General features: G+C 38.1%; 5 protein-coding genes and 1 pseudogene across 5 annotated transcripts; 3 read left to right on the plus strand and 3 right to left on the minus strand.

Moving 5' to 3' along the window:
* Nucleotides 1-9168: 9168 nt before the first annotated feature.
* LOC143551657 (uncharacterized) lies at nucleotides 9169-12000 on the minus strand. The gene is made up of 9 exons (XM_077042050.1): nucleotides 11915-12000; nucleotides 11330-11838; nucleotides 11011-11221; nucleotides 10800-10900; nucleotides 10643-10704; nucleotides 10453-10513; nucleotides 10287-10377; nucleotides 10156-10218; nucleotides 9169-9836 (listed from the first exon to the last, which is right to left on the minus strand). Exons 1-9 carry the CDS (start codon nucleotides 11972-11974, stop codon nucleotides 9234-9236), a joined length of 1761 nt encoding a protein of 586 aa, XP_076898165.1. The 5' UTR covers nucleotides 11975-12000; the 3' UTR covers nucleotides 9169-9233.
* Nucleotides 12001-23726: 11726 nt separating this feature from the next.
* Nucleotides 23727-26851, plus strand: LOC143551658 (meiotic recombination protein DMC1 homolog). Its single transcript, XM_077042051.1, has 14 exons — nucleotides 23727-23740; nucleotides 23812-23888; nucleotides 24643-24734; nucleotides 24805-24876; nucleotides 24976-25014; nucleotides 25108-25165; nucleotides 25245-25290; nucleotides 25374-25419; nucleotides 25520-25581; nucleotides 25654-25720; nucleotides 25792-25884; nucleotides 25956-26024; nucleotides 26096-26174; nucleotides 26280-26851. The coding sequence occupies exons 1-14, from the start codon at nucleotides 23727-23729 to the stop codon at nucleotides 26456-26458; spliced, it is 993 nt and encodes a 330-aa protein (XP_076898166.1). The 3' UTR covers nucleotides 26459-26851.
* Nucleotides 26852-27099: 248 nt separating this feature from the next.
* Nucleotides 27100-29599, minus strand: LOC143551651 (stem-specific protein TSJT1-like). Its single transcript, XM_077042042.1, has 4 exons — nucleotides 29373-29599; nucleotides 28245-28485; nucleotides 28050-28170; nucleotides 27100-27477 (listed from the first exon to the last, which is right to left on the minus strand). The coding sequence occupies exons 1-4, from the start codon at nucleotides 29573-29575 to the stop codon at nucleotides 27290-27292; spliced, it is 753 nt and encodes a 250-aa protein (XP_076898157.1). The 5' UTR covers nucleotides 29576-29599; the 3' UTR covers nucleotides 27100-27289.
* Nucleotides 29600-42932: 13333 nt separating this feature from the next.
* LOC143551660 (uncharacterized) lies at nucleotides 42933-44777 on the plus strand. Its single transcript, XM_077042052.1, has 2 exons — nucleotides 42933-43010; nucleotides 44300-44777. Exons 1-2 carry the CDS (start codon nucleotides 42933-42935, stop codon nucleotides 44750-44752), a joined length of 531 nt encoding a protein of 176 aa, XP_076898167.1. The 3' UTR covers nucleotides 44753-44777.
* An 840-nt stretch (nucleotides 44778-45617) lies between these two features.
* On the plus strand, nucleotides 45618-48333 carry LOC143551638 (putative GPI-anchored protein At3g06035). Its single transcript, XM_077042029.1, has 2 exons — nucleotides 45618-45708; nucleotides 47819-48333. Exons 1-2 carry the CDS (start codon nucleotides 45618-45620, stop codon nucleotides 48331-48333), a joined length of 606 nt encoding a protein of 201 aa, XP_076898144.1.
* Nucleotides 48334-59134: 10801 nt separating this feature from the next.
* Nucleotides 59135-59935, minus strand: LOC143551639 (protein FANTASTIC FOUR 3-like; annotated as a pseudogene).
* Nucleotides 59936-72089: the final 12154 nt, after the last annotated feature.

Here is a 72089-nt window from a genome sequence, read left to right on the forward strand (position 1 = left end):
AATAACTCCTTACCTGGCCGCCTGGCGCTCAGGATCTCGTGGCCTGGCGGGTAGACCTCCACGAACCGATCCGCCGTCTGTTCAAGGATGGGCAACTCGTTCTCATCTAGAGCACGAGTACCCATCCGAGCGGGACTATCAGCCTCCCGCGGATGCAGGAGCGACTGCAAGTCGTTCCCCTCTGAAATAAAAGAAAAACAGTTAGAAGACAAACCTATATAAACAAAGAAGACAGAGCATACCGTAAGGGACAGAGTTCAAACCGTATTCGAGGACGATGGGAACCTGTGACGCCTCCTTCCACACCCGGCTCATCCCAAGCATCACCATCCCAGACTCCGCAAAGAGGTATACCGGAGTCTGGACCCAGGAGATCTTGGCGAACCACTCCGCCTCCTGGTAGTTGAGGGCGTGAAGGGCGGGGAGTGCTCTCCCATTCTTAAAGGTCATCGCAAGGGGGATGACGCGAGCGGAGATATAAAAAAACTCACGCTTCCACGACCGAAGACTGCGCTCGGTAGCGCAGATCTTCAACCCCTTGATCCGATTGACCAAGGTGTACCACCCCTGGATGCACCTCCAAGAATAGAACGTCATCAACCGGTCAGCATGGGGCTCCACGCCCAGAATGAGGCACACCCACTCAAAGTAGCGGATCTTGGCGATCGCCATCGGGTGTACCTCCGTCAGATGCACGTCGTGCCTCTCCAAGACACGGTATACAAACTTCGTCAATGGGAACCTGAGATTCCCATAAACGAAGAATGTAGCGTACACCCCTATCTTGCCCTGGGGGGCATCGTACACCGTCTGGTGTGGCTCCGGAAACTCAGGCTCGAACGACTCGAGCATGAACTTCCGGACGACGTACCGATAGAGGTCGGCCGGAAGAGCACACTGGCATTCGCCAGCAGTGCTCTTATCGTCTTTATCAGACGTAGACGTCGGGATCTCGACGTGCACGTCAGATTCTTCGGCAGCAGCTTCAAAATCGTAGGTAGAAGACATGGTTTGGAGGTAAAGAAGAGTGATTTCAGGAGAATGCTTGGCAGAAAGTATTCGCCGGAAATCGTTTACAAGAAGAGAAGAGTGAAAGTGTGAATTACAAGAGACCCTCTCCCCCTTTATATACTCATCGCAATTAATGCGATGAATTTAATGCGGAAGAGAGAGAAATCGCAGGTGCAATGAAACTATGACACGTGGCAAAGTGCAAGCTAGCAACAGCTGTTGAAAGGACGCGTGCCATTAATTTCGCGGCCACGCGCCCGAAAAATCGCGCCCACGCGTCTAAAAAAGCGTCTGGAATGACCATGTACTGTCACGTCACCATAACTTCCTGCACGTCCTGACACAGTCAGAAGAAACCGTCGGACGACGTTTCAACAGTTTGGACTGTTCTTATCCTTTCACCAACTCTTCGAATTTCAAAATTTCAAAAAGATTCAAAAGTAAGCGGGAAAATACCACTTACCTTGGCAACCAAGTAACTGTAAGACAGGTGCGAGTACAGTGTTAAGGCAAAACCCTTCACATACTTAGCACCTGCAAGGAATTGAAGCCAAGAATACCTCGGCGACCAAGTAACTATAAGACGGGTGCGGGTACAGTGTTAAGGCAAAACCCTTCACATACTTAGCACCCGCAGGGAATTGACGCCAGGAATACCTTGGAAGTAAAGTAACCGTAAGACGAGTGCGGGTACAGTGTCAAGGCAAAACCCTTCATATACCTAGCGCTCCGCAGGGAATTGAAACCAAGAAGGATCTTCTGGGCAATGCTTGCGGAAACGGGAATAACATCCCCGCATAGCGGGAACGTCGAGAACTACATTGAAGCTTCAAGATGGAATTGGTGGTTTTAACATAATTGATCACTATGTTCAAAACTACCAAAACCTCATGGAGAATCCACACAAGTGTGACTCAACGCTCCTGACTTGCGAGGAGGTTACAGACCTACCCGCATCATACCCAAAGATCAAGCAGGAAAGTCGGGAATTTCTGCAAGTGACATAAGGACTTCCGCGGGAAGAATCCCCATGGAAAACCTTAAAACTAAACCCTTTTCAAAAACCCTTTGCTTAAGTCCAAAAGTTCACCTCACTTATTAAACACTCATGAGAAGAACATTGGATTGGGGGGACTTGAAGAGGTAGGTCCCAGCAGAGCCCAGTTGGACCCACATGACTCACCTTGAAGAGAGACGTCTGCGCAGAAACCAACTGGATCCGCAGGACCCACCATGCTCAGAGACGTGACGTCCTTACGCGCAGTACGCAAGCTGTTCCCGCAGGAAATGCCTCCCAATTGTGAAGTACTCCGCCTGTTCCCGCAGCTGCGGATACAAGCCATCAGGGAAGGCCACCCGCGCAGCAATGCTACACGCACAAGGCACTTAGCTCTCAATAATTCAGTAGTCACCTGAAGGAATGAGCAAAGCCGGGAACAATCCCGCACAAAGGCGGGAGGGGGAATACTCCCGCCCAAATGAGCCAGTCCGTACGATACTGGAAGATCTTTTGTACTGTACCTGACGAGGCATGGACAAAAGATCTGACCAGAGATACGACAGCCCATTGACAACAGTATGGCGAGCAGCATGCTCTTGTACTGTATGTCACTATTAGCCGCTACCTACTCACCAACTCCTGTCATACCACGTGCATAGCCTGCAGTTGGTGGAAAATGAATTGTACACAGCAGGCCTGGTCACTGTCAGCCGCTGCCTACCCACCAACTACCAGCATGGCACGTGCGTAGGCCACAGTTGGTAGAATAGGAATACTATTCAACCGGCTATACCCTCTTGGAAACCTACCTTCGGCTATAAATACCCCAAATGGTATGATCATCTCATCTCATCTTGTATCTTACATCTTATACCTGATATCTGCTCTAGCAATCTCTTAATATACACTTATATTCAAGAGCAATCTAGTCTGATTCTCACGCCGGAGGGTGGTCACAAGGAGGTACCCCCCCCCTTTCTCAGTGACGAGCTCACGGTGTCTGTTTTGCAGGTTATCAGAAGAACCATCTTTGCCGGATCTAACCCCTCGTGGGAAACATCTATTTAACCCCCAGATTATCCGTAATCTGCCCGGGGCCGATTAGTGTTTCTTCAGTAATCCATAGGGACGTAAAAAGTGCAAATATATTGATAGACGAGAACTAGGTTGCTAAGGTTTCTGATCTTGGATTGTCCAAGTTAACTTTAGCAGGTTTAAATAGAAGCTTGGTTGTTTCACGCCCTTGTGGCACACCCGCTTATTGTGAACCAGAATATATAAGAACTAGCATTGTAACAAAAAAAATAGACGTATATTCGTTTGGTATGGTTCTATTTGAAGTTTTGTGCGGGAGGTTGTGCACCATTGAAGACCATGATGGCTTCTTGTTATCATGCATATCGGTCAAAAGATACTATATGGAGAACAAACTGGATGAGATTGTTGACCCTAGTGTAAAGGGAGAAATGAACTTGAACTCCATGAACAAATTTGCAGACATTGCATATAGATGCTTGCATGATGATCGAAACGATAGACCTACAATGGACCTAGTCGTGGCAGAGCTTGAAGAATCATTGACACTTCAAGTAAGTTCTGTACATTATTTTTAATGAAACAATGGAATACTTTAAATATATAAGAAACAATATGTTTGCGACACGTAGGTTAGATTGTGTTGACATTGTTACTGACAGATTTTACCTATTTGAGGACAGTGAACATTAAAGTACTACACTTTATGTTAATATTTATTTTGAACCAAGAGTAATTTTGTATAGACATCACATATATCTCAAAGATTGGGTTCAAGTCATTACCCAGAAATGGAATCTCAAGGCTCAAGTTCAAAATCTAACTTGGAATCTCAAGTCTCAAGTTCAAAATCTAACTTGGAATCTCAAGGCTCAAGTTCAAAATCTAACTCGAGGAGAAGCTCCAGTTCAGAATCTTACTCGCAAATGGAATCAAGGTAACAATGTGTATCTATCTCTACTGATAAATCAGTTTATGTATAACTGCATATATGTTGTGATATGAATATCCTTTTTCTTTTTCTTTTTTTTTTTTCGTTTAGGAGGTTAATTTAGAGAAGCATTTACGGTTTGTAGGTGTTTTTTTAACTTGTTTTGATTATAGTAATTCCGTAAGTTCAACCATGGATGTGAATAGTGTTTATATTGAGAAGGCAATACATGTTTGCCAATTCGTCATAAACTATGAGAAACTCACCACATCTGATAGCTCAACTAGCAGACCCTCATAAACATTATTCATACCTAGCTGGAACTAGTGGATCACCCCGAATAAAAAAAGTTACAAAACCATCTAGAAGCCATGAATAATTCTCCAAAAAAATAATATCATTAGGCTGCAAGTTACTAAAAATATATCTTTATTTGTGGCGTATTAGCCACTCCATCAAAATCTCAACTACCAATATGTACCTCTATTATAGTTGTTTTATATTTTTTATTTTTTAATATTTATTTTTTAGATTTTTTTTTCTCTATTGTAATAAAGTTAATAATATACTTAGGGTTTGATGATGAAAGAGTTTCATAAATAAATGATATGTTATAACCCGTTTAAAAGCTATCTGGATTTGGTGACCCATGACCCGTTTATGTTTTTTACTATAAAATTGTTTATTAATTATAAATAATATCTTTTTCTTTTTAAATTGGATTATAAATTTTAGTATATCCCTATTTTATAGGATTTTTATATCAAATAATTGGTAAGATTAATTTTTAATTTAATGAGATGTTATAACCTGCTTAAGAGCTATCTGGTTTTGGTAAACCCCATACCCATGAATTTGGGTTAAATCAATGAGAGGCCTTAATTTAAAAATTAAACAATCTGGTGGCTTCCATAAAAGGGGAAAGTGACCACATCGCGACACATATGATTTTAGGGGTTTCATTTATATATATATAGAGAGAGAGAGAGAGAGAGAGAGAGTAAGATTAAAATGAAAACCCACATGAGTTGTGAAAACCTGCGAAAACCCTATGTAACATCGTTTTATATATATACATATATAGGCTAAGTATAAAATGAAAACCCACTTCAGTTATGAAAACTCTAGAAACTCATTCTCAACCACATGTTTTTAATTAATGTTTAAATCTTGTGGTCCACAGTTAAAGTGAATAAAATATGTAAATATAAATATAATTTTTTCTCCATCCTGAAAACATATATAAAAATTATTAAAAAATGTTAAAAATTAGCAAAACAATTTTTTTTAGTTTTCGATGTTTTGTATTAAATGTTACAACATATATTACCTGTGTAAAAAAACGATGTTACATAAGATTTTCACAACTCAAGGGGGGTTTCATTATATACTTTCCCTATATATATATATATATATATATATATATATATATATATATATATTGAACAATCACTTAGATTACTAACAGACCACTAACCACCTGTTATTTCCATTCCTCTCACAGAAGGAAACCCACCATATGTGAGGAAACCCCGGCTCCTAGTGTAACCTAGAACTCCTTATTTTCTGTCACAAGTGAAACTTAAATCCAAAGCATACCTCTTTTCTAAATGAAGTTTTTAGGTCACTCACCTTAACCACTTAGACCGAGAATCATTGGTTTTTCATAACCTAAAATGGTAAATTAAGCCATTTTTATTTATTTTAATTAAAAATAGTTATGTAATGACTAGTTACCGTTACTTTAGTATGCTTTCAACCAAAAAACCCAAAATCCTACCCCCCCCCCCCTAAAAAAAACCTAGCCCTGGCAAAAAAAATCTAACCTCGTCAACCCCGGGCTAAAAAACCTCACCCCCGCTACAGAAAAAAAACCAACCACACCCACTCCCCACTAAAAAAGTACCTACCCCCCCCCCCCCCACCCCAGACAGGCGCCCCAGTTAAAAAAACCTAGCCTTCTCAAAAATCTAACCTTAAAAGCTAAATTAAACCCGAAGGCTAAACTGAGACTTTTTTTTGTTGGGGGGATGATAGTTAGCATTTTGTTTTTTTTTTTTTTTTTTAATTTTGTGTTTTTTTTAAAGATTTTTGTTTTTTTTTTTGTAAATTTATTTTTGAGGGTTTTTTGAATGGTCCAAAATTAGAGTCTTTTAAGATATGAAAGGACAATCTTATCAAATATTAATTTTTCTTTAATGAAGGGGAAATATAAAATTGAATTTATAGGTAAGGTAACTATGCATTTAAAAGTTTGGGGAGTGCAAAATATGCAATTGAACCTATATTTAATGAGAATGGTCAAATTACTCACACTAATACTTTACACAGATACGAGGAGGTGCATATTCATCATCAACAATTTGACTTAAACACCCACGATGGCCTTAAAGGAGAAGAACCAATGACCCCTATTGATGCCACAGGCCTTAGTGTTCGATATGGAGGAACAGAAATTCATAGCTCCCTTGATTATCTCCTCAATCTATTTGAAAATGGTGGTGTTGGCATGGACTTGGTTTTTCAGGAATTGAAGTTTATAGATTACGATCCCGTGTTGGAACGAAGAAAAAGGTATATGATAACTATAATGTTGGCAAATATTATTAATTCGAAGTCAAATTTTGAGGATGAAACATCTCAAATTTATTATAAGACCTGAAATATAAGATAGATAATACGATAACTGACCTATGCATTACTTGAGTTAAAATAAAGGAAATATTAAAAGTTATTAATAAAACTAAAAACACAAAACTTGAAAGGTTGTTTTTTATTACTAATAAATTTCAGCATTTCACTGTTTTTAAAATCAACCCGATTTGTATTTTACATTTTAAAATGATACGTGGTTTAGAAATAAAAAAAAGGAAAAACAAAATTATTTATTAAGTGAGAGAAGAGAAAGAAAACGTGGGGCTCACAAAATTCTTGTACCATTTACCTATTTATTATCATATATGAATTTAGGTAAACCAATCCAATAATTGAAATAACTAGATTAGAAGTTTTAGTAAAAAAAAACACATATTTTTAGTTCATTTTGAATTTGAATACTGAACTTTAGTAACGATAATATTGCAGTGTTCAACTAGCTCTAGACAAGTTATTGTATATTCGAAATGAAAAGCATGACCCCTGCTTAATTTACAAAATATATATCAAAATTTACATTCAACAATTGGATTTTTTAAAAACGTCAAATGATAAGGAATGTAAGGTCTTGGGGGCTAATATTATTCAGAGGGGCTTAATAAGTAAGCAATGGAAATGTGCAGAAATACAGTAAGCGTGCTTAAGTGGTTAATGGTGTTTCTAGCGCCGTTGGTTCTTCTGCATTTGCAAGAATCAGGCTATCTCCAATGGAAGAAGGTCTTCGTATATCTCCTCCAATCAGCTCATCGCCGATACATGGAGTACTCTGAATATGTCGAATCAATGTATCGCATACAAGAGGATTACATTTGCCGAGGGGAGACATGTAAAATGTACTTTAGGGCATTTATGAAGCTTCATCATCATCATCATCGTATTCAGTATATCCCACCAATAGCAATGCTATGGTAGGGTCTGAGGAGGGTAAGATGTAGACAGTCTTACCTCTATCCCATAGGGATAGAGAGGCTGCTTCCGGTGAGACCCCCGGCTCGATAGTAGTTTTGCATCAAGCCTTGGACATAAGGCACATAAGACTCAATCATCAGGGACACCGGCTGATTGGTGCATGTGCCCTTGTCTTTCGGCTATCAACGCCACCACATGATGCCTGATTAACCTTCCGCCACTTTTAACGTTATTTTCACGAGATTAGTAAAATAACGTCAAAATTAGTGCACTTTTACTTTTGCCCACCCGAGGGTTCACACATATATACATTATATGCGCGCACCGCAAGCAGAGCGTGTTTATGAAGCTTATATAGACTAATTGTAAAATCAACTCATCGTTCTGTTTTGACGTAAACACTGCGTATTAATTCCAGTTTAAACCTTATATAACTTAATTATGAATAATTTCTTAAAAAAATCTTTAACTTGTTTTTTTAGTGTTTTTATTGTTACGTAAGGTGTTTGTTCATCAAGAGTAGAATATGGTAAGTGACGGATCCATAATTTTTTTCCAGTGTGTTCAGCTTTTAGACGCTCAAACTTCACACGAATGGACATAAAAATTTTTGGGTTGGTTCGACGGTTCAGTTCGGGTAGACGGTTCAGGTGAGGTTAATGGATTAAAATCGATACAATATATATACACACGTATATATTATCATTAGGATTTAAAAAGCACATATCGAGTCGGGTTTATGGATTAAAATCCATTATAAAAAGGTCATGAATGGATCATATGCACATTACTAGTGTACCACTAAATGTGCTTTCCAAACAAAACACGTACTAAAGGAAGATTCCAAATCATTCAATAAACAATTAGCACCTCTAGCTCACAAAAACTGTAAAATGTTAACAAAAAAGATAAAACAAATTAAAAAAAATAATCAGAAGCAATTTCTGAACGCAAACAAATTATAATAATAAAAACAAAATGATAAAAAAAAAGCTCAATAATCAAGATCTTCCAGTGTTCTCATTCTCCGTCTGACCATTAAAAATCATGAGAAAGAGGGATTTGAACCCGAGAGAATTGTAAGATGGGGGAAACTTGACCACTATGCCAATCTTTGTGTATGAGTTCACTCAACAAATTACATGTGAGTTCAGTCGTTCACTACTATATTTTATAGACGCTCTATTAAAATTCCGAAACTCAATGGGTTCCCATGAACCCACACTTTACATGCAGAAAATATTTTGAAAAACTAAGTTTTTTCACCAAGTATAAAAATATGCTTTCACTAACTTACACGATCATTTTTAATGAGAGGTTAATGACAGTCTGCCATGACAAGTGAAATGCTAACTTGGTAAGTGAAGATAAATTCTTGAAATCATTTCAGTAACTGAATATATGATGGGTTAGTTAACTAACATCCATCCCCGTGTTCTGTGCTGGTTTTTATTTTAGGTTTACACTCGAATTTCAAGTATCACAAAGGTTTAACAAGAAACATTTTATATACAATCAAAGATTAGGAAATCAGAGAAATACCAAAACCATCATATATTACAAGCAAAATTCAAACATCAATACATACTAACTAACAATCATAAATCCATACCATTAAGGGTTAAGGCTACCATAAACCAAATGCATTATCCTAACCCAAAGAGCCTTAATACATTATTGCATTTTACAACCTTAATCTATGATTTCTCCTTCTTCCTCCTCAGCCTTTACAACAGAACATGCGTCTTTAGACATCACATCAACATTTGTTTCCTTAACAACAGTACATGTTGTCTCTTTAGTTGGCACATCAACATTTATTTCCTTTACAACAGAGCATGTTGTCTCTTGGGATGCCGCATCAACATTTGTTTCTCTCACGATTACAGGCGGGAATCTCAAAGATTCCTCGGTGAAAAACGAGTTAGCCGTCATGAACCTTAAAACCTGCAAAAGATGAGTTTTGTCTCTCTTAATGTCGGGTGTCAAAAGCTTCTCTAAAAGTGACGGTTCACGCTTCTTTGGCTTGGTTTCATGATTCGGCTTGAAGGAATGTTGGTCTCTTGACCTTGACTTTTTGGCATACCGGTCAACGTCTTGAAAATGTGCTCCTCTTTTGTTATGAAACTTACCCCTTTTGTAGTGTTGTTGTCTTTCATGTTTTCTATCTCTAGGGTTTTGTTTTTTGGGACTAGATTCCAAAAGAAAATTATAAGACCCTGAAATGTCGGCAACTTCACATCCCAACTCGGCTTGTTTTGCTAATATTTCCTTCAATTGCCGCAAAACAAAACAACGCGTTTTATATTATTTTTAGGTCAACCAGAATTCCAAATGATCAAACCAAACATAAAACCAAATTTAGTTCCTTTCATGGGTTTGTTATGTAAAAGTGGTAAGATGAGCAAGTTGGGTAAAAGGTCAAATGGGCTAATGTTGAAATGGGTCAGGTGACTCGGGCCAGGTCAAAGTAAGTCAAATCAAATTTGTTGACTTTTAGAAAGAAAAAAAAAGGTTTCTATAAATAGAGAATATGTCAACTATGATCAGGAAAACTATTATAATAACAAGGTCTTTGTAATAACAGTTAACCAGACAATCATAAAACGCGTACCTGACGGCGTAACACGGCGCCTTGGTTGGTTACATCAGACAAAGTATGTTCTTTCTTAAGCTTCTGCATGATAAAAGGTGAGGGTCAAACAGACAAACAGCATAGATCCAATCAAACACTCAAAATCTAACCTCAGATAAGGTCCCACTTGTCGGGTAGTTCTTCTTACGAGCCTCACGCCACTCCTTTATTTCATGCTCAGTGTAAATCAGAGCAGGTACTCTTCAATACAATAAATCAAAAGTTAACATTTGTAGTAAATATATTATTAAAGAAATTGGCCAGGAAAGAAATTACTTCTTTTCAAAATCGGTGACATTTCGAGAAACCGCGTCGACTTCCAAATTGCTGTCACCGTCTGCTATTCATCAATCATAAAAAATAAATGTCAGTGAAAATATTTTACTTATCATTTAAATCACTTATGATATTAAAGTTGTTATATTTATGTAGATCAACTGTATCATGCATAATATAAACAGTTCACCTTTACTTATATTTCCTTTGTAGTTTCCAAACTTCTGTTTCACATGTTTATTGAACTTAAATCTGCGCACACTTAAACACTATGTCAATTAGCAAACAAACTAATAAACATATCATGAAAAAATAATATTATAAATCTTATTACGTATATAACCTACCCCTTGTGTGACTGATCATATGCTTTATGTCCCGTGAAGTTCTTCTGTTGAGATTCATTCCACCCACCATTAGCATTAGTAGGCCCGTTTTTATTATTGTCCTGTCATAAGTTTTAGAGATATTAAAGCTAATGTATTGCTATACCATAATACCACTTACAATTTCATAAAACTTTTGTATATACCAAAAAACAGTAAACATAAAACATACCTCAACATTTGTGCTATTTGTTTGGCCCATATTGACCATCATTGGTGAACTAAATCCCGGTGGGCCTTGACTATCATTTTGCATAGGCGTGCTCACATTAGTCATACCAAACATCTGATTTGTAAAGAAGTTCTGATTTTGTGGGCCCGCGCCTTGAGGAATCTGGTTCTGGATCATGGGAATATTTTGTGGTTGCTGTGTTTGAACTGACCTGTTAGCACCGGGTAAAAACGGACCCATTTGCATATGTGGGCCCACGCCTTGAGGAATCTGGTTCTGGATCATGGGAATATTCTGTGGTTGCTGTGTTTGAACTGACCCGTTAGCACTGGGTAGAAACGGGCCCCCTTGCATCTGTGGGCCCATATTCTGAGGCCCATGAGCACCATTTTGCATAGGCCCGTTACCACTAGGCATTCCAAACTGCTGATTCATAACAAATCCAGGGTTTTGAGGGTTCATAACATTCATCATCGGGTTCGGGAACATGGGAAAATTACTGGGAAAACATTGGGCATAATTAGAATTTTGTAACTGAAGAAGCTGACTGATGTTTTGGATTGTGTTCTGCACAAGGGCCTGCTGCTGACCTTGTAAACCGACATTTGGGCGGTATGCCATAAAGTTTTGACCCGGTTGTTGTTGAGACGGGTTGAATTGGTTTACAGGAAACGGAATAAAATTCTGTTGCGGATTGAACCCACCGATACCGTTTGGGAATTGATTCGGGAAATTCATGAAACCAGGTGCAGCTACAATGGGCATATTGTTGGGGAATACAGGGCCCACATTACCATTAAACATTTGCTGATTCGTGACAGGATTTACCTGTTCATCATAACACATAAAATTAGCTCGATACAAAGCGTTTAAAAAGCATAAGAGTCAAAAGGGAAACGTGTACCTGTTGAACTGCAGAAGCAGACGGTGGATTTTGATTGGTCTTTTGATGAGGATTCATCATCAACTATATTGTGGTGAAAATTTCTAAAATATCTGTTCTTCAACGAGTCATTCGGGGATGAAAATGGGTGCCACGGGTCTGTTAAGAAAACAGCAAACGAGTCAAAAGTAGGGGATTTGATGCCAAAAACCTTCTGAGAAGTCAAGTTTGGTACTGATTTGATAATAAGATGTTTATCGTTTAGAAGACTCCTCAGAAAAGATTATTGACAACAACTTTAGACTCTATCTAAAACAATTATAATAATAATAACAAAAATAGCATACGAGTTTCGAATCCTAAGGTATAATTTATGTTTTGTAATATGCCTAAAATATAAGTTAACAGACACCACCCAACCCAATTTATCAGCTTAATTTCCGAACTTGAAGCTTCAAAGTCTCATATCTAGTTACAAATATCAACACAATTTACAAACAGTATGACGTGGCATTATGATTAAGGTAAATGCACTAGATTACTCGATGCATAGTTGCATGATCATACTAAAGCAAGTAAAACAGCAAAGTCAGAACAAAAAGAAGTTTATACAAAGTATTACCTACCGCCGGCAGATATTTCAACAATTTTGACTTATCGGTCAAAACCCCTTGAAAATAGGAACGAATAACTGTTTCGCACACAACAAAAAATGCCGGAAAGAAAGAAGTGGTGGTGGCCGTGTTGCTGGTGAAACCAACCGCAAAAGAGAAGCTGAGAAGAGGCAGTGCAGCTGGGGTTTTGGTTCGTGTTGGGCTTTTTGTCAAAAGTAAATAGCATGTTGGGTTGGGCTTTCATGGGGGTTTAGAGAGGGTTTATGTTTATAAACCACACAGATTTGTTTCTAGTAAGGTACATGATGTTACTAACTAACTAATAAGGATTTAACTAAACATGACTTAATGGTCTAGTCGTATGATGTTCATCTTTAGATTTAGATAGTAGGTTCAAATCTTTGCAAATGCGAGATAGAGGAATTTTAGGTGGAGATAAATTTGTAGTTCAGAAAATAAATATATAAATAAAGCAGGATTCGATGGTAGCAAAATCCATAACATTTGATTAGATTACCAATACGGATTCAACATTAGTGGTCCCAAATATATTTCAATAAAGTTTATTTAAATGTTGTGTATCAAAACGTAAAAACGGTTTTCATTACATCAAATGAGTAAGAACAACTTTTAGTCTTAATTGTTAGTAAATGCAAGTTATAATCCACATAAGCAAACCTGTACCTTTTCCGGCACAACGCATATGTTGGAATGCGACGAGGTTTACTTTTGTTGAACATAGGCTTTTCAAAGCACAATCTCCAATGAAAAGTATGACTAACAAACACAGACGTGATCTTCAATATCAAGTAATCGATATGTGAAATTGCAATAGTATCACCAAAGCTCAATTCGATTACAACACCATCATTAACTAGGATGTCAATGCTCTAGTCTTTAGAAGGTATGAAGAAACACTAATCGACCCTGGGCAGATTACGGATAATCTGGGGGTTAAGTAATGTTTCCCACGAGGATGAGGTCCAGCAAAGAAGGTTGTTCTTCAAGTGACCTGCAAAACAGACACCGTAAGCTCGTCACTGAGAAGGGGGGGTTCCTCCTTGTGACCACCCTCCGGCGTGAGAATCAGACTAGATTGCTCTGAATATAAGTGTATATTAAGAGATTGCTAGAGAAGATAAGATAATGAGATATCAGATGATCTTACCATTCCAAGGTGTTGGAGTATTTATAGCCGAAGGTAGGTTTCCTAGAAGGTACAGCCGGCTGAATAGTATTCCTGTTCTACCAACAGTGGGCTACGCACAAGCCATGCTGGTTGGTGGATAGGCTACGGCCGATAGTGACAAGGTCGGCTGTATACTGTTCCTTTACTGCCGGCTATGCACTGTTCCACCAACTGTAGGCTGCGCACGTCCCATAGTAAGGGTTGGTGAGTAGGCAGCGGCTAATAGTGACAAACAGTACTAGAGGGTGCTCCTCCTCGTACTGTTGTCGGTGAGCTGTCACTCTGTGATTGGTTCATGGGCTGTTTTGGTCAGATCGTTGTTTTGCCCATACCTTGGCAGGTATAGTACAAAAGATCTTCCAGAAGCATACGGACTGGCTCATTTGGGCGGGAGTATTCCCGCCTTGCTCATTCCTTCAGGTGACTACTGAAGTAGCAAGTTAGTGCCTTGTGCGTGTAGCCTTGCTATTAGTGCGGGTAGCCTTCCCTGATGGCTTGTATCCGCAACTGCGGGAACAAGCGGGGTACTTCACCATTGGGAGGCTTTCCCTGCGGGTACAGCTGGCGTACTGCGCGTAAGGTCTCTGAGCATGGTGGGTCCTGCGGAAGCAGTTGGTCGTTGCGCAGACGTCCCTCTTCAAGGTGAGTCTTGCGGGTCCAACTGGGCTCTGCTGGGACCTACCTCTTCAAGTCCCCCAGTCAAATGTTCTTCTCATGAATTATTAATAAGTGAGGTGAACTTTTGGACTAGCAAGGGGTTTTGAAAAGGGTTTTTAGTTTTAAGGTTTTCCGTGGGGATTCTTCCCGCGGTTTTCCTAATGTCACGCAGAAATTCCCGACTTTTCTGCTTGATCTTTGGGTATGAAGCGGGTAGATCTGTGACCTCCTCGCAAGTCAGGAGCGTTGAGTCCCACTTGTGTGGATTCTCCATGGGGTTTTGGTAGTTTTCAACATAGTGATCAATTATGTTAAAACCACCAATTCCATCTTGGAGTTTCAAACAATATAGTTATCGACGTTCCCGCCATGCGGGGATGTTATTCCCGTTTCCGCAAGCATGGCCCAGAAGATCCTTCTTGGTTTGAATTCCCTGCGGAGCGCTAAGTATGTGAAGGGTTTTGCCTTGACACTGTACCCGCACTCGTCTTACGGTTACTTTACTTCCAAGGTATTCCTGGCGTCAATTCCCTGCGGGTGCTAAGTATGTGAAGGGTTTTGCCTTAACACTTTACTCGCACCTGTCTTATAGTTACTTGGTTGCCAAGGTAAGGGGTATTTTCCCGCTTTTGAATCTTTTTGAAATTTTGAAATTCGAAGAGTTGGTGAAAGGATAAGAACAATCCAAACTATTGAAACGTCGTCCGACGGTTTCTTCTGACAGTGTCAGGACGTGCAGGAAGTTATGGCGACGTGACAGTATATGGTCATTCCAGGCGCTTTTTCAGGCGCGTGGGCGCGAATTTTCGGGCGTGTGGCCGCGAAATTACTGGCACGCGTCCTTTCAACAGCTGTTGCCAGCTTGTTTTTTGCCACGTGTCATAGTTTCATTGCACCTGCGATTTCTCTCTCTTCCGCATTAAATTCATCGCATTAATTAAGATTAGTATATAAAGGGGGAGAGGGTCCTTTGTAATCCACACTTTCACTCTTCTCTTCATCTTCAAAACGATTTCCGGCGAATACTCACCTTTTCAGTCGAGTATTCTCTTGAAATCGTTCTCTTTTTCATACCTGCAAGATGTCTTCTGCTCACGATCTTGAGGCTACAGCCCAGGAGGCTGGGGTGTACGCCGAACACCCGTCATCCACGTCCGACAAGGATGACAAGAGTACTGCTGGCGAGTGCCAGTGTGCTCTGCCTGTCGATCTATATCAGTACATCGTCAGGAAGTTCATGCTCGAGTCTCTCGAGCCTGAGTTTCCTGAACCTCATCAGACGGTGTATGATGCCCCCAGAGGCAAGATCGGGGTATATGCCGCATTCTTTGTCTATGGGAATCTTAGGTTCCCTTTGACAAAGTTTGTGTACCGTGTCCTGGAGAGGCACGGTGTACACCTGACCGAGGTGCACCCGATGGCGATCACGAAGATTCGCCACTTCGAGTGGGTGTGCCGGATTTTGGGTGTTGAGCCCTTCGTCGACCGCCTGATGACCTTCTACTCTTAGAGGTGCATCCAGGGGTGGTATACTCTGATAACCCGGATCAAGGGTTTGAAGATTTGCGCAACCGAGCGCAGTCTTCGTTCATGGAAGCGGGAGTTCTTTTTTATCTCCGCTCGCGCCATCCCCCTTGCCATGAAGTTCAAGAATGGGCAAGCACTCCCCAGCCTTCACGCCTCCAACTACCAGGAGGCGGAATGGTTCTCAAAGATATCCCGAGTCCAATCTCCGGTTTACCGCTTTGCGGAGTCCGGGATGGTGATGCTCGGGATGAGCCGGGTGTGGAAGGATGCGGAGGCGCAAAAGATCCCGATCGTCCTTGAATACGGTTTGAACTCTGTCCCTTACGGTATGCTCTGTCTTCTTTGTTTATATAGGTTTGTCTTCTAACTGTTTTTCTTTTATTTCAGAGGGGAACGACTTGCAGTCGCTCCTGTATCCGCGGGAGGCTGATAGTCCCGCTCGGATGGGTACTCGTGCTCTAGATGAGAACGAGTTGCCCATCCTTGATCAGACGGCGGATCGGTTCGTGGAGGTCTACCCGCCAGGCCACGAGATCCTGAGCGCCAGGCGGCCAGGTAAGGCGTTATTCAACCCTCGACCCCTCAATGCTGAAACCTCTGCTGGAATTCCTCTAATCTTGTGTTCTGATGAGGAATCCGCAGATGGTCCTCCGTTGGTGCGGAAGAAGAAGGCTGCCGGCGGGAAGGGGAAGGCGAAGGTAGCCTCCACTGCCGATCCGGTGCCTCGGTCTGATTCAGAGACCGAGAGCGAGGAGGTGGCGGGGAACCCTGGTGGTGATAAGACCACTGCTCCGGAGGCTGCGACGACTGTCACCTCCGGAGAGCCCAGGATGACGACGGTGAGCGGCGCAAAGAGGCCGGCTCCATCGGGTTCGTCCCCGCCTGTCCGCACTTTTAGGCTCAAGAAAACCCGTAAGTACAAACTTCCTTTATTTTTAACTTCATAGCTTTCCATCATTAATACTTATCTTCCTTGTGCAGGCATGGATGCTACCGCATTCCAGGGTGGAGCGGGGAGGAGTACCTCCGGATCCATGACGGTAGGCTTGGTCAGCCTACCTGAGGCGACGACTCAGGCGGCTGCGCCTGTTTCAGTTAGTTCAGTTGCTCACCCAGTTGAGCCAACTGTTCCAACTGTGATGACATCACCGCCGGCTGTCAGTGCCATATTTACCGCATCTTTCACTGAGCCGGCGGTTACTTTTTCTGCGGACTCCGCAGCGGCGACCACGGTTGTGAGTTCACCTACGGTGAGTTCACATCCGTTGGTTTCTACTACCGCGGCGGCCTTCACCATGCCTCCTCCGTCATCGGCAACGAAGGCCGATCCTTTAGGTATGCATGGGGCTTCTCGCCAACCTCTGCCTCCTTCCCATCTACCTGACCTCTTGGACGGATTTCCCTTGGGTTCAGGTGATGGATTTGGCGGCTATCGGCCTGTTGTTGACCCTACAGGTGCATAGGGTTCTTTTGGCCTCTTTTTTTTATCATCTTTTCCTAACTGCTTTTTGTTTTTTGCAGTGTCGGATTCCAATGAAGTGTATGTTCCACGATGGAACATCCGCCGAGGAACAACCCTTCGCACACCTGTGGAGTGCGTGGAGTGGGCTCGTCACGCAGCTCCCAGTGGTGCGTTGGGGGAAGCCATGGCTAGCTACCAGGAGGGTAGGCTAACCAATGAGCTTCGGGTTCTCCTGACCCGGATGCAGCCGCGCGTCGAGCTGCTTTGTCGTGAAAACGACAAGTTAAAAGCAGCTCGTATCCAAGAAGTAGCTCAGGCGCGGGCTGTCCGGGAGGAGAATAGGAGGCTCTCTGCCGCTGCTGCGGAGAAGGAGAAGGCGTTCAAGGCCCTTAAAGTTGAAGTTCAGGCCCGTCTCGAGGCCCGTTCCAAGGCTGCCCAAGCTGTTAACGAACAGCTTCGGCTGGCTAAGGAAACTGCTCGGAACGCAACTGAAAGGGCCACCAAGGCTGAAGCTGTTGCTGAGCCTCTACGCCTCGAGAATGAGGAACTTAAAGCCAAACTAGAGGCGCTCCAACAGGCTCATGATGCCTTGGCGATGGAAGACGCGAAGAAGCTCCAAGAGATCATGGACCAGAGGGGGGTGCTTGATCAGACTGAGCGGAAGCTAAAGGGTGTTGAAGAGGCTACGGCTAAAGAAGTGTTGCTTGCCAACCTCAACAAAAGTGAAGCCGAACGCGCCCGTAACCAAGCTCAAGCTGCCCTCCAGGAAGCTCTGGTTACCAAGGAATGGCTTCTTCGAGAAGCGTTGTCTCAGGTAAGCTTAACTTCATAATGTCTTTACGCTTTTCTTATAAATATAAAAGGTTTTGATACTTGTATTTTTTTCTTTTTGTAGGTTGTGCATCGGGTCTTCACGGAAACGTCTTATGACGATGCTATGAGCGCAGCCCTCAACGCTTCTCATGAGGATGGGGAAAAGGCCGGCTTCCTGCTTGGTCTAGGGTTTGTTGAGAAAGGCATCCCGCCTTCCAACTTCCCTTTGTATGATGTGGATACTGAAGCTGTTTATGACCAAGAAGTGAACCAGTATGCCACCTTCCCGCATCCGGTGGTGGAGAAGGTGAACGAAGTCGCTGCTGCTGATGATGGGTTAGCTATCCTTAAAGCTTTCCTTGAACCGCCACGTTCTACTGATGGTGCGGGTCCAAGTGGAAGTGGTCCTGAAGCTTGATCCTGAAGATCCCTTTCCACCATTAGAGTAGATTTTTATTTTTGTACAGCTTCTTTTGTATGCGGGTATGACCCAGCAATCTTTGTAATATTTGAATTTTGATGGAATAAAGATTGTGTTAATTCCTTGCCTTGTTTATTTTACGCATGTTTTGATTTAACTTAGCAATTTCTTTAGTACTTAGATAAGTTAACTTTTTAACGTGGCAAATTATAAGTTTATGTTTCGCTTCCTCTTTCATGATTGTGCGGGTATGACTGTCACTTACACTTAGTAGGATGGCTTAACTTTACTTATATCTGACCTACGTGGAAGTTTTCCTCATCTTTTCTTTTGAAATTTTCTAAGTGTTTAGAATAAGTTAACCTTTAAACGTGGTAGATAATATGTTGAAGTTTTGCCTCCTCGTTCGTGATTGTGCGGGTAAGACCGTCACTTGCACTTAATAGGATGGCTTAACTTTACTTACATCTGACCTGCGTGGAGGTTTTCCTTAAACTTTTGAAATTTTTACCGTTGTGTTTATGCGGGTTTTGTCGCCTTCCACACGTAACGACTTACTTCTTCCAATATTTATACGGTGAATACCGGCACATCAGTATGGGAAGTTCATAAGTATAAAGGTAAGGCTATCAACACATTGTAAAAGGAGAATCATTTCCATTAGAAGTGGCTCTAGGCCTTTTCTTTACAAGTTTGGAATTGATCTACATATAACATTTGCGTAATTGAGCTCCATTCCATGTTCTTGGGATGGGAGTGCCATCGAGCCTTTCGAGCCGGTATGCGCCCTTTCCCAGAACTTCTTTGATAATGTATGGCCCTTCCCAGACCGGGGCCAGTTTTCCTGGGCGTTGTTGGTTGGAAGCCTCGTTGTTACGCAGTATGTAGTCTCCTACATTGAAGTTGCAGAGTTTTACCCGCGTGTTGTAGTACTTTTGCATTTGTCGCTTGTAGTTCTCTTCACGCACTGCGGCTAAGTCTCTGCGTTCCTCGGTTAGCATAAGGTCTAACCGTCTTTCCGCATCATTGTCTTCTGGCTGAATCAAGACCCTTGGTGAGGGTAAACCAATTTCGACCGGGACCATGGCTTCAGTGCCATAAGTGAGGCTGAACGGGGTTTCTCCCGTACTGGCCTTTTTCAGTGTTCTGTTTGCCCAAAGGACGTGCGGAAGCTCGTCCACCCAGCTGGATTTGTGTTCCAAGAGTCTTTTCTTTATGCCTTCAACGATGCTCTTATTTGCTCTTTCTACCTCACCATTACCTTGCGGGTGCGCCACTGAGGTAAAAGTGTGGGTGATTTGAAGTTCTTCCAGCCACTTTTGTAGCTTCTTGTCAGCAAAGTTGGTGCCGTTATCGCTCACCAAATTCTGGGGAATGCCGGTGATCATCGCTACACCCTCAGCTGTTGGCCATCCCATCATGCCGTGGACTGAAGATACCACGGCGTTGAATCTTGCCATCCCGTCTCTTCCGAAGAGAATGTCGTATGTGTGGTGTGGTTTCCTCATCACGACAAAATCCACGTCTTCTGTGCGTGAGTGATTCCCGTCCGTAAGAGTGACGGGGAAAGATAGGATACCCAGGGGGGTGTTTGTGCTGCCGTCGAACCCTTCCATCGAGGCGTAGATCGTTTCCAGGCGTTCCTTGTCTTCGTCATCTAGCTTGTCGAAGAACTGCCTGTACATCACTGTTGACGAGGCGCCGTTGTCAGCAAGAGTGCGAGAAGTGATGTAGTGCCCCAGCTAGCTTTTGATGACGATAGGGCCTTCTTTGCTGGGTCCTCCTGGCACTCGCGGGAAGCGCGCCTCAGCTTCCTTCCACGCGCATGGTTCTGTCGCTCGCCTTTTTCTTCCTCTGATCTTGCCATGAACCATGTTGATGCTGATGTCAACGGGCTTTCGTCCGTTGCCTCTGTACCGGTTATCATTCCTTCCTCCCTTCTTGATTGATGCCACAAGGTGTGCAAGTCTTCCATCCTTGACGAATGTTTCAACAATATCCTTCAAGGATGTACACTCCTCCGTACTATGACCTTTTGTCCCGTGGAAGTCACAGGATTTGCTTTGATCCGCATTAGGTCGCTGCCGGATCATTGGAGCTTTTGGCCATGGTAGTTTTTCGGTGGCAAATATCTCCGTGACGCTTTTGGTGAGTGGCGTCCACCGGTGTTTTCGGCTTGAAGGGTGTATGTTATGTCTTCCGCCAACAAGAGGGTGAGAGCTGGATGAGGTGTCAAAGTTTACCCTTGACTGCCAAATACCTAGCTTCCTCTTTTTGTTCTGCCGGGCGATCCGATCATTGTTTTCTCTAGTCCTTTGCGTGTAGAGGTGTGTACTCTGGGGAAGATCCCTTCCCAGTTGCTTCTCCGTCTCGGCAAAGCGCTTGGCCGCCGTCATGATGGCATCCCATGTCGATGGCATGCCGTCCTTACCCGTCAATGTGCGGATAAGCTCTGGGTATTCGGCGCCCTGGATGAAAGCGGCGCGAACAAGATCTTCACTTATGTTGCCCAGACTCAGCTTTTTGGAGTTGAAGCGAGTAATGAAGTCTAGTAAAGATTCATCCTCCTCTCTAACGCAGTTGAGGATCGTCCACTGTTCTTCAGTATATTTCCTTTGTTGGCTGAAGTGTTGGCTGAACTTGTTCTGAAAGTCCGCCCAGTCATAGATGTGGTGGACCGGTAAACGATCGAACCATGCCCTGGCCGCTCCAACCAGAGTCATCTGGAACATATAACACCACGTGGGTTCTGTTCAGTTACTGACGGTTGCCCCCGCAATGAATCTGTTCAAGTGGTCGTCTGGCTCGGATAGACCATCATAAGTGCCGATGTTGGACATTTGTTTGGCACTTCTCGGGGCGATTGCTTCCGCAATGTCCCTTGCAAACTTGGACTTTCTTGCATTTGCAGCAGTTGGTCTAAAGGTTTTGGAGAAGTCACGTGGGTTTCTCCCCGCGTTCGTTGGTTTAAAGGTTTCTCCAAAATTCCTTGTCGGTTGGAAGTCCGTTTCCTTACGCTTCCCTTTTGCCTTATGGCGAGAGTTTGCGTCGGTATCGGATTCTTCCCGCTCCTCGTCCGAGTACTCGCACTCACTGTTCATGTTGAGATGTTGGCGAGTACTGCCGAATTCGTCAGCCTGTTGAAGTGAACGCAAGCGTTCATCCAACTCAGCTTGGAACTCTTTCTGACGTGCTTCGGCCCACGCCTTAACTTGATCGAGTGTTTGGCGAGGGACCCTCGTCCGTTTCTCCAACTGGGTATCAGTGAACCCCAGTGAGATATTGTTTACTGCACTTGTCCCGGCTTAGGTAACCGGGGTAGTGTTCGTAAAATTTGTATAACCGCCGGTGTTCCCCCCAGTTGCTGGGGTTGTGGTTACCGGGGTTTCTTGGTCACTTACTGGCTTTGGGACCGGAGTAACGTTAACCATTTCTTCAGAAATTTTGAAAAAACTAAGAATTAGTTCTAGCTTTTATGCACGGATGGCGCCAATGAAGAAACACTAATCGACCCTGGGCAGATTACGGATAATCTGGGGGTTAAGTAATGTTTCCCACGAGGATGAGGTCCAGCAAAGAAGGTTGTTCTTCAGGTGACCTGCAAAACAGACACCGTAAGCTCGTCACTGAGAAGGGGGGGTTCCTCCTTGTGACCACCCTCCGGCGTGAGAATCAGACTAGATTGCTCTGAATATAAGTGTATATTAAGAGATTGCTAGAGAAGATAAGATAATGAGATATCAGATGATCTTACCATCCAAGGTGTTGTAGTATTTATAGCCGAAGGTAGGTTTCCTAGAAGGTACAGCCGGCTGAATAGTATTCCTGTTCTACCAACAGTGGGCTACGCACAAGCCATGCTGGTTGGTGGATAGGCTGCGGCCGATAGTGACAAGGTCGGCTGTATACTGTTCCTTTACTGCCGGCTATGCACTGTTCCACCAACTGTAGGCTGCGCATGTCCCATAGTAAGGGTTGGTGAGTAGGCAGCGGCTAATAGTGACAAACAGTACTAGAGGGTGCTCCTCCTCATACTGTTGTCGGTGAGCTGTCACTCTGTGATTGGTTCATGGGCTGTTTTGGTCAGATCGTCTGTTTTGCCCATACCTTGGCAGGTATAGTACAAAAGATCTTCCAGAAGCATACGGACTGGCTCATTTGGGCGGGAGTATTCCCGCCTTGCTCATTCCTTCAGGTGACTACTGAAGTAGCAAGTTAGTGCCTTGTGCGTGTAGCCTTGCTATTAGTGCGGGTAGCCTTCCCTGATGGCTTGTATCTGCAACTGCGGGAACAAGCGGGGTACTTCACCATTGGGAGGCTTTCCCTGCGGGTACAGCTGGCGTACTGCGCGTAAGGTCTCTGAGCATGGTGGGTCCTGCGGAAGCAGTTGGTCGTTGCGCAGACGTCCCTCTTCAAGGTGAGTCTTGCGGGTCCAACTGGGCTCTGCTGGGACCTACTTCTTCAATAGCCAAAATTACTCTACTTGCGGATGCATTGAAGTTACCAACAATAGCCAAAATTACCCCCTTTTTCATGTATCCATGTTGCGTAGATGCATTGGTACACCAAATTAAGAACTTACTCCTTTAAACTTAATGGATACTACAGGGTGTTTGGGATTCCTTATTTTACATTCTTATAACTTTTTCTATAAGTTAATAAGTTACAAATTTGTAATTTACTAACTTATTCCTTCACAATAACACACAATACCAAACACGTTTTAACTTTTCAAAGTTAATAAGTCATAAATTACTTAAAATAAACAATCCCAAACATCCCCTACTAATACTTTGTAAATACAGCCTCGAAATGTTTTAGATACTCGCACAATAGAACATGCCGGCCACTCGGCCCCTCAAAGTCTCATAAAATGGGATATTGACATGGTCCAGCCCAATACTCTACGAGAGTCATAGAACCAGCAGCTGTGACCCGACCCGACCCGACCCGACCCGACCCGACCCATTCACCCACCCATGACCCAACAGACTGAAAAAAATTACGTGGTCCCTGCCACGTCAGCAAAGAGGAATTAGCATGACGAGTGCATGAACGTATAAGGAGTTTGAGTGAGAAGAGTTAGTTATTAATATTGTTGAATTGCTACTATTCTCTCTCAGTCCGCAGTTAGCCTCTCAATTCGAATCATGCAATCTTTCAAGTAAGTCTATACAAATGATTAAATCTGGAAACACGTTAATGCATCGTAACTGTTCATCTTCGTTTTTTCAGATCCGAAGAGCACTTGCAGCTCGTGGAACGTGATGATATCGACGAAGATGAAGACCTGTTCGAAGCTATTGATAAGCGTAACTATACACCTACAGATTATCTCAATTTCTCTTCGTTTTACGAGATTTAACGCTATAATTCTAACCGTAATTCATATGTTCGTTACCTGAAGCAATACGTTAACCTAATTACGACGTAAATTGTGCTATCAGAAGATCGAAATCGTTGTAAATATGTTATAATTTACGGAATCGAGCTTGTAGTACTTCGATTTGCTGGCTCAATGTGACTAGAATCAGTGGCCTATATGATTTGATTCATTAATGATTGATTAGGATCTAGAATTAGGCCGTTGAATGTTCGGTGTGTAGTGTGAATTAGTATACTGCTTATGCATTTTTGCTGTTTGATAGCTGAAGTAACGCGTTATACTAATTACGATGTTAACTGCTCTATTGAAATATCGGAATCGTTGTAAATATGTTCTAATTTACGGAATCGAGCTTGTAGTACTTCAATTCGCTTGCTGAATTTGACTAGAATCGGTAACCTAGATGATTTGATTCATTAATGATTGATTAGGATCTAGAATTAGGCCGTTGAATGTTCGGTGCCTAGTGTGAATTAGTATTCTGTTTATGTATTATTGCTCTACATTGAAGTATCGAAATCATTATAATTATGTTGAAATTTACGGAATCGAGCTGAAGGACTTCAGTTTGCTCGTCTCAGTTTAACTAAAATCGGTGACCTAGATGATTTGATTCAATGATAATTAGGATCGGTGTGGTTAGTGGTGTGTGAATTAGTATTTTGTTTGTGTTAATTCAGTTACTTCTCATGGAATAAATGCTGGAGATGTGAAGAAGCTGCAAGATGCAGGAATTTACACATGTAATGGCCTGATGATGCACACAAAGAAGGTGATTAGACACTTCATGTTTTTTGATTGTTTGGTGACATCTGGCTAAAGTTACTTATTATATACTACAGAATTTGACTGGCATAAAAGGTTTATCTGAGGCTAAAGTTGATAAGATTTGTGAAGCTGCTGAAAAGATAGTGGTTAGTACTTGTAGTCTGTTGATTAATTAAGAATTATGGTTTATCGAATATTATTCTATAGTGTATAAGTGTTTTGTTTTGCTCTGTTTGCTGAGTCAGAACTTTGGCTATATTACTGGAAGTGATGCTTTGCTCAGAGTAAGATGCTTATTAGTTTAACTACCAGTTGCATATTGCTTCAAATGATTTGTATTAACTTAACTATAAATCTGATTTTAACTGGTTAAACAGAGAAAGGCTGTTGTCCGGATCACTACTGGAAGTCAAGCACTTGATGAACTTCTAGGAGGTGAAAACTTGAATTCTAATGTATTTTATGTCTTAACTAAGTTGGATTTCTTTAACTGATTGTTTGTGAATTTGGTTAGGTGGCATTGAAACTCTGCAGATTACAGAAGCTTTTGGCGAGTTTAGGTGACAATAAACATGCCATATGCTGGATTATATGTTAATTTATGTAATCCATATTTTATAATCTCATGAATGTTACTAAACAGGTCTGGAAAGACACAGCTAGCTCACACTCTCTGTGTTACAACACAGGTACCAATTCTTATATTCAAGCTAGTTATGTTGTGATCACAGCGATTGATGTGACTTCATTGTTGACTAATGTCGGCTAAATCCTGCTTTATTCATGCAGCTTCCTACTAGCATGAAAGGAGGAAATGGGAAGGTTGCTTATATAGATACAGAAGGAACCTTGTATCCTTAAAGTTTGTTTTAACATGTGTAAATGTTCTGTCTGTTAGTCATTCCTTAATAAAACATGTTCAGCCGGCCCGATCGTATTGTACCCATTGCTGAAAGGTTTGGCATGGATGCTGGAGCTGTGCTCGATAATGTAATGAATCTTATTCTTAATAATAAATATATTATATTGCATGTTTGTATGTTAACCAATCGCATCATTAGATAATATATGCACGCGCATACACATACGAGCACCAATACAATCTCCTCCTTGGGTTGGCTGCAAAGATGTCTGAAGAACCTTTTAGACTACTGGTTTGTGCTTCAATTTAATCACATTATTTTATGATTTACCAATTTAATCAAATTATTTGTATATTTCCCAGATTGTTGATTCTGTCATTGCTTTGTTCCGTGTGGACTTCACTGGACGAGGAGAACTTGCTGATCGGCAGGTATTGATGATTTTTTAATTTTGTTATATTCATGTTCAAAAATGACATCATTCATACATAATCATTTACAGCAAAAGCTGGCTCAAATGCTCTCTCGTTTGACCAAGATTGCTGAAGAATTCAATGTAGCAGTGTATATGACAAATCAAGGTTCAATTCACTAATACACATGGAAACGGAAAACATTATGTTCTAACATTTAAGTATTTAATTGTGAAGATCTTAAATGGTGAATTTGTTAACTGTTTGTTGCAGTGATAGCTGATCCAGGTGGCGGGGTGTTCATATCAGATCCAAAGAAACCAGCAGGCGGTCATGTTCTTGCTCACGCAGCCACTGTGAGATTAATGTTTAGAAAGGGTAAAGGTGAACAGCGTGTCTGCAAGATTTTTGATGCACCAAATCTACCAGAATCTGAAGCTATATCCTTATAATGACGTTACTAATTTTTAATTTTTGTGATCTATTTTACAATCTTATCATTTGTTTAAAAGATGGTTAAAGAAACTTTGGGAAAAAGTGTTTGTTTTCTTGACAAAGAACACATATTTCAGATAACACCAGGAGGAATCGCAGATGCAAAAGACTGAAGTTGCTGCATTGGTACATGCTAAATCCTTAAACGTGTTTATGTTTATGTTTATATTTCATTTCCAGTTGCCTACACATTACTATCTTAGTTGTGAAGGTTTGTTTTCTCACGATAAAACGTGTTGATATCTACTGGTTTATATACAAGCTGGTCAATTTAGGTTATGATTATTTTTAACGTGTTAAATGAGTTAATTGTACAAGATAACACCAGGGTCAAATGAGTTGAGTGGGTTACAAGTCATTTATAATTGCTAAGACAGTATAGTGTTATAAACTTATAATCATATTTAACTCTCAGTTACAGTTGGCTGAGTTCAGCCTGAGTTGACTCGCCACCTTTAAATTTATTTAACTCTCGGTTACAAACTGTTGCTGTTGCCTTTGAAGCATCAAATGTTTTTACCTCTATGCAGTAGTTTTATAAGTCTATTACTAGAATATTGAGGTCCGAATAATTAGTTAGTTAGCTAACAGTTATGGATTACGAGAGTAAAACCATGTGACATAATTTGTGAAAGTTGGTTTATTACCTGGTGTTAACTATGCTAACACCAACAGCATATCATTCTTTTTAGCACACCTTAACAAAGAAAATAAACAAACACAGGGTTCATCTCCCTTTATCTATCACCATAATAATAAGAAAAAAAAAGTTAAAACACAACCCGCTCTCAGTAATGTTGGGACCAGTTAGCAGCACTCCCGACTCTTGGCATTCCAGACTCTTTCTTTGAACCAGAATCCACTTTAAAATTTGCACCACACATCTCTCCTGAACTGTCCACCCTAGGCACCGCCTTCAGTTCATTCAACGGATGCTCAAAGCTCCTTAACCCACCAGATGATGTGAAAAAACATCCTGTATTATTATTGTTATTATCACTACTAGTATTATACTGATTTAACTTCACACTTCATATCATATATGGTCAAACAGTAGAGCATGTGGCAATTTTGACCCATTTATGTACCAACAGGTCAATGTAAGTTATGTAAGTTTCTAACATGCAAAGTGGGTTGAGCAGGTTAAAAGTCATTTGAACAATGCAGTGTATCCCAAATATTTTAGCCCAAATATATAATAACCACTTAATCATTAATTAACAAATATTAGACCCAAATTTATTATTTTAATGAATATTTGAACCAAATATTCAAAAGCCCAAATGGTAAAACCAAAACCGTACCCAAACCACAAACTGAGAAAAACCAAAACCGAACATGTTTCAAAAACCGAGTTTTCAGTTTTTAGTTCGTTTGGAGCCCAAAACCAACCCAAGCCAACCCATTATCCATTGACCCAAACTACTACTTCCCGTTACCAATTTTACACCCAAAAAAGTCAACTTATTAACTGGTCAAGTTGGGTTGATTAGACCGAATAAAATGTTAATAATAATAATAATAATAATAATAATAGAAAAGTCAAACCTTTTGGAAAGGGTGCAAAGGATTTCCCACATCCCTTCTTAACAGTGTCCACATCATCAGAGAGCACCAAATGCCCCTCTGAATCAGCCCCCCAAAAGAAAGGCACACTGCCATCAGCATCCTGTGTTGCAAGAACAAGCAAATTAATATTATTTAAACAAAGTAAAAATAACTAAAGTTAAATTAATTACATACAGCGGCTATGAAAGTGGACTTTGTAGTGCTGTCATAGAGAATAAAAGCAAATTTTCCTTGAAGGTCTCTCATGACTTGGTCCGCAGGGTAAGGACCGCGGTCCCTTAAAGTTCTGTAAGCCTCGATGACAATTGTCACCTCGTTTGCGGTCTTGTTTAAACCGTATTGTTGTTTTAACGGTGCCACATTTTCTACGTGACCTTGAAATAAGCAGAATATGTCGTCCACAACAGCAAACAATCTACCAAAAAGTTATGCATTAGTCCAATAAACGCTAATTCACACAGTTATAACTTTTACTTATATTTCTATTCATAAAAAACGAACCAAAATAACCGAACCCAAACAAAAACAGACAGTTTAGTATTATGTTTTTTGTAAAATCTGATCTTTCGGTTTGGTTTTGAATGTAACTAGAACTGTAAAAACCGAACCGAATTTATGGATTTTAGGTTTTAATTATGAATTTTAAGTAATCTGTAAGAATTTTATAAATTGTTTTTACCCATATATTTTGACACAAATGTATAGTAATCAACATTTTGGTCCATATTCATTATTTTGGGCCAAATTTTGTTTCCAGCTCAAAATTTTCAAGCCCAAACAGTAAAATAGAAAAACTCAAAACCGAACAGTTTTCAAAAGTCTAAAACTTTGCAGGATTTGAACCCAAAACCAACCCGCGCATTTCATTACACTCATATTTGACCCGAATAACAAATGTAGTCCCAACTCAAATTGGCCTTTTAAGTGCATTTCACAAAATACAAACAGTACATGAAAGTTGACAAAATAGACAGGTTGGTAACCATATAAAAATTTTTGGGTCTAAGTTGAACAACAAACATTTATTTGTCCATTTGTTACTTGTTAGATACTTAGCTTTAGCGTTTAGATATGATTAAAAAATAAATACTACCTATTTATAGATCATGATCATAACTAGTACCAAATTACAAAAATTAGGGGTTTTAGCAATCCCATCTTCAAATCTTAAAATCAAAGTAAAACATCATATTCGAATCATATTCCCAAAAAAGAACCTAATTCATACCAATCCACAGCTTCAAAAAAAATCTTTAAAGTAATAATAAAACAATATTCCCAAGCAGATCTACAAAACATTACCTAGGTAACAGAGGGTTTTGCTTATCAACAGAGTAGGAGATAAGACCAGACTGTCCGAGATTAATGGTAACTGCAGACGGATGGATTGAAGCAAAGTGTCGAGCTAGACCAGCATCTTTGAGAGCATTGATTGATGGTTCTTGTTGTGGGGTTTGAAGGCCATCAGGGATCTTGGCTACGGTGTTGTCGAACACTGCCAACATGTTTTGTTGTTTGTTTTTGTTTTGTTTGATGAATGAGAGAAGAAGTGAAGAAACTCGGATGAATGATGTGGTCAAATATATGGTATTGGTATTTAAGGTGTGTGGGTTTGGTTGGGATTGGATAATGAATGATTTACACGTATTACTGACGCGATAGAGTCAATTCGTATTTTAGTGCTAAAATACAAAATAATCAGACTACAAATTTCTAGAATAAAGACTTTTTTTTGGTTTTTAGTCAAGGAAAATGATGGATGTCTCTAGTTTTTTAAGATATTTGTTATAATTAAATTTATGAAATTAGATAATGAATATTAAACTCCTATTAAAAATAAATATAGATAATGAATAATAAAGGAGCTTAATATATTGCTTATAAGCCGAGATCGGGCTTTATATATAGGGCTTGACTATGAGCGTGCAGTCAAGATGAAGCTAGGCTTGATACATTTATATTTTATGCTCTTAGTGTCGACTTTATATTTTGAAATTGTCAGATACGTATTTCAATATGAGAAAAATAAAAAACATTTTTCAAAATAAAGAAAAAATAGTGTATAGCTTCAATTTGTATATTGCTAGAATCGGACTATCCCTCTATTTATGCCAATATATTTCTCATTTGCTCTAGCGATTTTAGTGTATATATGTTTTTTTTTCGTTTTTTAAATTTCATACACTTAATTTTGTCATACAAAAATGAAATTTTAGTGCGTGTATGTTTACAGAGTTCTTTACGGAGAGTTGTGGCAATCATTTAATGAAGTGGTTGAGTGTATGCATTTACATCTTGCACATGTTGTATTTAAATACCGACTATTTTGTACTTTTGTAATTTGTTACTGACTATTCCGCCCCCAATTTTTGAACTTAGAACTTCTCTGTGTAGCCTATATATATAAAGTAAATATGCGTAGCCAATATATATAACGTAAATACAGCTCGTATATTTCCATTAATATTTTTGGGTCCAAAAGTAATAATATATATGATTTTTTATAGCCTAAATCAAACCAACTATTTTTTTATATATATTTTGTAAGGCAAATCTCATATATTCCGTAGGACTCGAACTTATAACTTTTGGGTGTTTAAGAGACTTTGTCTCTACCTCTGATCAACCATAGCAAAAAACCAAACCAACCACACGAACTGATTATTATTATTTTTTATTTATGGTATATTTTAGGAAAAAAAAATCGGTTTTTTTATGTGTAAAAACTTAATAATAATTTTTAATATTTTCACTCCCTAGATTAAGAGTTCAAATTCCTTCTTAGATAGAAAAGATTATATTGTTAGGGGAACAATGATAACATAATAAAACGATTAAAGGTGTTCATGAGTTTTATTTAAAGGAGGAAAGTAAAGGTTAAAAAGATGAAAATGATATGACTTTTAACTGATACAAGGTGTGCGTTTATCCAATACATTTCATAAACCCTCTAAAGGTTTGAAGCATAATATTTGATTTTTTAATTTTAATATTAATAAAAGATATTGTGGGTTATCATATACTAGTTTGAGACTCGTCTATTACACGGGTAGTTTTTGAAAATACAATATTTAATAAATAATCGATATACAAAAAATAATAAACATATTAAGCACTATTAATACAAAGTCGTTGTACAATAGTCTTTAAAACAGTTTTAAAGTAAAAGATTATTATAAATATCAAATATTTGAAAAAAAATAGGAAGTGAATATTAAATTAACAAATTTTGAAGCATAAATATTAAGAATGGTAAATGTTATTTTACTATTATAAATTTGTTAAAAATTGTGAGGTTTAATGTGAGAGTAATAAGTGGCAAAACTTGTAATTTTTTATTAGAGAGTACAGATATAGATATTTTCACCCCCTAAATTAAAAGTTCAAATTCCTCCTTTGATGGAAAAGATTATATTGTTAGGGGAACAATGATAACATAATAAAATGATTAAATGTGTTCATGAGTTTTATTTAAAGGAGGAAAGTAAATGTTAAAAAGATGGAAATAATACGACTTTTAACTAATACAAGGTGTGCGTTTATCCAATACATTTCATAAACCCTCTAAAGGTTTGAAGCATATAAATATTTGATTTTTTAATTTTAATATTAGTAAAAGATATTGTGGGTTACATATATCATGATTAGGGGTGTTCAAAAAAATTCGAATCCGAAATATCCGAATCCCGGTTATCCGAAATTTCGGATATCCGAATCCCGGATATCCGAAAATTCGGATTCAGATTCGGATAGCATTTCTGAGATATTTCGGATAGTTCGGATATCCGAACTATCTGATATTAAGTTTTATATTTTTAATTTAATTTTATATATCAAATTATTATTACTAAAACCTAATTCTTATCCTTTCTTTTTTCAATTCCACGCCACTCCCAACCTCTGTTCTCATATATGTTCTCTTTTTTCTTTTAATTCCACTAGATCTTGACCGGACGAACCAACAGGCAGCAGCTCCGCCTCCCCCATCGTCTCACCATCAGTCCTTCATCACTCACCACCTCGTCTCACCGTCGTCACCATAGCCCTCGTCAGTCGTCACTGGACCATAACACTCATCATTTCGTCAATCGTCACCACAACCCTCATTTCTGTTCTTTTTTAATTTTTAAGATGTGTATTAAGAAGATTGATTGTTTTGAACAATGGAATGTGTGGTATTTGCTTGTTTGTTTGTATTTTGAACAATTTTTGTTTAGTTTGTTGGATTGAAAAACTTGGATTCTTGAGATAGTGTAAGGTTTATTATTAAAATAGTTTTTTTTTTGGATTTTCGGATATCTGATTTACTATCCGATCGGATATCCGAAGTTTTGGATATCCGAACTTTGGATATCCGAAATTTCGGATTCGGATTCGGATAGTAAAATCTACTATCCGAAAGGACCGAATATCCGAAGTTCGGATATCCGAAACTTTAGATATCTGGTTTTTAACAGCCCTAATCATGATGGAGTCAAAACAAGCAAGGATTTCCAATACCATAAATCAAGGTCCTTCTAACTAATACACGATCATCATAAATGCTGATGATTAACATATATTGTTTTTAAAATATATTTATCCAATAATATTTATTTTAAATATAAATTTTACAATTATACTTTTAACTTTAACTTTGTTAAACAACTAGGATAGAGCCCGTGTGATACACGGGTTGTTAAAAAAGTAAAATAAAAAAGTTAAATTTAATAATATACATATTAACATATCTTATGGATTCATAAGATATAAATAATTTATTAAAATACATAGATTAGTAAGAATAATTTGTAATTTGCATTTTAAAAGTAATAAAATGGTAGGTTGTGAATTTATACCAATTAAGAGAAAAAGAAGACAAACATCAATTGATCCTAGTTGAGTTGGTAAGCTATAAACATTTTAAAAGTAAGGTATTGAGTTAAATTCTCACTAACAACATATTTTTCATTTTAGCATTCATGAAGGAAAATTGTAAAAATGAAAACTTGTACACTTAGAGCCTATGTGAAGGGTCTAATTGAATACCAAGTGAAAAAATTGTGTTGCTTTAATATATAGATAGATTTTGTACAATTACTTCATACTTAACTGATGTCCTATTAGAGACAAAAGTCACTATTTAAATCTTTTTATATATCAGAGGGTGCATAGAGTGGAGACAATACATACACTTAGGAATGGATTTATGGTCGGTGCCAAAGTGAACACCAACCAATCTTCGTTGGTACACTGAGATAAGTTTACTCATATACAAATGTATTCTGGATGATCCCTATTAAGGTTCTGTTGGGTTTTAACAAGATTATCAAAGTGATAAAACCTTACTTTTACCAAAAACGTAGCGGATAAATGTTTTAAATCTTGTTAGTTTATAGTGTATAAAACCAATTTTATACATGCAAAACCCAAACCCGGATCCATATACGAAATACATACCATCAAACACATGCATGTCACTATAAGTTCATGCATGTTAAACTACCTTTCAAGTAAACCAAAACCGGGTGAAGAAAGAGTGATTGGAAGGCAAGAACTTGAATATGGAAGCTCCTCAAGCTAACATACCCCAAGCTTCCGACAATACACCTTTGTTTAGCTAGGATTCACTTGAAAAACCAACTCCTCCTTGATGTTCTTCCTTGTGGCCGAAAATGGGAGAGAAAAGGAAGAGATGAATGTTTTGTTACTTGCAAAAAAATTGTAAGAATGAATGAAAGACAAAAGTCACTATTTAAATCTTTTTATATATCAGAGGGTGCATAGAGTGGAGACAATACATACACTTAGGAATGGATTTATGGTCGGTGCCAAAGTGAACACCAACCAATCTCCGTTGGTACACTGAGATAAGTTTACTCATATACAAATGTATTGTGGATGATCCCTATTACGGTTCTGTTGGGTTTTAACAAGATTATCAAAGTGATAAAACCTTACTTTTACCAAAAACGTAGCGAATAAATGTTTTAAATCTTGTTAGTTTATAGTGTATAAAACCAATTTTATACATGCAAAACCCAAACCCGGATCCATATACGAAATACATACCATCAAACACATGCATGTCACTATAAGTTCATGCATGTTAAACTACCTTTCAAGTAAACCAAAACCGGGTGAAGAAAGAGTGATTGGAAGGCAAGAACTTGAATATGGAAGCTCCTCAAGCTAGCATACCCCAAGCTTCCGACAATACACCTTTGTTTAGCTAGGATTCACTTGAAAAACCAACTCCTCCTTGATGTTCTTCCTTGTGGCCGAAAATGGGAGAGAAAAGGAAGAGAGGAATGTTTTGTTACTTGCAAAAAAATTGTAAGAATGAATGAAAGAGAGTTAAGGAGTTAATGGAAGCACCACCCATGGCACCCACTCACATCCAATTCATGTCTCCACTAAAGAAAACATAATAATATAAAATAAAAAGTGTAAGAGAGTAGGGGGGGCGGCCACCCTCTCACCCATTTCAAATTATATATTTTTTTTTCTTTAAATAAGTTTTATATCATAAAACTCACATTGTGTTATTTCCCAAAATAAATATAACACAATATAGGTAACATGCTTGGTAACCATTATTCACATATTGTTATTTGACTATCTTAAATAACACTATGGAATACTCTCTCTCTCAAAGTATAAATCATCCATATGATTTATTTATTTCACAAGTACAACGTATTTAGAAACCCCTTTCCAAATAACTCAAGTGTTAATATTTGTTAGTTATGATCATATCATATATAAACAAATATTATTGGTGTTTGTCTAGCTTGTTATTGGGTATGACCCGACTTGGATCATAACGTACTAGCCACATCAATAATAATATGTGTCTTGGGCAGACCGAGTCCAACAATCTCTCACTTGCACAAGATACATAGAAGATTGATGCAAGTAGCAAATACCGCCTAACTACGGTTTACTACCCCTAATACGCATGACGAAGTGCCATTCAATAACATCATCCCCTTCAAGTCCCTTGAAATGATTTAGGTGAATCTATCATTTATCCTTTTGCCACGGATGTCATGTCAAATCCAGAGACACAGAGTGATCATTCTCTGTTGATTTAACTTAGCAGGCCTTAGACATCTTACTCTCAACGAATAAGAGAGACAAATCCCCTCTTGACTACATACGTCTCTCACAATCACCTTGTACTATACCTGATCTTAGACTTATGTACTGTCATGTTTCAGAGCAGCGAAGAACTAAGTCAAAGTATAATAGTTGGTGAATATCAAGACCCAATATGTATCTCAGGTCGGAGGATACTATGATATTCGCCTTTTACTCAAATTTACTTATGATCAATAACAAAGATTCCAAGTAGTAACATTTGAGAGCGGGCCAGTCCAATATTTATATCCCATAAATATCTATAAACCTTGGCAGCAACCTTTTGCTCTATATTCATACCTTATGAATATCTACCAATCCAAGTTCATAATAGTCTTACCTTCATATTTGTTCCCACAAATATGAGCGACTACGGACATTTAGAATAAGTAACTTATTCACGGATTTAAACATGCTAAAATGGAACATAACTCAAAATGTCATAATGATAAACCATAATCATATGAATGAGTGAAAATAACAATTGTTCCGATATCCAAATACAAAATTAGATCATATCCAATCACTAGAATATCGAAGTCCTAAGGCACAAGTGTGACCTTCATGCTTTGGCCTTTCAAGGAGCTTCGTGAGTGGATCCGAAATGTTTTGATCGGTGTGAACTTTGCGAATACATATCTTTCTTTTCTCAACTTCATCCCTTATGTAGTTGAACCTCCGCTCAATGTGCCTCGTCTTTTGATGAGCACGAGGTTCCTTGATTTGAGAAATCGCACCCTCGTTGTCACAAAAGATTTATAGAGGGTCCTGAATGGTACGGACCACCCCTAGGTCGGCAATGAATTTCCTAATCCACGCAGCTTCTTGAGCTGCCAATGAGGCGGCGACGTATTCCGATTCTGTGGTGGACAAAGCTACCACATCTTGTTTCGAGCTCTTCCAAGAGACTGCCCCACCATTCATAATGAAAACATATCCCGATTGTGATCGAGAATCATCTCGATCGGTTTGGAAACTCGCATCCGTGTAACCTTTTACAACGATTTCCTCCTCACCCGAACCGTATATTAAAAACATGTCCTTAGTCCTTCTAAGGTATTTCAATATACTTTTAACCGCCATCCAATGGCTACTTCTCGGATTATGTTGGAATCTACTTGTCACGCTTAAAGCGCATGACACATCCGGTCTAGTGCATACCATTGCATACATAATGGATCCAATAGCCGATGCGTATGGGATCCCATTCATTTTATCTTGCTCTTCTTTTGAGCTTGGACATTGAGACGCACTCAATATCGTTCCTCTTTGAATAGGTACCAAACCTCTCTTAAAGTTCTCCATCTTGAACCTTTTCAAGATTTTGTCAATGTATGCACTTTGGTTTAAACCTATCAACCGCCTTGATCTATCCCTATAGATCTTTATTCCCAAAGTATAGGCGGCTTCACCAAGATCTTTGATGAAAAAACAACTTCCAAGCCATGCTTTTACATCTTCCATGGTTGGAATGTCACTCCCAAATAGTAGTATGTCATCAACATACAATACTAAGAAGGTAATGATGCTCCCACTAGCTTTCTTATACACACAAGCTTCATCACCATTTTTGATGAATCCAAATTTCTTAACTTCTTCATCAAAACGGTGATTCCAACTTCTAGATGCTTGTTTCAATCCATAGATTGATTTCTTTAACTTGCATACTTTGTTAGGATGCTGTGGATCGACAAAACCTTCGGGATGAACCATATAGACATCTTCCTCAAGATGCCCATTTAGAAAAGCGGTTTTGACATCCATTTGCCAAATCTCATAGTCATAATATGCGGCTATGACAAACAATATCCTAATCGACTTTAGCATTGCTACGGGAGAAAAAGTTTCATCAAAGTCAATCCCTTGAGTTTGGGTGAAACCCTTTGCAACAAGTCTTGCTTTATAAGTATCCAAGTTTCCATGCATATCGGTTTTCTTCTTGAAAACCCACTTACTTTCAACTGGTTTGGAATTAAGAGGTGGTATAACCAAATCCCATACTTGGTTGTCATGCATGGATTGCATCTCTACGTTCATGGCTTCAAGCCATTTGTCACAATCGGATTGTGACATTGCATCACGGTATGTGGTGGGTTCATCTGAATCTACCACATAGCATCCATCCATGAAAAATCCATATCTTTCGGGTGGATGACTAATTCTACCGGATTTGCGAACATTTTGTGTATTTTGATCAACCATTTGATCATTCTCAACAACCTCTTGTTGATTGCTAGTGTCAACCAAACGTGTATTGGCTTGTGGTTCTCGTTCCTCCTCGAGTTCCACCGTTCTACTAGTACCTTCCATAAGGAACTTAGTTTCCAAGAACTCGGCCTTTCGAGCAATGAACACTTTTTGCTCGGTTGGGTTGTAGAAATAATATCCCATAGAATCTTTGGGATATCCTACAAAAATATACTTAGTGAATCGACTTTCAAGTTTGTTTTGGGTGTTGTTCTTGACATAAGCCTCACAACCCCATACCTTTAAATATGATAATGACGGAGCCCTTCCATTCCATATTTCAAAAGGTGTTTGTCCACTTTCTTTGTTGGGGCCATATTTAGAATACGGGCCGCGGAGAGCAAAGCGAAACCCCAAAATGATAGAGGCAATGTGCTTCTAGCCATCATAGATCGAACCATATCCAATAGAGTTCGATTTCTTCTCTCGGACACACCATTATGTTGTGGTGTTTCGGGTGGAGTAAGTTGTGAGATGATCCCACAACTTCTAAGATGATCTTTGAAAGCATCACTTGGGTATTCTCCTCCTCTATCCGAACGAAGTACTTTGATGGTTTTATCGAGTTGATGTTGTACTTCATTTTGGAAGATTTTGAACATTTCAAAAGCTTCATCTTTGTATCTTAACAAATACACATACCCATAACGACTATAGTCGTCAATAAAGGTAATGAAGTATCTTTCACCATTCCTTGTCATTGCCTTAAAAGGACCACATACATCTGAATGTATGATACCTAATAAGTCTTTTGCCCTTTGGTTTGTTCCACTAAAGGGGTCCTCGGTCATCTTTCCTAACATACAAGACTCGCATTTATCAAATGAATCACCTTCACTTGATTCCAAAAGACCATTCTTTTGAAGTGTATGTATGCGATCTTTGTTTATATGACTTAGGCGATAATGCCAAAGATAAGTTTTACTCAAATCCATTTTGAGCCTTTTGGTGCTTGATTGGTATAACATGTTATCATAAGATGTGTTATTATGAACCAATTCATAAATGCCATTAGATGGCATTGCTTTAAAATAAAATACATCACTCATGAAAACATAAATACAATCATCCATAAACTTAAAATCATAACCATATTGTCTTAACAAGGAAACGGAGATAATATTCCTAGTCAAACTAGGAGCATACAAAACATTATTTAAAATAACTTCCAAACCATTTGGAAGCTTCAAAATGTAGTTCCCTCGGGCTTCGACAACAACCTTTGCTCCGTTGCCCATGAAGAGACTAATATCTCCCTTCTTGAATCCTTCATTTCCTTTAAACCCCTGCAACAAATTGCAAATATGAGTTCCACATCCGGTATCCAATACCCATGTGTTAGAGGAAATAATATTAAGAACAACATGAATCATGAAAGTTGTACCCAAGGTTTGCCCCGCATCCCTCTTAGCTTTCAACTCTTTGAGATAGGTTGGACAATTCCTCATCCAATGCCCTATCTCCCCACATCCAAAACAAGGATCCTCTGCGCAAACCTTTGGCTTCTTTTCCTTCGGTTTGGGTGGTCCCGCTTTCGCCTTTCCCTTGAACTTAGCCATGACTTGTCCCTTACCTTTGGCAACCTTTGCCTTAGGTTCCGGGTGATGCCTCTTCCTATTGCCTCCCTCATTGATCGTGAGAACGGGTAAAACCTTTTTACCCATTCCCGTCTCGGGCGTCTTGAGCATTGCATGAAGCTCACCAATGCTCTTGTCCCACCCATACATGTTATAATTCATAACAAAAGTCTCAAATTTCTTGGTTAGCCCATTTAGGATCAAATCCGTGGCTAACTCGTTTGAGACGCGACAATTAAGGCGCTCGAGACGATCAATGTGGCTTTTCATCTTAAGCACATAGGAGGAAACGGAGTGGGTTTCTTCCATACGACATGCATGAAGCGCTCGAACCGTTTCGAAGCGCTCCACCCTAGCTTGTGTAAGGAACATTTCCTTAAGTTGAGTAATCATATTGTATGCCCCATGAAGTTCAAAATCCTTTTGAATTTCGAGAATCATAGTTCCCAACATGAGGCAAGAAACTTGCACCGAATCCTCTTTGTGCTTTACCCAATTGTTATAGTTTTCGGCATCGTCAATGCTAGGTTCATCAGGAATAGGTTCGTCTATTACGTAGTATTTCTTTTCTTGCTTGAGAACGATTCTCAAGTTACGATACCAATCCATAAAGTTGGTATAGTTTAGACGATCCTTATCAAGAATAGATCTTAGTGATAGGTTATTTACGGGTGGAATAATAACGTTAGGTGGATTGTTGATTGCGGCCATCTACAAACATAACAAAGCTCAATTTTAGTATTTTCGATATCAATTAATTTTAATCTTTAATACCCTTTATGTCTCCAAGACAATTAATGATTAAAATCTAGAACCCAACGTTACATTCAAATAGTAGTTAGGTGACCTTTATCCTACTATTTAAATTAACAAGGTAGTCAACGTTTGACGATTGCAACCCTTTGCAACTTCTAGTTTTATGGGATTGGTTAAACATCTTATGTTTAGTTGGCATGTTTAATCCCATCAACACCATTATACACCATGCTTCGGTGACCCTATTCACATGGTTTAAAATTTAAGTCGTCCTACATATACACACATGTGAGTTTACATATACAAGTGGTTAGGTGACCTTTATCCCACTTATATGGTAAACCCACCTCAAACTCATAAGTTTCCTCCAACATGGTTAGGTGACCTTTATCCCATATCGAGTTCCCAAGTGATTCGAGTGTTGTATAAAAGGATGGTGTTCGACTTATTTTATAAAAGGGTTTTTTTTAGTTTTCTAAATTCTAGATTGGAAAACCTTTTATGTACCTAGCATTTGCATGCATTCAAATGTATGGTACTTAGTTGAAAAACCCATTTTCAAAGTTCCTATTAATAAAACCCATTTTATTGTAAAATCATTAGCCCTTAATAAAACCAATTTTATTACCTAAAGATTTTTAAGGAACCAATTTTATGCTAGTTGTTGATTTTAAGTAGTTAGAAAACCATATTGCAATAACACAAACAAAAGAAATTCAATCATGCAAGCATAAAACATACAACCACAAGTTCATAACCATAGCCTCCTAATATTGACTACACTTGTTGACTGAAGACAAGTGTGTCAAAAAGGTCTTTCCTAAGGGACCCGAAAGGACATAATATTGTGTCGGTGAACTCCCACTTGATCTCGCATCCAAATGCTCCAAGTGTTCACCCCCGTGTTGTGGTCTCCACTTTATTTGGGCTTCCATCCTTGCATCTTCTTTTACAAAATATGTCCTAATACATTTTCTAGTAAAAGAAATGCATCTAATCTACTTATTATTATAAACTAAATGATTGAATAAATAGATTACAAACCCAAATAAATATTACAACCATATCGAATGAACAAACAACCACTTGAATCAACAAACACATCAACACAATCATTTAACCAAACACAAGGCCATGACTAGGTTATGAATATCTATTACACATCCAAATATGCAATAATCCAAGACCCAAAATTGGTTCCTCTTTGGCCTAAAACTTTCGGCCCAAACTTGACCAAACCGAAGGTTCCGGGTTTTGTCCAAACAACACAATCAATCATCCAAATGACTTGGTTTTTCAAGATTACCACATGCATGTAAAGTATAATCTTGAAAAACCATGGGGTAACCAAAACCCCTAAAATTTTTGGCCATATGGTAAAACCCCACCATAAACCCGAAAATTTTTGGGTCTAATGAAGCATGCATCCGTATAAGCGGCTCTTGATGCCATTGTTGGGTTTTAACAAGATTATCAAAGTGATAAAACCTTACTTTTACCAAAAACGCAGCGGATAAATGTTTTAAATCTTGTTAGTTTATAGTGTATAAAACCAATTTTATACATGCAAAACCCAAACCCGGATCCATATACGAAATACATACCATCAAACATATGCATGTCACTATAAGTTCATGCATGTTAAACTACCTTTCAAGTAAACCAAAACCGGGTGAAGAAAGAGTGATTGGAAGGCAAGAACTTGAATATGGAAGCTCCTCAAGCTAGCATACCCCAAGCCTCCGACAATACACCTTTGTTTAGCTAGGATTCACTTGAAAAACCAACTCCTCCTTGATGTTCTTCCTTGTGGCCGAAAATGGGAGAGAAAAGGAAGAGAGGAATGTTTTGTTACTTGCAAAAAAATTGTAAGAATGAATGAAAGAGAGTTAGGGAGTTAATGGAAGCACCACCCATGGCACCTACTCACATCCAATGCATGTCTCCACTAAAGAAAACATAATAATATAAAATAAAAAGTGTAAGAGAGTAGGGGGGGCACCCTCTCACCCATTTCAAATTATATATATATTTTTTCTTTAAATAAGTTTTATATCATAAAACTCACATTGTGTTATTTTCCAAAATAAATATAACACAATATAGGTAACATGCTTGGTAACCATTATTCACATATTGTTATTTAACTATCTTAAATAACACTATGGAATGCTCTCTCTCAAAGTATAAATCATCCATATGATTTATTTATTTCACAAGTACAATGTATTTAGAAACCCCTTTCCAAATAACTCAAGTGTTAATATTTGTTAGTTATGATCATATCATATATAAACAAATATTATTGGTGTTTGTCTAGCTTGTTATTGGGTATGACCCGACTTGGATCATAACGTACTAGCCACATCAATAATAATATGTGTCTTGGGCAGACCGAGTCCAGCAGGTTCATCCCTGCAGAGCATATTATCATCAGCTTGCTTTATGTTACATACGACTATTACATAAGTCATTTGCTTTCTTTTGGTTTCCTTGCGTTTAAGATGGTGGAGTTGTGTCCAATATGTCATGATGGTAAGGTTATCACCCGAAAATCTGTTAATGTAACTTTTAAATGACTTAGTTTTGATGTTAGTATATGGCTAGCGGCACAATTTTTTGTCCGTTCACCTGTAATTTCGACGTAAACAGGTTAAAAAAGATCACACGTTTGTAAAAATTAAAAAAGAAAAATGACTGGGCCGAGTAAAGTATTTCTATTTCTACAATCATACCGGTCCAATAAATACCCACAAAACTTTACAAAAATACCCGGTCCGGGTGGGTTTGGGTTTGTCATCCCATATCATAATACGGGTCATGGTTTAGGGTTTCTGTATAATCCAACCCAACCCAACCCAACCCATTGATTTCTCAATTCAATTCCTTCCTGCACTAAACTAATATCAAACCAAGCGAGATGATGAGCTTTGAGTACACTAAAGCCGATTTCTAGGGTTGTTTCAGTAATTATTGAAATAAATTGCTTATTGGTTCACAGTCTGCTGACCTAAGGTATCAGATTTCAATTGCTTGTTTAATGCCCACATTGTTACTTATTTAATTATCAGTGATTGCTATAATTTGATGTACTTACCCTAACAATTAGGGACAACAAAAAGATAAGCTATTTACTTGTAAATTATTTGTAGATATCATCATGTTGAAGCAAGCATCTTCTGTGTCATCTATGCTCAAGACCAAACTATGTATTGCCAGACATATTCACACTCTTCAGGTAATTATCGTCCGATTGATTGTACGCTGTGCTAGACCGATATAATCTTTTCATTAGGGGTGATCACCAAAACTGACCTAGACCTGGTAATGGTAAAGACTATACCCAGGAACCGATCCTATTGTTAATACTCAGTTTGGGTCCTAGAACTGTTTGTTAGTATTTGAACCGATTTTTGTAGTTTTCATGCCATTCTTGCAGACGCAGACCCTATCGGGCCTGGTTTTTTGGTGTTGAACCGACCCTATTGTATTCTAAGCGGGCGTGATTGGTTTGGGCTTGGCGGGTCTCGTGGTTGGACGGGTATGAGCCGGTTCATGCTCACCCCTAGATTTTGTTGATTCAAGTTGATACTAGAGGTTCAAAATTTTGGGATGGATTGATACGGGTTGGGTCGGGTTCGTTGATTCAAAAACTTTGTTCATCGTGATTTGAAAATCACAGTTGTATCAAATATTGTTATAAAGTTTGTATTTTTTTTAATAATAATCTATTGTTTGCTTAAAAGGATTTAGGAGGCTTTTAATTTTTATTGATTATAAGTACACTTTGGGTGATTCAAGACTTGTTAGCAGAGGCTTGTAAATGAACAAATCAAGCACGAATGGGGCATGTTCGTGTTAGTTCATTTGGCTTTAACCTAACAAACGATCGAACATGAACATATACGAACGAAGTTTTCTTCTTCGTGTTTGTTGATTAAGAAAATCTGTTCATGTTTGTTCGTTAACATATATAAACGTACGATTCACGAACGTAAACAAACAAACATAACTAGCATAGATAAATGAACATAACTGAGTGAAAACCAATTAAAAGTAAACCTGATCATTAATCTGTCGTGCTGAAAAACTTAATAATACCATACTAAATTGTGTGGTGTGATATTTTAATTACATAAAACAAGACAAAAATTGTAGTGGGCATAAAAAGTTTAGAAAAATGGAGAAACAAACGTAAACGAACTTAAACAGATGTAAAATAAAGAACCTAAATGAACATAGGCAAACATAAACGAATTTAAATGAATGTAAACGAATGCACGATACTTGTGTTCATGTTCGTTCTTTAACTGAATGAACAAACATTATTGTATGTGTTTGTTAATCTATTAAATAAATGAACATAAACGAACTTGACGCCAATCGGTTCATGAGCAGTTCACTGAATGTTCGGTCGGGTATACAGGCCTACTCGTTAGAGATAACCTAACGCAAATAGACCCATAATGAGTATTAGCTTGGAATGTTTTTTAATTACACAAACAGTAACAAAAAACTGATTTGCAGGCGCTTTCTGCACCAAGAAGCTTTTTTGGAGTAGAAGATTTCTTGGATGATGATAACAGCCGTCCATATACTTACCAAAAAGAAAAGAAATCAAAGAATCCAAACAAACACATATCATTCAAGCAGCGCACAATAGCATACATGGAGCCATTCACACTGGATGTTTTCATCTCAAAACGGTTCGTTTCAGCTTCAATTACTCACAGGGTAACAAGTAAACAAGTTGCAGTCGCGGGCACCAACTCAAAAGATATTAAAGCAGCACTTAAGTCTCGATCCGACATTCCCGCTTGTTTGGCTATTGGGAAGATATTGTCTGATCGGGCTCGAGAAGCTGATGTGTATACGGCTTCTTATACGCCTAGAGAAAGGGATAAGTTTGAAGGTAAGATTAGAGCGGTTGTTCAGTCGCTTATTGATAATGGCATTGATGTTAAGATTTATCTTGATTAAGTTAAATCATGTTCAAGTGATTGTGTGTGTTCAAACTTATGGGATTGGAGATTTTTATTTGAGGTTTGAATGTTTGTGTTGCATGATATATATGTTGGTTGTTAGATGTAGTGTTCTCTGGTTTTTATTTTGTTCAATTGGTTTTATACTGTTTTCGATGATGATGGTGGCGGCAACGATGGTGGGCCCTTGATTGTAGTAAACAATCCAACAGCCCAACTCAGGGTGGTTTGTACTTTGTACCGATACTCACCCTGAGGTCTATGAGGTAATGAGACTACATGCAAATTTGAGTTTGATGTCGTATTTCTAAAGAAACTTAAAATTTTATATAAAAAAAACGGAAAATGTAAAAGAAGTTGAATACTAAATGTTTCAATTAAGGACATTACATCTTTTATTCCTATATGTCAGGCAAAGTGACGGATGACATGGTAGTGGATGGCGGAACACAAGAAAATTGTTGTACTTTCACCATTTCAAATGACGGAAGTTTTGATAATCGTCCAGTTCAATCGAATATTCTATGATCCGCCATTTGAAATATCAAATCACCTAAAAACCTTTAAAATTTTTTCTTCTTCCAGAAACAGAAACCATTTCGCTCCAATATTTTATGGTATTTTATAAAATTTTTCCAGGCAAAAGTGAAAGAAATAACTTATTTTAAGTTTACCTTTAAATCCATGTCGAGTATTTAACAATTTATTATTTATTTTTTTAATGTTCATCAACAGCTTTGAAAATGACGTTTGACAAAGTCCATACCACCGCATAAGCTTTACTCTATATCTATATAATAATAATAATAATAATAACATCACTCACTCGTATGATTCCTTCACCGACCAAACACACAACACAAATGTCGGTGGCGTATCTTAAAAAATACGTGATTCTCACGCTCCTCCTCCTTTCAATCTTCTGCATCAATCAAACAGTCAAGTGCGACGACGGTAACTTGTTGCTTTTACTTTTAAATTAATTTAATTTCATGTTTTAATGTCAAGTAGTAATCACCATTGCTTGCTTGCTTTGTGAATCATGATGGGTTAATTTATCAACTGTCTGAGCATATGATCTAGCTACCTTAGGTAGGTTTTCTAGTAGTCTTAATGATTTCTAGCATCAAGATGAGTTGGATTCGGGTGATTCATTTTACATGTGGATTTAGATCTGATTGGTTTTGGCTAATTTGGTGTTCGGGTAATTAATCTGTTTATTATTATAAGTTATAACCAGAGTTAGATCATTGAATGCGGAAATAATCAGAATTAGATTGTAACGACTAACAATACATAGAAGATTAACATGGCCTGTACATCCAACATCGGCCATGGATACGAGAGATTCTTGGTTCATAAGGAATGCCCTGCCTCTTGAATCATCAATATGTTTTGGGCTTAGTTGGTTGGGGAACATATGAAAACCCCACAGTTAAGCGTGCTTATATGGCAGGTGTGCTTAGGTGGTGAGTTGTGAGTTCTCTTCGAAAGTCTCCATCGGAGCAACCAAAAACAAAGCCGTGAGTAGAGGTGCACAACGGAATTGGGTTTTTTTATACTTCGTTTTTTACAAACCGACCCTACCTGTAGGGTATGGATAAGGTATGCATTTTAGAACCAAAACCCGGACCCAATTTGTACCCAGTAATACCCGAAAACCGGAACAGGTTCCATACCCGGAACCGGGTTTCAAAACCCGAAATTACTCGAAAAATACATGAAAAATACCCAAAAAAAAACCCTCAAAAAAGTGCAGCCCCTTAAAAAACTCAATCTATACCCAATAAAAACCCGAAAATAGGGTTTTTTCAATACGAATATGGTATTCAAATATCCGGTTTTAGAATTACCCAGTTCTATACCCAACCCAAACCCGATGCATAGGGTATGATTTTTAGAGACAATACCCAAACCCGAACCGAGTATGGCCAATACCTGAATTTCCGATACCTGGAACTGGGTATTAGAAAACCCGATTTGTGCACCTCTAGCCGTGAGTTCCTGGGTGGGCCATCCATCGTGGGCAAACCGGATAATATTGGTGGTAAGAGGGATTGGATGTTGTATAGATTACCGAATAATCAGAATTAGATTATCGTTTAATTAACATTGCATAGATAGGTTGGTAACATATTGTTTTTCTGCAGGCAATATGAAATTTATTAATTATCTTACCCTTAAACATCCACATAACTAGACCAAAATTAAGTTTGTCCAATCCAACATTAATTACTGATTCTGTACAATTACAAGATAATTAATTCCAAGCACAAGTTCAAACTTAAAAATCCTCTTAATTACTTTGGAAAATTTACAATGTGCTTTTTGACATACGAGAACATTTGGGTGAACTTTATTATTTAAAATGAAATATATGTTGTTTTCATGGATTATTAGGAGATGGTTTCATGTTTAAAGATTGTTGATAGTCGATACGAGCTTTAATCTTTTGTGGCAACCATTAGGTTTCACGGGCTTGAAAAGTTTACTTGATCGGTGTCCTTAAAAGACTGTTATACAATTAACAAAACATTATATAGCCACCAAGACATATTATAAAACAAAGCCCTTTCTATCCATAGAACTATGCATATGTTCTTAGATCACTCGAATAGTTGATAAATGAACTGGACAACTAGTAAATACGGTAATCTGAAACACATTAAAACAAAGATTTGATTATATTGTAAAAGTAATGTCATTATAATCATATGTAACACATTAAACATTTATAATAAATTGAATTAAACAAGTATATTAGACTGATCATATATATGTGCATTTGCGCATGGGTATATATGTCTATGCATATTGGTTATAGAGTTTGTTAGAACCACTTGTTAGATACAGTTGGTTCTAACAAACTCTATAACAACCAATATACATAAAGACATATATACCCCTGCGCAAATTCACATATATATGATCTGTCTATAACAAGCATAGAGTATTTGTGAGTCAAACCAACCCAACACACACAAAAATTAGTCATAATGTATGTTTTAACTTCAACAATTATTATTTATTATCATTAATTAACACAACCTTTGTAACTTTACAGATGCAGAAGACAGCCTTCTTCCCGGAATCAACAGCTACCGAGCAACCCTAAAATTAACAGCTCTAACCGAAAACGACCGAGCCAAATGCCTAGCCGATCAACTCGCCGACCAATTCAAAAAACAACCATGCACAAACACAACTGGCTCCAACACCGTACCCGGAACCGAACCAGAATTCGCCAATTATCCCGACCTTTTAACCAAATGTCATTTAAACGTTACCACCACCCGAGACGGTGTTGTGCTGCCCGCATGTGTTCCTAATCTTGATTCCACCCTCGTACTTTCTAACTACACGCAGTCCCAATATTCAAAGTACTTAAACGACACCTCGTATACTGGTGTTGGGATCGGTTCTGAGGATGACTGGATTCTGGTTGTGTTGACGACAAACACACCGGAAGGCGGGTTTTCGCCTGGGAGTAATGATGTAACTAATTCTGTTTACAAAACCGGTCCTATGTGTTACTCGGTGCTTTTACTTGTGGCGTTTTTGTCGTTCGTGTGGGTTTGATTATAAATCGGTCTACGAGTTGTTTGTATGGATGGTTTTTGTTTGATTTTAAAAATGTATTGACACGGATATTACTTATGGTAGCATACTTTTGGGGTTTGAGATGTAGTCTGAATTTTGTATGAATATTTGAAATGTTTTCTTATTGTTTCTGATTTTGGTGTTTTGAGGTTGGATTTTTCAGATGCAGATGATATTGTAATAACTATTCAAAAGTTAAGGTTTCAATTTATAATTTTTCTAAAAACTTGATTCTAGAAACACATATGAAATCATGAACTTTTATAGCATAATTAAGATTGTAAGTAAACCCAACGAAATGGAGCCCTGTTCATGTTTGTTTGTTTAATGAAACTGAGGATTTAGAGAACGTAGACACAAGAATGTATTCGAAAGGGAAGAAAAGACATTAATGAAACCGAGGATTTAGAGAATGTCGACGAGTTTTCACAAGGTAATGATTCAATATTTGTTATCGCATTTGGTTGGTATTTTTTTAATTGCTAAACTTTACTGTTTTTAGAAGAAAAAAATTAGATGTTTTTTTAGAAAATCAATGCGTTGGCGATTGAATGAAGATTGAAGAGACGTCGTTGGAGTAATCAAGTTTTTTCAAAAGTATTAAATTTTTTTCCTGGTTGATTAATTGCTTGGATAAACTTTGCTTAAGTATTTGGATTAATTTGTTTATTGTTTGATTAACTATTGGATTTATTTTATTACTTAGTTTCTTTAGAAAGTGTTAATCTATTTTCATGTGTAGCCCAATTTGGCAATTTCAATATTGTTTGATATAGTTGAAATTTCCATTCGCAGGGTGTGTTTGTACTTTATAGTCAACACTAAATTTTAGTCTAGACTCTAGAGTCAATGGCTTAGCCCAATTGCTCAACCCAATTTCGCATAGGCTTTAATCTTAGTCTAGAGTCAATGGCTTTGCCCAATTGATTATGTTGATCAAATTCAAGACACGTCAAACCCGGGGAATAAAGCACCAAATGAAACACATTTAGTTACACCAAACTCGCAAACCGAACCCGCCAAACTAGGGCTGATCATGGTTCGGTTCGGTTCAGTTATCAGATGAAACCGAAACCAAAGTCATCGGTTTTTTGAATATACAAACCGTTCGGTTTTCAGTTTTAGTTCGATTATAGTCAGTTTTTTTTTTTCAATTCTTTGTAGACATTGCAAAAAATTAAAAAAAATGAAAATGACAATCTTAAGCTTGTAGGAACGCATTAGAGTATCACATATATACTGAATTCAAAAAGCAAAAATAGGCACGTGTTACGTGGAACATCACGAATACAAAGTTGCTATAGTAGTAGAATTTCAAACTCAACAAAGTTCTTAATAAAAAAGGGCAACTTTATATAATAGTAACCAAATTTCAAAAATGTTCCAATTAGGCCGCTCAACTTTAAAAAGTATTCCATTTAAGTCACTCAACTTTCATATTTTGTTAAATTAAAGGTTATAACATGTTTTTTTAATCTTTTTCTTTTTTGCTTCACATAGGAAATCTTTTTATCTTTTTTTTTAAGTTGACACTGAGTGGCAACGTGGATTTTATTTTTTATTTTTTAAATTTTAATATAATTAACGTTTTTTTTAAGTTTTTTACATTTAACTACATATATTGCAAATTCCGACTCCCACATCTTATCCTCCATTTCTTTCTTGACACACAAAAAAATCGATGAGACTCGATTTGAAGATGTAGTGACCCGATTTGAGGAAAATACGTATGAGTTACCTAATTGAAACACTTTTAAAAGTTAGTTACTATTCTATGAGATATTACCATAAAGAAACAATAAAAGTTTAGTCTCAATCTTCATTGATCATCTTATTCATTTTCAAAGTTTAGTCCCAGTCTTCATCAACTTCATAATCTTCATTACCATCAATCGGTTTGGTTTAAATTTTTCGGTTTTTAAAAACTAGATAACCAAAACCGAAAATTTGGTTTTTCAAAAAAACAAAAAATTAACCATCGGTTAATGCTTTGATTTTTTTTTTGTTTAGGTTAATTCGGTTTCGATTCAGTTAATTTGGTTTCCTGCTCACCCCCTACACCAAACCCATCAATCACACCAACTATGGGTCACACGCTTGATATTATCACTCTCACAGGTCTGATTCCAATCCGGGTATTAGCTATTGCAGACTCCTACATACAAAGTCATTTGCTACTGCGAGTTTTAAGGGCTTCTAACCCAAACAAGACACTTATTAAAAGTGCAAGAATAATAAAAGATGAAAAAATGTAATGTGGTTTCGATAGTTACAGTTGTTGGGTGTGGAGTCTTAACAACCAGAGCAGAAGAAAATTTAGAGTAGAGGATAATCAAAGTAGAGATTATCCTATAGCAGGGGTTATGCTCTGGCTCACTAGACCAGAGGCCTTGCTCACCAGACCAGAGGTTGTTGGCTCACTAGACAACGAACCAGAGGTTGCTGTCTAAGTAGACAAGTTAGAGCAAAGGTTTGCTGGCTCACTAGAATAGTTAGAGCAGAGGTTGTTTTAGTATTTAAATGACCAAAGAATGCTTTGTATGTCCAACAAAGCCCTAGATTTTCCCCAATATAATACTCTCTTATTGTATCAGCAAACATTGTGGCTGTGTGGTTGTGGCTTCCCCTTCTTTGGAGGCGGAGCACCTAATATAAAGAGTAGATGTGGAGAGTGGATATATGCCAGTTTAAACCAAACAACTATAAATCTCTCACGTCCATTTTGTTATTTCATGTTTGTGTGCATGTGGGTGTATTGTGTGTTCGTGTTGATTGAATTGTAAACCCTTATCGATCCCCAACAACAGCTGTTGTTTAAATAGAGAGGCTTTTAATTGTTACAATTTCAATATTGTGTTTATAATACCATATTGTTGGTTATAAATTAGCCGGATTCAGGTTTAACGAGTTGTTCATAATAGGGAAGGCCTTGGGGAGGGGCGATATGGGCGCCCCAGATGGGGCACCTAGTTTTTGGGGCACAAAAAATTTAAAAGCTCCCAAATATGTATATACTATTAGACACCAGAACACTTGTAAGCCCAATGCAGCGATACACTCATTTTTAATATCATGATTTTGCTAATTGATATGTTTATTGTTATAACTTTAATCGTCATTTAAAAAAATAGTTTACATTATCTAGTTAAGCATATTTTTTCTGACTCAGACGTGAATTCTCAGGGCCGCCATTATTAATATCCACAACTGCCCTACAAAACATACCTAAACTTTTATATGTTACGACAAAAATCAAAATCCACAACTCAGCAATAACTTGATATGAGCAATATATATCCACAACTCAGAATCCGATGGTGTATAAACTTTGAATATGCTCAATGCGCAATATTTAGTTATTTATGCTTTAGTGGAATACACCTAAAAGAAAGAAATGTAAAAAGGACATAATAGCAACAACATACAAAGGCATTGCAAACTTTAGAATTCTAAAAATAATTAGCACATTGGTTTAAAGTTGATACTTTTTTTGTGGTCGGTAGCCAAGTAGCTTCAAAAGAAAACTTTTATATGGATGGGAGTGCTCCCAAAGGCGATCTATGAGTGATAACACCACCATTAGATACGGGATAGTTTAGGAATTAAAAGCATGTATTTTGGATTGAATCTTAGATAACGATAAAATAGAAAAGAGAAACCTTGACATAATAGATGACAATTTGGTTAATTCAGATACCCGCAACGATTCATGTGGTTTGATTGATACATCGTGGTGATTCGGGCAGTTAACGTCCAACAAATCCATCAAACATACTGATTCTGTTTAGTCAAACCTATTGAGGTCGTGGTTCTGAAAATGTGTCTTTGTAACTTTTATGTTCCCAGCTTCCCATTGATGGGTTGGTAATTATCAACTGTAAGGTCATGGAACTTTGAACCGTCATAATGACCTAAATATTATTTTACACACATACAACAAAAACTTCATTTCTCTAATACTAGACTTGTAGATATTGGTACTAGGCATGATTTTTGCTTACTTGTAATCTACAAAAACTCACTAAGGTTATTGTCTTTTTTCCATCTCTGGGATGTTGAAAAGACAAACTACTCGTAAATTTATGTTGTTGTTGTCATATTTGTAGTGTCACCCGATTTTTCATTGTCAATTGGCTTATGAACACCCATGCAGTTGTATTCGACATATGATCAATATCTGTGCACCGTTAATAATTAAGTTCAATCCACAAAATTTGAGTAAGGGGCTGTTTGGGATTCCTTAATTTCACCTCCTTATAACTTATAAGGAGAAGTCATAAGTTACAAAAGTGTAATTTATCAACATTTCCTCTCACATAATAAGAAAACCCAAACACTTTTTTTTTAACTTATCATAAGTTATAAGTTATAAGGAGGTAAAAATAAGGAATCCCAAACAACCCCTAAATCGGTGAGCTTAATCAGCTTATCACCATCTTATGTTAATAGGTACAATATGTTGGATTTTTGGAGGCTCGATTTACTTATTAAGTCCATAGTTACAAAAAATTAAAGAAATAAGCTGACTCGTTTCTTTTATTAATTTTTTAGCCCATAATTAGATTTTTTTAAAGTAAGTAGTAAACCCTAATTTGCATTATATATTTGACACACTTTATTTGTAATATCTCATCCTACGGTAGTAGAGAGCAAATAATACTATATCTTAGTTGCAGCATATGGACATAGCAAGCTTGGACTGAACCACGTAAATCATCGTGTTCTTTGCTTTTATGCAACGTGCATGTTTGTTAATTGTAACCATATCCTAACACAATCCATAATTCTTCACTTGTTATTTTCTCGACTGATTTGCTATCATTTAGAATGTAACTCCATTTATGCACTTGCTAGTGGCCACTGCTTTCATTGTTTTTTTGAGGACTCTGGGTGACACAAAAAAACAGTTTAACCCTAATTCTTTTTCCTTTTTTTTTTGGTTTGTAAGATTTGACAGTTTTACGTTCTTAAGCTTTTAGTTAATACCCCAAATGCTATTATTACTCGACAATGCAAAATCAAACGTTATACTTCAGGTTTAATGGATCCAAATCACTAGATGTCAAATCAAACATTATACCTTAGAAAAAAAAAAACCTTTTAAACGCTTTGTCAAAACATCCCAAGGAAAAAACTTATAAAAGATAATCGAGTGTATAATATTATATTGTCGAGTAAAACCATGAGACACATGGTGCCATTACACACGGTCTTCAAACTTTGATATCCAAAGATTCACACTACAAATCGAAGTGTGCTCAGTAAGTCAGTAGCGGATGTATCTGTCGGTGTCTTTTGTTTTGAAGATTATTTAAAATAAAATTTTGAATAAGAAAATATCTACCAAAGAATGCATGTGAAAACCAAAAAGTTTTCTTAGAATAAAATTTGTAGTCGTATAAAGACAATCATCAGTGACCCTTTTCAACAAAAAACAACTTTAAGAGCCTCACAATAAATCTCATTCGAAATTTTTATCTTCAAAATTTTTCAGTGAATCGTCTACAGCAAGTCCGTCATTATGGCCTTCTCTTGAGAATCGATGAGAATCTCACAACTCAAATGAGGGGAAAGGGGCCCTAAACCCAGAGCTGTCTCTGAGAACCTCTTAAAATTTTGGAGCCTGAGATGAATAGAAAAACAGGCCTCTAAAATCGCGTTCTCAACTATATAATAAATAATTTGACAATTAATCAATAAGGCTATCTTTTAAAAGCTCAAAACAAATAAAATAATAATAATCATGCTACTAAAATGACTCATATAAAACACAAATAAAAGTTTTTTTTCTAAAAAAAAGAACACCAATTGCAGGAATAAAAAAGAACACTAATTGCGAGAATTGAACTCATGACTCTTGTTACCATATTCTAGAACATTTTTCATTCAACCAAAGAGTCATTTTGTAGACCCATAATTGTTTAAAATATAAATTTTAATTTTTAACAATTATTGGCCTCTTGAGAGAGTGGGCCTGGGTCCGTCACCCTCCTCGCCTTCCCCTTGGGCCGGGTTTGCCTAAACCACAATCAAGCCCACTCGAGCTCGACTACGAACCAAGCCAATCTGGTTTGATGTGGCTTGAATTCTTTCTTTAGAGGAAGACTCTAAAAGTGAAATTGAAATAATCGTGATTACTAATTATAAAGGGTGTGAAATGTTAAATTTACTTACATCAAAGAGAGAGAAGAAAATAAGAGAGCAAACATATTATTTAAAAAGTATTTAAATATATATAAAAAAACTTCTGGGCCTTGGGTAGTCGCCCTCCTCATCCTCCCTTTGAGCCCGACATGTTCGTCACAATTATGAACTCATTGGCAAAATTCGGAAAGCTTGGAATGAAATCTGTCTAAAGTCTAATCATGTAAATCTGTCGACTACTATCACTAGCAGATTTGCAAAATCTCTGTTTTTTTCTAATTAAATTAAATCAGTCTTCTTTGATCCTCTGGCAATCTCCGACCAATCTGCAACATATGCAGAAAAGATATACATATATATTTTTCTACTTTATAATTCAGGATTCATTGATGACCTGAAGGCGATTGTTAATGATAAACGTCTTGCATAATTCATTAGAGTATATGTTGTGGGGCACTGGGGCTTGGAAGGGTTGAAGCCCCTTGCCACATTATCAGCTCTAAAGCCCCAACATCAATACAAAAGAACTTGGCTTTAGACCTTTGGGCATGGGCGAGCTAAGGGCGTGGGAAGTATTGTGTGTTTGTGTGTGTTCTTTTATTTTTCAACCAATATATTTACCCAATTAATACCACAATTCACATAAATTCCCCCACAACACCCCATTAAAAACTAGGGCGAAGTTTAGTGAGGGCCCGGGGTGTTTTTTTACGCAGTGATGTAAAATTTACCTGTTTTCGTTCGAAAATTTTTATACGTAATCAGTTTCTGACTTAAAATTTGAGCCCCCCCCCCCCCCCCTGCTGACAAACTCGTCCAAGCTTCGCCCCTTTTTAAAACCCCCTTCTACCAGTTCTGCATGGTGCATACATGTCTACACGTGAGAGCGCTTTTTCCATCTTAAAGCCCCTTTAGAGTCCCCCATAATACATAACCTTATACTGATCAGTATTGTACATGAAATTATATTATTTAATATAAGTAACAAGACTTATGTCATGTTTCATATGGTTGAACTTTCTGGCCGCTATCGACTCTTGCAAATTAAGGAACGAAAAGATTTGCCAAAGAGGTGGGTCAAAAAGAGATTATATTAATAAATAAAGCCAATAATTATTAAAAAAGCAAACTTTTTGTGATTGCATTTCTGGAACGAGTGTTGTGTTTGGATTGGGTAGTCACTTGGCACTAAACCCTGGTTTCCATTTTCGGACAACCATTTAAAACTCGTTGAAAAGTTTTTGCATATGCAAAGCTGTTTCATACTTATCCATGCAGATTCTAACTTGACGACCAAACAATTACACACGTACTTTACTTTATTCTCTCACTAATCTTAACATTAGGCTGATGAATAAAAATAAACATATGCACCTTCATGTCTTGTTTAAAAGGTGAGTTAAATATTAATATGGGTAATAATGGGTGCCTCATACATGCATGCTTATTGTTTCTTTTAACGACCAATGAACGAGGCCCAGCTACCAGGCGTAAACCAATGACATAAGATGATCCTCATGCGTTTGCAATCGCACATCTTAGACAATTCTAGGTAGCCTAAGCCCACAATCTCCTGTTTCACGGAAATCCGTCTCCCGAAAACCCACCGGGTAAAACCTGGTTGGGATATTGATTTGAACTTGAAACCTTATGGTTTCCTGCCAAAATTTTGCTTCCCCTGCAAGGCTTCAATGCAAATTGAGATAAAGCTCATTGGTTACATGTTTATTGTTTTTAATTCATACCTGAGGTGGATACCCTTACGCATGGGCGAAGCTTGGTGTAGGGCCGGGGGATCCCCCCCCAGCCCCACCCCCACCTCGTTAATGAAAACTTTTGTAAATAATATATATATAACTGAGTGTATTGCACTGAAATATATTTTTTTTACACACATCAGAATGTTTTGTAGTATATTAGTTTGTTTTTTTGAATTATTTCTAAAAGGTAAAACTATTATATTTTATAAGTAAATTCCAAAAGAAAAACCGTCGGTTAAGGTATCTCACTTCTGATGCAATTATCACTGTCCATAGTCCGTCGTTGATAGACCCCACCAGTGAATCTAGGTAAGTTTCGTCAGTAGTTTTTCGGCAAATACATTACCCACATCATATTACCGATAGAACCTACCTTCACCGAGAAATTCACCATGAATAAGGCACTGTTGAAGTTTCCTATGGATGCATCGTCTAATTTTGTCACAACCAAGGACAGCATATATAGTTTAGAAGAAAACAACAAGCGTGCTTAATTACTATCATATCGTTTTATTCTTTGCAGGTTGGACTAATTAAATCCTAAGATCAAAAAATGAAACCTAGCTAACATGTGTTCGTTTACCATCTATTCATTTTTTTCAATATGTTTTAAAGAAACCTAATAGTAACCAAACAAATTAATCCCTTAGCAATAACGCAATTAGTGGACAATTCTTCTTTTTGTAAAGAAAAGAAAGAATATGCAATTCGTCCAACTAAGACGTACTACGTCTTTCTTATAATTGTCACGTATACATCATCCAAAAGTAGTGTATTATATAAAAACACACACACATATTGAACAATAAAGATATTGAAAACTTTATTATATTTCTTTCTATAAAAGTCACTTTAATTCCCCCTCATTGTTTATACTGGGTGGCATATGTCTCATTGATCTCATCTTAAATGAGCTATATATTAAACTCTTGCTCTAATGTGTTCTCGTTATAATTTCTGTCCTCATTCTCGTCTTGATTAATGAGCTGAACTAATCGTTTGAGACCCCAAATCTTTTATCAAAGGACTCAGGTGCAGGGGTGGCTCGTGGGACAGCAAAAATACGTTAGGGCTTTAGGACCACACTTAATTAAGGCATCCAAGTTCAAAAAACTTTATATATAGATATATTATAACAGGTAAAGTAAACTCAAACTAATGTATTGGTGTGCTGATAGGCCTGATTGGTACTAAAGTATAGGTTATGAATTCAAAACTTGTAATAATAAAAAAAAAAGAAAAAATTTCTTAACAATTGTTATGAAAAAGCCATAAAATCTTGTTCGATTTAGGCTTCACATTCGTTGAGCCGGCGCTAATTATGTGCTAGGTAGACACATATAAGTGACCATTCTAAATCCACATATGATGGTAGAGATAAACAAAATGGCTTTACGTTAAATTATGAAATACTATTGAAGAAGAAAGTTAGGTAGTAAAGGAATAAATTCAAACACAAATAAGTGTAAACTAGAGAATGTGAGAAGGCTATATAAAAGAAATTTTCTTAGTCACGTTTTGGGTGCTATGTAAGGGCAGGAATGATGGAGTATTTGACAATAGAAGATTCCGAAAAACAAAAATCATGGAGATGATTAAGGAGGAAGCTATGCTTTCTACTTAGGATCAATTACTTTTAATTTTTTAAATCTTTATGTTATGTTTGACCCTTGGTGGGCCTACTAATCCTGCGGCCTCAGTAATTATGGGCCGGTTCTATAGGTTTGTTTGTAATACATCATCCGATCAAGGAAAAAAAAAGAAAGAAAGTGAAATTGTAGATGATACACGAGTTTGTGACTTTGTATCGCATATATTAACATATGAATTAATATATATAAGAATAAGAAAAAATTACTATTTGCGTCCCTGTGGTTTTAGGGCAGAAACACAATGAGTCCCCGAAAATTTTTTTGAACTGGTTGAGTCCCCGTGGTTTCAGAAACGAACAGTTTGAGTCCCTATGGTTTCAGAAACGAACAATTTGAGTCCATGTGGTTTCAGTAAAATGAAAGTTTACCCTAAAAGTTAAGTAACGGCAGGGACTCAAACGGTTTATTTTTTAAACCACAGGGACTCAACCAGTTCAAAAAGTTTTTCAAAAACTCATTGTGCCTCCGCCTTAAAACCACATGGACGCAACAGTAATTTTCTCTAAAAATAAGGTATGTTACTTGAGTTAAAGTAGATATATATTAGAATGTTTTGAGTTTTCCTATCACATGAGTATACAGCCGAGTTTTACATGCACTATAGTGGTATAAAAGTACTTAAAAAGGAATATCACCACTTTTATAGTTTTCTCTAAAAGTACTGCCCATGCATCAGCTTGTAGCAACTTGTCCATCTTGTCATTGATCACCTTATTCTGTTGGCAAACTCTTCTGGTGGAAGGGTTAATGTTTAGGCGGTGTTCCTTAGCCGATAAGGCACTCAAGCCATATTTGAAGAATTGAATATGCCATGCCCTAGAGCTTGTTGAGGAGCGCTTTCATGTGATCGTATAAGTCATGTCCAACGATTCTTTTTGTTAGGGATTAATACGCACACACGAACTAAACACAACCATACACACAAAAGCAAATAAATGAAAACTAGACTTAACCTAGTTCGGTCTAGGGTATATGAGTGATACAATATTACAAGTACATAATAAGGGTTATGCTCTCTTGATTAACTTACGCAGCAAGTAAACCAAACTTGGCCCACTAGGATTAGGGTCGGCCACCCTATCTTGCGCCTCCTCCCAATAGGCCAAACCTTAGACCAATTTAAGCCGACATATCCTAGCATCTTTAGGCCCCTCTTCTTGGGGTGGTTTGCATCTTGTTTCTTTGCTCATGTTTGAATTCCTAAAGAGTATTGTATATTTCTCAAAAATCCTAGAAATTCCATGCAAAAACTTGAGTTTTGTTTATTAGAAGACCGGACGAGTTAATTTACATTATTGTGTAGTTCATAGTAAGTATGATGAGATAGTTCATACAACTAAGATATAGCCACCCAACAACAAGGCTCCCAATTACAACATATTCCTTTATTTCCATTCTCATCTTCATTGCACCTTCTTACCCTTTGAAGTTTCTCATTCTTCTCTAATTCCTTCATGTCATTTTCATGGCTTCCTATTTCCAATCACCTTTTTCATTCTTCCAACATGTCAATTGAAGTCGCCCATCGCTCCTTTCCACTTGAAAACAACTATTCCCCAAATCCATCTCGATGGCTTCGATAACCAACCTCCCTCCTTCGCGATGAGGCCTAACTTGAAACCGTTTTGGTCCACTCATACTCATCAATGGAGGTGGAAAGCTTCTTGATAACACCTTCTTTGACTCCATACGATTATTTCTACTCTTGGTCACTAATTCCGGGACAGAAAACAAGACATCGTTATCGCTCATGTCACTGCCTGTTTCGCTGCCTAAACTTTCGGTGCAAAGCTCTAGGCTTTTTTGGCTGAGTTTTAAAGATTTTTGGTTGTAAAGATATGAGTTTATATCTGTGTTGAAATAATCTTCAAGTGATTTGTGGGATGGAGATTGGAGCAGACTCCAATCTTCAAAACATGATTTTTGATTGTGTTGTTTGTGTGAAACCAGTTTAAGTCTCATGGTTGTTGCCTCTACGACATGAGAGGAATTCATGGAAGGCTGCCGACAGAAAACTGTAGACATGTTTTATGTTTGAGGGATAAGAGAAAATAAGAGAGTAGGGAAGAATTTATAAGGAGTAAAAGTAGTGACACAAGATGATGTATGATGTTATAGACACCTTTTTGCACCACTTGATATTGTATAAATGTTATTTTGCCATATTCTTTATACTTTTATTAGTGACAAAATATAAATCAAGATTTGTTTTCTTTTTTTCTTTATTTTTTTTTTGAGTATTAACCAAACTAGTATATATACAGTGAAATTGTCTTTGCAAAGTATACAGTCTGGACTTTTTTTTATAAAGCCTTAGAAATATCATAAACAATTACGCTTTAAATCATTTTTGCTTTTTATAATAAACCTTTTGACCTTTATATATAAAAAAATCATGTATATTGCCTACTTTCATCTTTTCTTTTTTCTGTCTTTTTTGTGACTTATTTGAATATATTGTTTGAATAATATCATCTTCCAAGAAAACAAATTTACTACAGTTGTAAACTAAAATCACTGTTATATATTTCAAATTAATTAAATTCATTTACGGGAAAAAGTAAATTAAGTCCATTTGCATAAATTATTTACAAACTATATTCGTTAAAGTAGCCCAAGGAAACATGCATATATAGCTAATAGATTGAAGATGTATCGTTATTGAATATAATGTGTGTGAATTATTTTAAAATGTTTTATCATTGAATTTTCTTTCTTCTTTCGGACCTTCTAAAAGGAAGGCACATATGGATTGGTCGTATTTGGTTTGTGAGTGTGAGTGCCACTTTGTTTTGTTTTGTTGAATATTTTATTTTGACTATTATAATAAATTAGCTATAGCGATTTCATATGCATTTTTAATAAATGGTAGGGAAATTATTTTGACTTTAACTCAAGGCATCTTAATCTTTTTTTCTTCTCTCATTTAAGATATCAAACTCTTAAGTTATGGTTTTCACTATAATTCGTTGGAAGTAGCCCAAGGAAACATACATATATAGCTAATGGATTGAAGATGTATCATTATTGAATATAATGTGCGTGAATTATTTTAAAATGTTTTATCATTGAATTTTCTTTCTTCTTTTGGACCTTCTAAAAGGAAGGTACATATGGATTGGTCGTATTTGCTTTGTGAGTGAGTGCCATATATCAAAATACACCTAGTTTAGTGCACGTGCGTATTCGGCATGCTGGATTATACTTGCAATACTTATTACATAGACATGTAATAGATTGTGAACTAGTGACCAAGCTTATAAATTTCATATTGTACATTGGTGGTAAAAGAACAACACTTCAATGTAGTCACGCCCATTTCTAAAGGCTTATAGCTTGTCAACACTGCATTGAACAAAATATTGGTGTCACATGTTCTCATCTATTACAATTTACAAGTTAAGAAGATTGCACGTCATTCTCACTATCATTAAATGTCAGCTTTAACAATGCAATGCAACAATTAGTATAGCCAACAATGTCTGTGTTAGAGTGTATGTTTTCATAATAAATAGAGGCGTTGAAGGACAACTGGAAATAAAAACATAAAATGAAAAATGGTGGAATTTATTGGAATATGGTATTAGAGTTTTAGTGTCAAGCCCACGGGACCGATCTATTTCTATACTAGTTTGAGACCCGTGTTTACACGGGTAATTGAAGAAAATTTTAAAATTTAACCATTAAATAAAATATAGTCAACAAAATGATCATATATTGTTAATACAATTACAATTTACATTAAAATTACACAAATTACATAACTAAGATTACACAAATATGTTATAAATAACTAAAACTTCCGTGTACACTACATTTGTGATTGTACTCGTCGGTATGCATTGTGTATCAAAAAACAAAACCTCTAGTCCATATCTGCTTGCAACTCTTGATAACGTAACATATAGGTCTGTTTGTAACTCTTGATATAGCCAAGTATAGTTGTCTGTGTGACAAATAAGGTTTTTCAAATACATAACAACCACATATAAATGATAATATATCAATGAAACTAACAAAAATAAAAATATTCATATACATAAAATATCATACCATTTAATCAATTAATATGATGTCATTTGAGATCATCGCTCATGTATATCCCAAAAACATGATTATTCCAAAAACCTCGTTACCTAAACTTTGATGATATAATCATCATTAAAAATTTTTAAAATTTGAAATTGATTGATCATATGATAAATTTGATGTCATTAATATTCTATGCATGACAAATTTTTAATTGAATTTATGTTTTACATTTAACAATTGCATAATCAAGCAACATAAAAAACCAAAAATTAAATTACAAAAAGATGATTTGTTTCATTTCATATGAATGTAATTGCTAGGAAAAAGATAAAGACATACTAACCTTAAAGTCATTATTAAAAATAACAGTGATTATGCAGGGTTAATAGAATATTAGCAGATTTAAAGTTGCATAAAGTGAAGGTAGTAATTCTTATTTATAATAGTTGAAATTATTGAATAAGGAATGTTTAAATTTTGAATACTAATCTCATGTTATTAGTTATTATTATAGGAAGTTGTTGGAATATTTAATTAATTGATATATTGAAAACTAAATATTGATCTTTTTATTGCTAAAACACTTTATACTATAAGAAAAAGTCATATAAATAAGTGACACATAGTTCATTTAGTAATCGTCATACATATGGATTCTAATTATAATATTCAACTTTAATAATTTAGTACTAAACACCAAGATATATATATATATATATATATATAATAGGTATATGTATTATCCATGTTTTCAATATTTATACAAAATGTTTGAAGAAAATTAAAAGAATACACATTTTGCTGAGTTCAAATGCACATGAGAAAATTTTAAATCCAAATTTGAAACCAATCTTATATAAAATTTATACACTACTGCTCAAATCCCAGTTTAAAAACAATTTGTAGTTTATTGCCATACAAATCCAAATTCTTCAACAATAATGCACCTTTATTTATTTGCAATTACGTTTGGCTTTAAAATTTTATTCTAATAGGCATGCGACTTCAAGTTTGATATTTCCTTATTTTCTTATTTCACCATTGAAGAGGTATGTACCCGCCTCAACACCAAGCAAGGCGGGTCATCCCACAAGATAAAGACACTATGAAGGCACAAAGCCAAAACCTATGCGCATGGCGCATACAAAACATGCTCAGGCATCATATGCCCAGGCACACATATGCTCGCAAATCACATATGCGCGCAGCGCATCAGCGCGCGGCGCATATCACATGCTCGTGCATATCACATCTGCGCATGAAATATCTGCGCGTGAGAATAAAGAGAAGACCCCGCGCATCCTCAGGGTGAGCGCATATCATACGTGCACATAATCAACCTCGTCCTTATCCAAATCAGGATTAGGGCAACCTTGATTGTGCACATCAGACAACCTTCCAGAAGGTATCTTTTTAAGGAGAAAGAATATGCTGATGTTGATAGCTGCCGAATGAAAGGTCGACAACTCAGCATGACACATGTGTTACCACGTGATTACAACCAACGAGAAAGCGCCAGGTGTCCCAGAGGACACGTGGCGCAGTGCGATTGGAGGAAGCCAACGAGGTTGAGCCCAACCGGTGGTAACCCTAGCACTATAAATACATCATCAACTCCACTTTGATGATGGATTCACACTCAATCATTGACAGTTACAAGCAGTGATATCACATTCAATCATATTGAATTATATTCACTCACAGTCAGTTACAGAAAACACACAGTCACACAATCAAGAGTATTCAGCGATTCAGCAATACTCTTGAGATTCACTGACTCACACATTATTATCTTCTCCACAAAGATACTGATTCTCACGCCGGAGGGTTACCCCAAAGAGAACCCCTCTGTCCCTTTCTGAGGGGTAAGTAACGGCGTTGTTCATTTTGTAGGTGGAAGAACACGGATTCAGAGGAACCATCGGTGAAACAGTTTAATCATACCCAATGGTCATCCTATTGAAGTTCTGACTGATTACAACATCCAGCAAGTCTTGCGACGCCCCGCGCTCTCCGGAAGGCTGACAAAGTGGGCGCTGGAATTAGGTGAACACACGATCACTTATAAGCCCCGTCCAGCGATAAAGGGTCAAGTTTTGGCGGATTTCATCACGGAAATCCCAGAGGGAAAGATTGAAGAAGCTCAGCGCGAGGTAGACCCCCCGCGAGCAAATGATGAAGAAGATGTTTGGAGGCTATTCACTGATGGAGCCTCCAACAGCGAAGGGTCCGGCGCAGGCCTCAAACTGGTGGACCCTGATAATCATGCATATACTTATGCTATTAGGTTGGACTTCAAGAGTACCAACAATGAGGCTGAGTATGAAGCCCTGCTGGCTGGTCTGCGCATTGCGCGCAAGTTTGGAGTTAAAAGGCTAGAGGCCCATGTGGATTCTTACTTGGTAGCTGCTCAGGTCAACGGCCTATATGACGCCAAGGAGAACACAATGCCTCTATATCTAGAGCAGGCAAAAAAGTTCGTTGAGCAGTTTGACTTCTTCAGAATCATACACATCTCGCGCAGCGAAAACAAGTCCGCTGACGCGTTGAGTAAGATGGCATCAACTAATTTTGATCACTTTGGCAAAGATGTCAGGGTGGAAGTGATGAGCAACCCGTCAGTACAAACGCAATCGGTCCTTGTAATTCATACAACCCCTTCATCCTGGATAACTCCAATAATGGAATTCCTGAAGGAGGGGACGTTACCGGATGATCGCGCACAGGCGAGAAAGATAAGACACAAGGCGCAGAACTATGAACTACTTGATGGTACATTATATCGGCGCTCTTATCTTGGACCGCTCATGAAATGCCTGGATGCTGAAGAAGCAAGCTATGTGATTAGGGAGATTCATGAAGGAATCTGTGGAATACACGCTGGTCCGCGCATGGTGGTTGCCAAGGCAATGAGTTCAGGCTACTATTGGCCAGGCATGTACTTGGATGCGCTAAAAGAAATCCAAAAATGTAGGTTCCTGGAACGGATCGTACACGGGATGTTCTCTAACAACGCAGGTGCGGAATCCCTGCGTAGGTAGGTTACGAGTGTAGATATAGAATAACACAAGCAATGAATCAAACACGTAATATTATTAACCAAACACGTGACTCGTAGTCACTATTACAGACACTGGAACTAGCAAACACGTCTGCTTAAACTCGAACACTTGACTGAAACCCTAAACTGCTTAACCTTCTCACGTTTCGGCTGAAACAGTGAATATATACACGACAACTTCGCCACAGGCGAAGTTGTCTGTAACTTCGCATATTCAACAAGTTCGCCTGAGCGAACTTGTTGACAACTTCGCTTGTTCAACAAGTTCGCCTGAGCAAACTTGTTGACAACTTTGCTAGTTACACAATCTAAAACATAATCAAATACACAATTACAATACAGACTCGATTACAATTACAAGACTATGAACTACTGACAAACATGTACCAACAGACTCCCCCTTGGCAGTAGCTTCATATCTTGATTCTTCAAAACTCGAGTCTTGTAATCTGCATCTCTAAGCGTGCGCCCCTTCTTTCACACATACTGACACTACACTTTGATATCTCCTAGCTTGATCCTTCCAAGCAGGAATGTAGAAGATCTTCTTGTTGTTGAGTACTTCCAGATCAGCTTGCGACAGGTTAACAAGATGCATCGGGTCGTAAACCCGAAGCAGTTCTTGTTCATCCTCGTCCTCCATTACTGCCTCTGCAGTCTCACAGTCCACAAACCACCATTTCAAATCTTTCAGCACATCTCGAGGCATAGCTTTCATGGGTACCTCCTTGATACATCGGACTGGTTTGTACTTCATCACCATCCACGGTTTACCATCTGCTCTCATACCTCTCTCTGTATCCTTCACTAATTTTCCCTTTTGTGGCTTTAGCAACTCAAACTTCTTTTCTTTTACTCCTTCTTTCCACATTATCTTCTCAATCATTCTAGCCATATTGTCGTTGTTTCGGTTTATCAGGCCCAACCTGGCCAAATCTTTTACTTCGCATTCAGGCAATGTGTTGAACGATCTCAACATTCTCTTGAAATACTGAACGCCATCATAACGCTTCACCACAAACAACTTGAGCTGTTCATCATAGATCCAACAAATAATCCCCTTTTTCGCCTCTGCATACCCTTTAATGTTGTAGCTCTTTCTGAACATGGTTGGAACAGCAGGCTTCTTGGTCTTGACAAACCAATGAGCATATTCTTCCTTCCATCTAGGCTGCTCTTCCCACATCGTCTCATCCAACACCGTTTCATCACCAACACCCGACTTTTCCACTTCGGGAATGTCATGCTCAACATCATCATCCATTATCTCACCTTCTTCTAACACATTTTCCACATTAATCTTTTCCCCAATCCTCTCAATCTCATCCACGGGCAACACGTCGTCATCATCCATAAACTCATCGTCTTCCTCATCATCCAACTCCTTTAAAGCATCGATAACGTCCTCAACATCAGCATCATCACCCATACCAACAACAACATCACCAGCTACATCTGTAGACTCCCCCTCAGTTGTGGAAGCCCCAAGAGCCTGAGAGGTTCTTGGCAGCTCACCACCTGCACCCGAAGGTGCATTGGGATCATCGTCATGATCTTCTCGTCTTTTCGTTCTCAACTCATCGCCCCTACACGTCTTCTCCCCCTGAGATGCCAAGTATTCCTTGAAGGCATCAATTATTCTTCCGTGTTCAACCAGGAGGGCAGCTTGTAGTTGATTGGATTCCACTAGGCGTTCAATAGTCTTAGACTGTTCGGCAACAATACGCTCTAGTGATGTAATCCGTTCAGCATCTGAAGTAGGCAGTGGAGTTGGCGGAACATCAGTAGCAGAAGTGACCGCAGGTGGTACACTTGGTAACCCTGCAGTTGTTGTGATAGTCGAATCAACGAAGCGTGCGACTACCACCGGTGGATCAAACGGTTGTGGTGGTAGAGACTCCACTGCTGGAGCTGACGCTTCGACAGTCGTAACCTGTGCAGTAGTAGGAAGAAGTGACATACCTGACAAGACAGGCGGAGCAAAACGTACATGCCTTGAAGTCTCCCCCGCTCCAGTAGCCATACCCAGTCGTTCTCGTTGCGAACGTCTCATCACAAGTTGTACCGCTTCTTCCTCATCTCCCTCCTCGTCCTCAACTCTCGGCCTCTTACCCGAAATCCTTTCACGAGTCACCATTAGCCGTCTGGCCTCAGCAAACGTTTCATCTAACTCGGATTCAGCTACCGAAGTAGCTGCTGTAGAAGCATCCATAACTTGAGGACCCGAGATATCCATATCAAACAAACCGTGTCCACTGAAAGCAGCATCCAGATCAACGTTTTCAGCCGTGGACATAGTCTGTGCAATAGTAGCTGGCACAGCAGCAGAAGATACAACAGGCGCAGCTGATACAGCATGAGGTGCTGCCGCCTGATGTGGTTGCGGATCCCTGAACTCGTCCCCTCCTGCAGGAACATACTCCGGGTTGATGAGATACCCGAAAAGTGGAGTATGCCTTGGACGGCGTTCAGGGTTGCTACGAGTGCTCGACGTCCTACATTGAGCAAAAATACGCTTTGTTACACACTCAACATATCGAATAGGGCGCCGTTGCGGTAGAGACGGAGCGACATGATTAATAATCATTTGAAGAAATCGCGGATACATGATAAATCGTTCTCGCGCCGTCGCCCGTCTCTGACGATCAATCTCATAGAAAATCATCTGACTAAAAGAGTAACGACGATTGTAAGTCAGGGCCGTCATGGCAGATTGCATCGTCGCACCCATCCCGTCTGTTCCTGCTTTCCTGCCGGACATGCACACAATTAACACGTGCATCAGAAAGCGCCATTGGTCCAGCAGAAAGCCTTTCCTCCTCTGCGAGTCCCCCAGCGGACCCGAATAACCCATTCTCAAGTATGCTCCGTCACGGAAAGGAGCTACGAACTCCGTTGGGTCGTCTCGTGTCTCATTGCCGAACTGCAGAGCCAACCGAATGTCTTCCGAAGAAAACTGTATGTTTTGACCATTGACGGTTGCTCGCATCACTGGAGGCTCAGGTCTGCAATCATAATACACCGTCTGCCAGAAGTCTTGAATGTTGGGCAGAGATATGGGTAGTGTATTAGTGATCGCGTGAAAAACTCGTGATCGTTGGAGAAATGTGATAATCTCCCTATAGTCTTCAACGCCTCGTGCGTCTGGATCCAAAGTAATGTATTGGTTATGAGCTGGAAAGAATTGTCGTTGCTCATCACCATCATCACCACCAGTTCCTCCAACTGCAGCCATATCTGCACAAAACAAATCAAGTTAGAGACGTTTTACGTAACTCACAAGTTCGCAGTGTAGCAAGTGCGAAGTTGTGATGTAAGATACACAGGCGAAATTAAAGTTGAGGCGAAGTTGGGGACAACTTCGCATCATCAGTAAATTCGTCTAAAAAAACAGTTAAAAGAAAAGGATATAGGCGAAGATAAGGATAACTTCGCCACGGCGAAGTTACAGTTAAGTTCGCCAGGGCGAAGTTGATGATAACTTCGCCACGGCGAAGTTGATGATAACTTCGCCACGGCGAAGTTGTGGTTAACTTCGCCCAGGCGAAGTTGTGGATAACTTCGCCCTAGGCGAACTTAAGCGTCTGGCGAAGTTGAGATTAACTTCGCCAAAACCATAACTTCGCCTGAAACAGAATCGGCGACTGTTCGGATTCAGAGGTCGAAATCCGATGTTTTCGGACCGATTTGACGATATAAACATGAAGAACAACATATCTCAATGGTGTATGGACGAAAAGGTCGTCCATGAACACGTAACGTGAGGTCGAAAACCTTGGATTCGCGGGTTCTTCGAGTGTTCGACGACCCGAGGTCTCGAACCGGTTAAAATTATAACGAGAATGAAAGGATGTTTTGACAACACATACCACAAGTAAAGTAGAAACAAAGAAACACAAGATCGAAATCGAAATTGAAAAATAAGATCGCCGGAAAAATTTAAGGGATAAGTTCGCCGGAAAGATAGAAAAAGATGAAACTGTTAAGTTCCAAAATCCCTTATATAGGGCTGAGTTGGTTCAGGCGAAGTTATTCTTAACTTCGCCTAAGCGAAGTTAAGTACAACTTCGCCGATTCAACAACTTCGCCCGTTATTTACAAAAACAGCCCTTTCAGTTTGAAAAATCTTGAATATATCCTTATAAGTTACCAAAAAGAGTTAAACAAAAATGATCAAGACCCAGTAACCAACAATAAAAATATAACTACAAAAACAGAAAATACTTATATAATTTTAACGAAATAAGGGATCAAATTTCAGTCTAGTCAGGGACCACTACGTTTTAGAAAAGATCCGAATAGGAATCATACTAACTATGTGACTGTCACTTGGATCCGTGTTTGGCTGTATTATGACATAGAGAAACAGGTTGTAAGCATGTAATAACTTAAATGGTTTTCATTGTTTCTGTGATACGGATTAAGGTTCAGTTAAGCTCAAAAATTTAAGTTGGCAACAACTCAGAGGTAATGATGCCTTCTATCTATTCTCAAAGCGTATTTGGCTGTACCCAAGTCACCCCGAATTGACTTCGACCCATAGTGTCTGATTAACTTGTAGATACTCGTTGTCTGCTTCCCGTTTTCTTCTTACTCCAAACTTGAGAAATCTTGAGACGTTTCGGTTCTCGTGTTTATTGTCACTATTTCTCATAAGTACAAAAATTATACATGTATTTTTTTTTTTTTTTTTTTTTTTTTTTTTTTTTTTTAATCAAACATAAGAATTTTCATCGGAGTACTAAATCACTGCAAGTCCCGAATCTGGATCACTGCAGTATCTTGAAATGCTTTCTTCACGGGAATCAGAACACTCACGGGCTCGTGTATGACTGGGTAGTCGCTTTTCTGCCTATCCTTCGAAAAGATATGTATGAAGACATACAAAACTCTTAAGGAGTTTCCACGTAAATTCGAGTAAATTTAAGTTAGTATCACATCTACTTTTACGCACCATTAAAATTACCATGACATACAATGACTGTTCTAAAGCCTTTTAAGCTTAATAACTTCACTAGTTAGGCACACATAGTCAGTATATATATCATTTTCCAAGGTTGAATCAATTTTCTTTTAAACACAGCAAAGAACTTCTTACGAAGTAATAGACTTGAAAAGTAATTTCATTTCCCTAAAAAAAATTTTGAATTCAATCACCCCAATCATGTCAAAGTCATCAGGTAAACGGCTATCCTGAAGATCCATTGGATCAGCTGGACCGACCACATACAAGTATGTGTCCTTCTTACTAAGAATGACCGACTAATTTTCAGCAACTGAAAGAAAAACATGTCAACACTGCCCCAGTTACTTTCAGTCTTCCGGTTAATGGCTATCCTCATTTCCTAAGTCGAAAACAAGGACCAAAACATATCCGAGGAGATGTCCATCAAACTGAGGTAACCGACTAATTTTAAGCAATAAAGACACCTTTTTTTTTTTTTTTTTTTTTTTTTTTTTTTTTTTTTTTTAATCAAAAACAAAGACATGGTTACTCGGGATTGATCATCCCATTTAGCTCAATTAGGTTTTGAAATCTGGATTTATCAAACGCTTTTGTAAACAAGTCAGCAAAATTTTCAAGTGTATCAACTTTTTCGATCTTGATCAGTTTCTTCTCAGCACAATCCCGTATGAAGTGATGACGAATGTCAATATGCTTAGTTTTACTGTGCTTCACGGGATTGTTAATTACTGAGATGGCGGCAGTGTTATCAATTAAAATAGGAGTGAGTAAGAAATTCAGACCATAGTCGCGCAATTGTTGCTGAATCCATAAAACCTGAGAGCAGCAGTTGGATGCTGCCATGTATTCAGCTTCGCAAGTTGAAATTGCAACTGATGTCTGTTTCTTGCACTGCCAGGAAACTAATCTTCCTCCAAGAAACTGACAGCCTCCTGTTGTTGACTTCCGACTCTGATTACAACCTCCATAATCAGAATCAGTATATGCCACCAGTTCAACGTCTCCTCCCTTTGGGTACCACAATCCTAGTTTCGGCTTGCCCTTGAGATACCGCAAAATCCTCTTCACACCTTTCATGTGAGATTCCTTTGGGTTTGCCTGAAAGCGAGCACAAAGACAAACAGAAAACATTATATCAGGCCTAGAAGCAGTTAAATACATTAAAGAACCTATTATCGCCCGATACAGAGTAGGGTCCACATCTGCGTCACCATCTGATTCAGCTCCCAATTTGTGATTGACGCAGATTGGAGTGTCATATGGAGAACTGTCCTCCATCTTGAATCTTTTCAGCACATCATGAACATACTTTGTTTGATGAATGAACATCCCATCTTTCTTCTGATCAACCTGCAATCCTAGAAAGAAAGTTAGTTCACCCATAGCACTCATCTCGAATCGTTTCTTCATGACAGCCTCAAAATCTTGACACATGGATACTCTTGATGCAGCAAAAATGATGTCATCCACGTAGACTTGAACCAGTAAGAAGTCACATCCTTCTCTCTTCACAAACAGCGTACTGTCGATCAAACCCCTTTCAAAACCATTTTCCAGCAAGTAGTCCGATAACGTTGAATACCAGGCACGAGGTGCCTGATGTAAACCATATAACGCCTTGCTCAACCTGTATACATGATCAGGAAAGTCTGGGTCAAGAAAACCCGGTGGTTGCTCAACATACACAACCTCGTCAACTTTCCCGTTAAGAAACGCACTCTTTACATCCAACTGAAACACCTTCATCTTTTTGAAAGCAGCAAACGCCAAAAACAATCGAATCGCTTCTAACCGGGCAACAGGAGCGAAAACCTCATTGTAGTCAATACCCTCTTGCTGATTAAAACCTTTAACAACCAGCCTCGCCTTATTTCTCACAATAATTCCCTTATCATCTCTCTTGCACTTGAACACCCATTTCGTGCCTATAGCATGCACATTCTTTGGTTTTTCAACCAAAGACCAAACTTCCATTTTCTCGAACTGAGCCAACTCTTCTTGCATAGCTTCGACCCACGAGCTGTCCTTCAAAGCCATTTGATAATTCTTCGGTTCAATTTGGCTTATGAAGCAAGAGTACAAACATTCATTCATAATACCTGTATCTTTAATGCTTGAAT

This window comes from Bidens hawaiensis, unplaced genomic scaffold, assembly GCF_021521415.1.
Source record: "Bidens hawaiensis isolate Kalapana, Puna unplaced genomic scaffold, B.hawaiensis_p1.1 tig00016505_1, whole genome shotgun sequence".
NCBI classification, from domain to species: Eukaryota; Viridiplantae; Streptophyta; class Magnoliopsida; order Asterales; family Asteraceae; genus Bidens; species Bidens hawaiensis.

Excerpts from the sequence above, each read along its gene's own strand:
- LOC143551657 (XM_077042050.1), bottom strand. The coding sequence starts at position 11,974 with ATGATGAATCCTCATCAAAAGACCAATCAAAATCCACCGTCTGCTTCT. Across the intron at positions 10,705-10,799 it reads TATGATCAGTCACACAAGGG|ATTTAAGTTCAATAAACATG; the intron begins GTAGGTTATATA and ends AAGTGTGCGCAG. Across the intron at positions 10,219-10,286 it reads CAAGTGGGACCTTATCTGAG|AAGCTTAAGAAAGAACATAC; the intron begins GTTAGATTTTGA and ends TTTATCATGCAG.
- LOC143551658 (XM_077042051.1), top strand. Across the intron at positions 25,420-25,519 it reads CTCTCTGTGTTACAACACAG|CTTCCTACTAGCATGAAAGG; the intron begins GTACCAATTCTT and ends TTATTCATGCAG. Across the intron at positions 25,885-25,955 it reads AAGAACCTTTTAGACTACTG|ATTGTTGATTCTGTCATTGC; the intron begins GTTTGTGCTTCA and ends TATATTTCCCAG.
- LOC143551651 (XM_077042042.1), bottom strand. The coding sequence starts at position 29,575 with ATGTTGGCAGTGTTCGACAACACCGTAGCCAAGATCCCTGATGGCCTT. Across the intron at positions 28,486-29,372 it reads CAAAACCCTCTGTTACCTAG|ATTGTTTGCTGTTGTGGACG; the intron begins GTAATGTTTTGT and ends ACTTTTTGGTAG. Across the intron at positions 28,171-28,244 it reads AGTCCACTTTCATAGCCGCT|GATGCTGATGGCAGTGTGCC; the intron begins GTATGTAATTAA and ends CTTGCAACACAG.
- LOC143551660 (XM_077042052.1), top strand. The coding sequence starts at position 42,933 with ATGTTGAAGCAAGCATCTTCTGTGTCATCTATGCTCAAGACCAAACTA. Across the intron at positions 43,011-44,299 it reads GACATATTCACACTCTTCAG|GCGCTTTCTGCACCAAGAAG; the intron begins GTAATTATCGTC and ends ACTGATTTGCAG.
- LOC143551638 (XM_077042029.1), top strand. The coding sequence starts at position 45,618 with ATGTCGGTGGCGTATCTTAAAAAATACGTGATTCTCACGCTCCTCCTC. Across the intron at positions 45,709-47,818 it reads AACAGTCAAGTGCGACGACG|ATGCAGAAGACAGCCTTCTT; the intron begins GTAACTTGTTGC and ends GTAACTTTACAG.